Source organism: Phyllostomus discolor, chromosome 5 (genome assembly GCF_004126475.2).
Source record: "Phyllostomus discolor isolate MPI-MPIP mPhyDis1 chromosome 5, mPhyDis1.pri.v3, whole genome shotgun sequence".
In the NCBI taxonomy this organism is placed as follows: Eukaryota; Metazoa; Chordata; class Mammalia; order Chiroptera; family Phyllostomidae; genus Phyllostomus; species Phyllostomus discolor.
Window position 1 is genome coordinate 113523872 of NC_040907.2, and position 60948 is coordinate 113584819.

The 60948-nt window shown below is 44.1% G+C and overlaps 3 protein-coding genes across 6 annotated transcripts; 2 read left to right on the forward strand and 1 right to left on the reverse strand.

The window, feature by feature from the left end:
- Positions 1-22123: 22123 nt before the first annotated feature.
- RGR (retinal G protein coupled receptor) lies at positions 22124-35607 on the reverse strand. Of its 3 annotated transcripts, XM_036026731.1 has the most exons (7): positions 35423-35552; positions 33510-33666; positions 32324-32445; positions 27497-27641; positions 26090-26207; positions 24237-24350; positions 22124-22942 (listed from the first exon to the last, which is right to left on the reverse strand). In XM_036026731.1, the coding sequence occupies exons 1-7, from the start codon at positions 35499-35501 to the stop codon at positions 22820-22822; spliced, it is 858 nt and encodes a 285-aa protein (XP_035882624.1). In that variant the 5' UTR covers positions 35502-35552; the 3' UTR covers positions 22124-22819. The 3 variants fall into 3 exon arrangements, with proteins under 3 accessions (XP_035882624.1, XP_035882623.1, XP_035882625.1); XM_036026730.1 differs by lacking the exon at positions 33510-33666 and having other exon boundaries at positions 35423-35607; XM_036026732.1 differs by lacking the exon at positions 24237-24350.
- Positions 35608-38502: 2895 nt separating this feature from the next.
- LRIT1 (leucine rich repeat, Ig-like and transmembrane domains 1) lies at positions 38503-50394 on the forward strand. 2 transcript variants are annotated; one of them, XM_028514235.2, is made up of 4 exons: positions 38504-38731; positions 42232-42698; positions 46101-46406; positions 47619-50394. In XM_028514235.2, the coding sequence occupies exons 1-4, from the start codon at positions 38610-38612 to the stop codon at positions 48593-48595; spliced, it is 1872 nt and encodes a 623-aa protein (XP_028370036.1). In that variant the 5' UTR covers positions 38504-38609; the 3' UTR covers positions 48596-50394. The 2 variants fall into 2 exon arrangements, with proteins under 2 accessions (XP_035882626.1, XP_028370036.1); XM_036026733.1 differs by lacking the exon at positions 46101-46406 and having other exon boundaries at positions 38503-38731.
- A 3356-nt stretch (positions 50395-53750) lies between these two features.
- On the forward strand, positions 53751-58091 carry LRIT2 (leucine rich repeat, Ig-like and transmembrane domains 2). Its single transcript, XM_036026734.1, is given in 6 exon segments — positions 53751-54180; positions 54467-54694; positions 54697-54754; positions 54756-55141; positions 55173-55271; positions 57108-58091. Coding segments are annotated over 6 exon segments (1668 nt in total). The 5' UTR covers positions 53751-54071; the 3' UTR covers positions 57896-58091.
- Positions 58092-60948: the final 2857 nt, after the last annotated feature.

Sequence of the window (60948 nt, forward strand, 5' to 3'; positions counted from 1 at the left end):
CTTGTGGATATTCAGTTGTCCCAGCACCATTTATTAAAGAGACTATTTTTTCTCCATGGAATTGTCTTGGTATCCTTGTTGAAAATTAGTTGACCATATTTATAAGGGTTTATTTCTGGACACAGTTATATTTATTGATCTATTGGTGTACTCTTATGCCAGTAGCACCCTGTTTTGATTACTATAGCACTAACATAAGTTTTGAAATCAGGAAGCATGAGTCTTCCAATGTTGTTTTTTCTTCAAGATCTTTTTGGTTGGTCTGGGTTCTTTGCAATTTCATGTGCATTTTAGAATCAGATTGTCAATTTCTGTAAAAAAAAAAAAAAGCCAGCTAGGATTTTGACAGGGATTGCAGTAACTCTATGGACTAATTTGGAGAATATTGCCAGTTTAATAATACAAAGTCTTCCAGTCCAGGATTATTGGATGTCTTCCTATTTATTTGTGTCTTCCTTAATTCCTTTCAACAATGTTTTATAGTTGTCAGTGTACAAATCTGGTACTTCTTTTGATAAATTTGTTTTAAAATTTATTTTTAAAAAATTGTTGATGCTATGATAAATGGAATTCAAAAATTAATTTCTTGGTTACTAATTGTTAGTGTAAAAACTCCAATTGTTATTTATAGTTTGATCTGGTATCCTGAAAACTTTTATTTATTTATTTATTTATTTATTTATTTATTTTTTAAATTGAATACATTTATTTATTTTTTAAATTTTAATCATTGTTCAAGTACAGTTTTCTCCCCCCTACTCCCATTCCAGCCCACCCACCCAACCCTCCCCCCTTCCCCCCCATTACCCCCCACCCCTAGTTTTTGTCCATGTGTCCTCCAAATTTGTTCCTGTAAACCCTACCCATTCCCCTCTGAAATTCCCTCTTCTCTCCCCTCTGGTCACTGTCAGACTATCCCCAATTTCAGTGTCTTTGGTTATATTTTGCTAGTTTTGTTTTGTTGTTTAGATTCCTGTTAAAGGTGATATCATGTGGTATTTGTCTTTCACTGCCTGGCTTGTTTCGCTTAGCATAATGCTTTCCAGCTCCATCCATGCTGTTGCAAAGGGTAGGAGCTCCTTCTTTCTTTCTGCTGCATAGAATTCCATTGTGTAAATGTACCATAGTTTTTTTGATCCATTCATTTACTGATGGGCATCTAGGTTGCTTCCAGCACCTAGCTATTGTAAATTGTGCTGCTATGAACATCGGGGTGCAAAGGTTCTTTTGTATTGGTGTTTTAGTGTTCTTAGGATATAGTCCCAGCAGTGGGATTGCAGGGTCAAAAGGCAGATCCGTTTTTAGTTTTCTGAGGAAGTTCCAAACTGCTTTCCATAGTGGTTGTACCAGTCTGTAGTCCCACCAACAGTGCACTAGGGACCCCTTTTCTCCACAGCCTCTCCAACACTTGTTGTTTGTTGCTTTGTTTATGATGGCCGTTCTGACTGGTGTGAAGTGGTATCTCATTGTGGTTTTAATCTGCATCTCTCTGATGGCTAGCGATATTGAGCATCGTTTCATGTGTCTTTGGATTTTCTGTATGTCCTCCTTGGAGAAGTGTCTGTTCAAGTCCTTTGCCCATTTTTTAATTGGGTTACTTCTTAGAGTGGAGCCGTGTGAGTTCTTTATATATTTTGGAGATTAAACCCTTGTCTGAGGTATCATTGGCAAATATGTTTTCCCATACAGTTGGTTCTCTTTTTATTTTGATGTTTTCTTTAGCTGTGCAAAAGCTTTTAATTTTGATGAGGTCCCATTTGTTTATTCTTTCCTTTATGTCCCTTGCTCTAGGAGACAAGTCATTAAAAAAGTTTCTGCGTGAAATATCTGAGATTTTCCTACCTACATTCTCTTCTAGGACTTTAATGGTGTCACGCTTTATATTTAAGTCTTTTATCCACCTTGAATCTATTTTTGTATAAGGTGTAAGTTGGTGCTCGAGTTTCATTTTTTTGCACGTAGCTGTCCAGTTCTCCCAACATCATTTGTTGAAGAGGCTATTTTTATTCCATTTTATATTGCTGCTTCCTTTGTCAAATATTAATTCACAATAGAGGCTTGGGTTTATTTCTGGGCTCTCTGTTCTGTTCCATTGGTCCATGTGCCTGTTTTTATGCCAGTACCAGGCAGTTTTGATTACAGTGGCCTTGTAGTATAGTTTAGTGTCAAGTATTGAGATCCCTCCTACTTTACTCTTCTTTCTCAAAATTGCAGCAGCTATTCGGGGTCGTTTATGGTTCCATATAAATTGTTGAAGTCTTTGTTCTATGTCTGTGAAATATACCATTGGTACTTTAATAGGTATTGCATTGAATGTGTAAATTGCTTTTGGTAGTACGGACATTTTGATGATATTAATTCTTCCAATCCATGAACACGGTATATGTTTCCATTTGTTTGTGTCTTCCTTGATTTCTCTCCTCAGTGTTATGTAGTTTTCTGAATACAGGTCTTTTACCTCTTTGGTTAGGTTTATTCCTAGGTATTTTATTTTTCTTTTTGCTATTTCAAATAGGATTTTTTTCTTGATTTCTGCTTCTGCTGTTCCATTGTTGGTGTACAGAAATGCCTTTGATTTCTGGATATTGACTTTGTATCCCACTGTTTTGCCAAATTCATTTATTAGGTCAAGCAGTTTTTTGGTGGAGTCTATACGATTTTCTATGTACACTATCATGTCATCTGCAAACAGTGACAGTTTTGTTTCCTCCTTTCCAATTTGGATTCCTTTTATTTCGTTTTCTTGTCTGATTGCTGTGGCTAGAACGCCCAGTACTATATTGAATAGAAGTGGTGAAAGTGGACATCCTTGTCTTGTTCCTGTTCTTAGTGGAAAAGATTTTAATTTTTGCCCATTGAATATAATGTTGGCTGTAGGTTTCTCATATATGGCCTTTATTATGTTGAGGAATGCTCCCTCTATTCCCAGTTTACTGAGTGTTTTTATCATAAATGGGTGCTGTACCTTATCAAATGCTTTTTCTGCATCTATTGATATGATCATGTGGTTTTTGTCTTTGCTTTTGTTTATGTGATGTATTACATTTACTGATTTGCGAATATTGTACCATCCTTGCATACCTGGAATGAATTCCACTTGGTCATGGTGTATGATCTTCTTAATGTACTGTTGGATGCGGTTTGCCAGTATCTTGTTGAGGATTTTAGCGTCAATGTTCATCAGCGATATTGGCCTGTAGTTTTCTTTCTTTGTTGTGTCTTTATCTGGTTTTGGAATTAAGATGATGTTGGCCTCATAAAAGGAGTTTGGGAGTCTTCCATCATTTTGGATTTTTTGAAATAGTCTGTGAAGGATAGGTGTTAGTTCTTGTTTAAATGCTTTGTAGAATTCTCCTGTGAAACCATCTGGTCCAGGGCTTTTGTGTGTTGGGAGTTTTCGGATTACTGCTTCAATTTCTTTTGCTGTTATTGGTTTGTTCAGGCTTTCTGCTTCCATTTTATTGAGTTTTGGAAGATTATATTTTTCTAGAAATTTGTCCATTTCATCTAGGTTTTCAAATTTCTTGGCATACAGCTCTTTGTAGTAATTTCTTACAATCCTTTGTATTTCTGTGGTATCTGTTGTAATCTCTCCTCTTTCATTTCTGATAGTGTTTATTTGGGTGTTCTCTCTTTTTTTCTTGATGAGTCTGCTTAAAGGCTTGTCGATTTTGTTTATCTTTTCAAAGAACCAACTCTTGGATTCATTGATCTTTAGAATTGTGCTTTTAGTCTCTATGTCATTTAATTCTGCTCTGATCTTGGTTATTTCCTTCCTTCTGCTTGCTCTGGGCTGTCTTTGTTGTTGTTCCTCGAGTTCCTGTAGATGTAGGGTTAGGTTGTTTGTTTGAAATGTTTCTAACTTTTTTAGGTGGTCCTGTATTGCTATGAACTTCCCTCTCAGGACTGCCTTGGCTGTGTCCCATAAGTTTTTGGTTGTTTTGAGTTCATTTTCATTTGTTTCCAAAAACCGTTTGATTTCTTCCCTAATATCATTCTTGACCCATTCATTGTTTAATAGCATGCTGTTTAATCTCCATGAGTTTGAGTGTTTTGGGTTTTTTTCCTTGGGGTTGATTTCTAGTTTCAGTCCCTTGTGATCCGAGAAATTGCTTGGTATGATTTCAATTTTTTTGAAATTGTTGAGGCTTGTTTTGTGTCCTATCATGTGGTCAATCTTTGAAAATGTTCCATGTACATTTGAAAAAAATGTGTATTTAGCTTCTTTGGGATGGAGGGTTCTGTAAATATCAGTAAAGCCCATTTTGTCTAGGGTATTGTTCAATGCCACAATATCTTTGTTGATATTTTGTTTGGAAGATCTGTCCATTTTTGATAGTGGCATGTTAAAATCCCCCACAATAATTGTGTTGCTGTCCATATCTTTTTTGAAGTCCTCTAAGATTTTCTTCATGTATTTGGGTGCTCCTATGTTGGGTGCATATATATTTACAATATTTATGTCTTCTTGGTGAATTCTTCCCTTGAGTATTATGAAATGACCTTCTGGGTCTCTCTTTATCATCTTTCTTTGGAAGTCTATTTTGTCAGGTATGAGTATTGCTACCCTGGCTTTTTTTCCTGTCCCTTTGTTTGGAAAATTTGTTTCCAGCCCTTCACTTTCAACCTGTGCAGATCTTTTATCCTGAGGTGGGTCTCTTGTAGACAGCATATGTGTGGGTCATGTTTTCTTATCCAATCAGCTATTCTATGTCTTTTGATTGGAGCATTTAATCCATTTACGTTTAAGGTTATTATTGATAGGTACTTATTCATTGCCTTTTATGTATGTGTGATCCTCTCTCACTCTCTCTTTTCCTTTCTTTCCTTAAAGCAGTCCCTTTAGCATCTCTTGCAGAGCTGGTTTAGTGGAGGTGTATTCTTTTAGACTTCTTTTGTCTGAGAAGCTTCTTATTTGGCCCTCTATCTTAATTGAGAGCCTTGCTGGGTAAAGTAGTCGTGGTTGCAGGCCTCTGGTTCTCATTACTTGGATTATTTCTTGCCATTGTCTTCTGGATTGGAGTGTTTCCATTTAGAAGCCAGCTGTTAGCCTTACTGGGGCTCCCTTGTATGTTACTTCCTGTTTCTCCCTTGCTGCCTTTAAGATTCTCTCTTTGTCTTGAAATTTTGCCATTTTAATTATGATGTGTCTTGAGGTGGGCCTCTTTGGGTTCCTCTTGATTGGGACTCTCTGTGTTTCCTGGACTTGTGTGACTTTTTGTCTCATCAAATTAGGGAAGTTTTCCATCATCACTTGTTCAACTAGGTTTTCTATCCCTTGTTCTTCTTCTTCTCCTTTTGGTATCCCTATTATATGGATATTATTACGTTTCATATTGTCTTCCATTTCTCTTAATCCCTCTTCATTTTTTCTGAGCCTCTTTTTCTTTTCTTGCTCTTTCTGGGTCTTTTCTTCTACTTTGTCCTCTAGTGCGCTGATCCGATCTTCTGGTTCATCGATCCTGCTTTTCATTCCTTCTACTGTGTTCTTCAGTTCAGAAATTGTATTCTTCATTTCCTCTTGGCCCTTGTTGAGAGTTTCTATTTCCTTTTTTATGCTGATGTAGTTTTCATTGAGTTCATTGTAGCTTCCCTGTAGTTTCTCATAGCTCATTGTGAGCTCATTGAGCTTCCTGACAATCACTGCTTTGAATTCAATATCTGATAGTTGAATTGCCTCTGTTTCATTTAGCATTCTTTTTGAGGCTTCCTCCTTTCCTTTCATTTGGGGATTATTTCTTTGTCTTCCCATTGTTTGTGAGGCTCTTCTTGTTTGCCTCAGCTTCTTATATTGATCTCTTCTGTCTCCCTGGGTTTATGTTGTGAACTTCTTTAGTAGAATAGCAGTGAGTTTCAGTGGTGCTGTTTCCTTGATCTCCCAAGTTCTCTGGTCTTCGGCTGTCGTTTAAGTTGGCTTTGTGTTTGCCTTTGGGTTTTGATTGTTGTTGAGTCTTTCTCTGGTGGTTCCTTCCCACCAGCTGGTTAAATGTGTGTCACTCTGTCCACCACCTTCTGTGTTTTGTTGTGCTGGTGAGGGCAGGTTGTGTTGAAGCTGGTTCTTCTGTGTGTACAAGGTTTAAAGAAATCTTGTTCAGTTGCTTGTATTGGGTACTGTCTCTACTGTTTAGTTGTATTTCCAGATAAGTCCTGGATTGAGGTTTGTGTGGTTACTACTCCCTCCTTCACCTTCTTCTGCTGTTATCTGTTAGTGGTTCCTTTGTTGTTGGGTTTCCTCTTCCAGTGGGTATCCTGGTGTTCACCTCCTCCACCTATTCTTTTTTGTCATCAGTTGGAGGGGGAAGGCAAAATGGTTTAAGACAGCAACAGAGAATTCTATGCTATTTACAATAGTAGCAAGTAGGGAAGAGATAGGAGATCCTTTCACTATGTATGCTGCTAACCGTGGTCTTCCACCCAGCTAGCTGATTTTTAGAAAGGATGGAAAGAAGATAAGACTCTTGTTGGGGGAGGAAGGATTGTGAGCTGGATCTATAAAGCAGGGAGGTTGTGGGCGGTCAGATTCTGTGGTAAGGTGAGAGTAAAGGATAGTAAATAGGTGTAGTGTGTGGGAGAATAGAGTTAACCACTACAGTAATAGAGTTCAGGAAACTGAAATGGGCTAAGATCTGGGGGGGGGGGGGGGTGAGTGTTGTGAAGTAATTACAATTGCATGGAATAGCAGCTATTTACAATAATATTATGGCAACATTCATATGACAGAGTCTATGAGATTTAGGTAACAAGAATAGGGAGTAAAGAACATCGAGTAGTGTGCTGATGGGACACAGGTGAGTTAAAGGACAGTAGGTTAGTAATACAGTATAGAAAGAGATATCAGGGGAAAGCTGTCAGGTCATACAATATATCCAGCCTAACAAAGCAGGCTATACAAAAAGAAGAGGGATATAAAAATACTGTTAAAAAAAGATGTAGGAACACTGGAAAAATAATAATAATACAAATATGCAATAACTTGCAGGTTCTCTGTAATAGCAGGGTGACATTTATCTCACTGTCCCATCTGTTGTGATGCCCCTCCTTTGGGTTCAACTTTGGTCTTTTCACAGATCCAGGATTTTGTCTCACTTGTAGGTATGTAGTAAAAAATTTTAAAAAGTAAAAAATAGAAAAGGCAAACGAAGGAAGGAAGAAGAGATAAAATTGGAGGACAGGAAGGAGGAAGGAATAAAACAAGAAATCAGGTAAGAGAGGAAAAAGAAATCAAAAGAGAATAAAAACAGTAAAACTTAAAAAATTAAAAATTGTTAAAAAATAGAATCAAATTAAAAAGTCTCTTGATTTCAAAGTGGCCAAACTGGTTTTTCTGCTCTTGCTGGTTGAGACAGGCTGAAGGATGATTTGTTTGGCTTTTCTTCCTTGGCCAGTGGAGTTCGCACTGGCTCCTCAGCTTTGGGCCCTGGGTGTGGGAATCAGGTCTTTCCCCAGGGTTACTGCTGTGGGCTGGTGTGCGGGGATGCTCTCCTTGCAGGCGCGCCTGACTGCCGCCGGTGCGACCGTCCGCTGGTGCGCCCGGTCCGCCCGTGCGCCCACAGCTGGGTAGCAGACAGGCTGTAGCCACTGATCACTTTAGGAGAATTCCCCAAACAGTGTCTGTGCCTATTCACTCCTTCCTCTTGAGAAATTCCTCCCTTTCAAGCCCGCCGCTCCCCACAGTGGCCTGGCTTCTCCCGCTGTGGCCTGGCTTCTCCCACGGCCAAAGCTCCAGCCAGACCGGTGACTATAGGAGTCGGGGTCTGCTGCGCGACTCGGCCCCTCTGGTGTCCACCGCCTCCAAAAGGTGCTCACCACCCCTGTGTGTTTGCCAGCACCTGGATTCCTCCCGGAGCCGCTCAGACCTTGCCCGGCTGGGGAGGGAGCAGGTGACCTGGCTCTCTCCCAAGAACCCTATGGTAAACCCAGCAGCGGCCCCGGGCCTGGGGCTGCAGCCCCGGGACCACATGCTTGTCCTGGGACCCTACCTTGCTGCAGAACTCCCCTTAGGATCTGTTCTTTGTTCTTTCAGTTCTGCACAATCCTTGGTCCTCTGTTTTCAAAAATGCTGAAATATGTTGGTTTCTTGCCTTTCTACTCCATAGATTGGTCAGGATTTTCTCCCCTGAGCAGAGAAAAGCCGAATCTGCTCCTTCCTACTCGGACGCCATCTTAGATCCGAATCATCCTGAAAACTTTTAAACTTTTTGTATTTGTTTATTATCCCCAATGATGTGTGTGTGTGGTTTCCTCAGGATTTTTCATATACAAAGATATGTCATCTTTAGATAAACATATAGATAGACATATAGAGGCAAATAGGTAGTTTTACTTTTATTTTTAAATCTGGTGCGTTTTATTTCTTTTACACTGTGTCATTGCCCTCCAGTACAATTCTGAGGAGAAATGTTGAAAGTAAACATTCTGCCTTGTTCCTGATCCTAGGTGGAAGGTTTTCATCTTTCTCCATTAAGTATGATGTTTATTGTGTTTTTTTCATAGACACACTTTATCACTTTGAGGAACTTCCTTCTATTTCTAGTTTGTTTAGTTCTTGCTTTTCTTGAGAAGATGTGTTTTTTAAGTGCTTTTTCACGTCTGTTAAAATGATCACATATAACTGGAATGTTTCTAAAGGCAGTTTTAAAGATAGAGCCTCTTCTCGTTGCCTCCTCCTCTTTTTTTCTTTAGCATGAACTCAGTTCATTCCTAATATCTGTCTACCTCAAATAGGCTTAGAACGATTGATATGGGTATGCGTGCCAAACTCCAAACTACTAAAATGAATAATTTCCTGCCTTTCTATTCCTATGCTTCTTTTTTTTTGTGGTCTGACTCTATGGTCTATAATATTGACTCTTCAATTAAGACCATTTTTTTAAGTTTGTTATAATTTATTCTAGGTGCTGATGGAAACTTTACCATGTTATGATCTTTCAGATCATCTTTCCCTTTCCCTTCTTCCAGCCTTCCTCTTCATCCTAGTGCTTCACTGTCAATTGAGCAGCATGTGAGAAATCTTGAGCCAACTTTCCACATCACTTAAGATGGCAGTCTGCCTTCCAGACTCACACTTTTTCATCAGATCTGTCTTCATGCAGTTAGGAAGGTAAACTACCAACAGGAAATCCTGTCCTGTGTTCTGAGGTCATGGACAAGTGTGTGCCACAGATCAAGCTGTATGGTTTTAAAATGAGTAGCCTTCATTTTCTGTTCAGTAAAATAGGGACAATGTCCTTTCCTCCTTCAGGAATGCTGTGAGGACCAGCTGAGCAATAGGTATGTATATGCCCTTTGAAATTTGTAATAGCTCCAAGGACATTAAAAGCATTTTGTTATGAAAAGTGCTTCTAAACTTGCCATTTATCTGATACTGTCAGGCTTGCCTGAGTTTTGCATGTATTGCTTTTATCAAAATGTACCCTTGTGAATATCATGGGGTTCAGTTAATATAATTAATTGATTTGGATGAAAGAAAGTAATTTGAGCTGTGTTTTTTGTTGTTGTTCCATTTCTAAGCCAGGACAAGATAAGTACAAATGTCTCTTTAAAGTACAGCAGTTTAGGTAAACTGATATTGTCATTTCAAAAATGTTTCATTGAACTTTATTTTGTTTTATAACATATTCTTATATAATGTTGAAAATATTACTTCTCTGTATTTTGCTAAAAAAATTATAAGCATTCTAGTAATAATGTTTTTCAACATTTTTCCTTTGGATAAATTGTTTAAATTGATGAGAAATGTATTTTCTATTAAAATAAACAATAACATTTTGGAAGGAAATATGATTATGTGAAGATTAATGTTTTTCATCAGAATTGTAAAGCTTTTGGTCATTATTTCTTCAAATACTCTTCCTGCCCATTTCTCTTTCATCTTTTTTTCTGGAACTCCTGTTATGTGCATGTTGTATGCTTGATGGTGCCTCACAGTCTTTCAGACTGTATGCATTTTTCTTTCTTCTTTCTGTTCTTCATACTGGCAAAATCTTCAATGGCCTGTCTTCAAGTACACTGATTCTTTTTTCTGCCTACTCAGGTTGATATTGAGCTCATCTAGTAAGTTTTTCTGTTGATTATTGTGTTTTTAAAATATAGAAATCTTGACTTTTTAAATAATTTTTCTTAATTGATATTCTATACTTGGTGAGAGATCAATCTCATAGTTTCTTTTAATTCTTTGGATAGTTTTATTTAGTTCTTTGAACATGTTATTTAGTTCTAAAATGTCCAATTTATGGTCTTTGTCTAGTAAGTACAATATATGAACTTTCTCATGCACTGTTTCTATTGACATATTTTCCTGTTTCTTTGCATGCTTTATAATTCCTTTGTTGAAACAGAGATTCAGCAATTTTTCCTTAATAAACACTTCCAGGATTGTTGTAAGCTTTTGGTTAATATCCAGGGCAATGAAAGCATTCATTCTGAGACTTTATTAGCAGTGTTCTCATTGCTTCTATGGACAGGATTTTCAGAGACCCTTATTCCATCATTTCTGCTGAGAGTCTATAGCACTTTGAATCAATCTCTATACTAGCACATCTAACAAGTGATAATGTATAACCTCCTTTTTTTTTCCTGATAAGCTTGAGCTCCTAGAAGGAAAAGATTGCCTTATTCATTTCTTTGTCTGCACTTTCCAAAACAAAGCTGAGTGCTTGGTAAGTAACAGACTGTTATTGAAGGAATGAGTGATTGAACTCCCAAAGAAAGTGAAAAAAAAGTTTCTTTGTTGTCTTGGAATGCTATGACTTCATTTCTTAATCCTAGAGAATCTTGGAAAAACTACTATTGTGTTTGCATCTAGGTAGTTCTGGGGATTTCTAGCTCAACTGTGTCACTTGTTTATAGAGTGTCCTAAGATAGTGTACATCTTAATTTAGAACTTCAGTTTTCTCATGCATGCAATGTGGATAACAATACTTAAGATCATAATATTGTGATCCTAGTATGGTTCAGAGGATTACATGAGATGACATATGGAAAGCCCAGAGCTGTGTCTGGCAATGCTGCTCATAATTATGAGTGTTTACTCTTCTTGCCTTTTCTAACTCCAGGGAGCCCTTTAATTATTTCCTGTTTAACTTGAGCAAGGGTTTGGCAAATGTACCAGCCAATAGCAACAGATGAACAATGGTGTCTTAACTCTCTCATGTCTCAACTTCTACAAAGGCCTTCTTTGAAACCCAGACAGGCTAACAATAAAGGTGCTCCATCCATGGGGCACATGCACTGACAGAGTTGTGAACAGAAAACGCATGCTGCCAATTTTGTCCTCTAAGAAGTTCTGAGCTTTTTAAAAAAAAAGAAAAGAAAACACTCACTGCCTTGTGGTGCTGGCCAGGTATGGGGACAAGGACTGTAAGTCAGATTTCCTGGAGAGCTGGAGGCTTTAACACTGGGGAAAGGTAGGCAACTTCAGGATTTACCCACAGATGCCTAGAGAGCAAAGTGGAGGGGGCCTCATACCTTCCATGATGATGGACCTAGGAAAGGATAATGGGGGGCAAGTTATACTGGGATCTATCTAATTTATTTATACTCCCTGGTATGGTTTTTCTCAAAAAAAAAAAAAGACAGAAAAAAGAAAGAAAGAAAGAAAGAAAGAAAGAAAGAAAGAAAGAAAGAGAAAATCTTTAGTTTTTCTTTTTTCATTTTAGAACTGATCCAATCTGAACCCCTTATTAGATAGATGAAAATGTAGACCAGGAAAAATTCAGTGACCACCCCTGAAAGGGGACACAAAGGGGACAGGAAAGGAGACACAAAGCTGGAATTCCAAAGTGGGTGTTGTTCTGACTGGGAGTACAAGGTTTCTTCGATCTTATCTGCTGCCACCCTAAGTCACTTTCCACAGCACCTGGAAGTACACCTGAACCTGTGTTGTCTTCAGTCATGTACAAATATCATCCCTAAGAATAGTTTATCTCATCATAGAAGCTTGGATTTGTGGAGTTTGAAGGCTAGATTTAGAATCAGGAGGATGGGGTTCAAACACAGCTCTGGTCTCATCAGTTAACTTGTGTCAATCTCAGTTTTTTTCACTGAAACAAGAGGGGCTCCAAATCACCTTTCTACTTTTCTGCTTTGACTGTTCTAAGGATCACTGGAATAAGAAATGTGAAAAAGATTTTTAACTCCAATTTTCTTTAATTCACATGTCCACTAAGATCCTCCATTTATTCCCTTAGTAGCAAAAAACTGATGCTCATGGCTTTATTTGATTTGGACAATCCTAACCCTGAACCTCCCATCAGAATCCTAGACCACCCTTCTCCTTCTGCTGATTCCTGGACTATCAAGGAGAGTCTGTGCTAGTGGACAGGAGATGTCATTTTGTCCCATACCTAGAGGATGCCATGTGATATGAGTGATTCCACCCAGGGTAATTTCCTTTAGGTCCTGCTCGTATTTCCAAATGCTCACTGGACTCAGATACTTGAGTATCTAAGAAGCATCTGTATATATCCCCCTCTAAGCATATGAAAATTCCAAAACCCTACCTGTCATCCTTTTTCCATGCCTTCAAATCTCTTATAGTTCACATGATTTGCTCAACATCTATACTTTTCTTCCTCAATAGGTAGCACTTACACCATTTGGTTGGGGCTGACTACACCTATACCCTCATTGGTTCAAGCCATTAAGGTAATCTCATCCTCTTACTCCTGGTGATTATTTCTAGTAACTCTGCTTTAAGCTAATGAGTTCATTGACAACTGATGTACAGTGGGGTTATTAAGCCAACTATCTGATTCATTCTCCTGGCAATAGGATTTGTTCATAGATGGCTCGATCAATCCCAACATCGACGTGTTTCTCTTATAATTGTTGGAAATGATGCTTTTTCCTCCTCCACATGAATGTAGATATCTTGCGACTATGTACACATCTTGCTCTTGATGCCCTCTTACAACTATGTATGAAGTCACCATAAGGATAAATGGATACAGAGAATGTAGGGAATAAATGGGGCAGGACTGAGAATCATAGAAAAATAAAGCTAGAGCCCTAATCAAAACTTGCCTGAAACCTGCATATATCTCACCATTTTTTTGTGTCTGTAAGTTGCCCTTATTTTTTAAAGACAGTTAACATTGTGTATACTATTTTGTTTCCTAAAATCAAAAGCATCCAAACTGAAAAACTTATTGAAACGACTAGCAGGTTCTGTCGTATCTGCTTCCAGAACCACATACCATATCTGTTAGCTTCTCAATTTCCACCACCATAGCCACTACCACCGCTGTCCTAGAACAAAGCAACAGAACTGTAGCCTGGACTCTTGTAACAATCCTATTTCACCTTCCTACTTGCAATGTCGACCTCTCCAGTGTAATCCCCACCCAGCAGCTAAAATGATCAGCTAAAAATGCAAATCAGATCTGGTTATTTTCCTGATTAAATCCTTTCAAATACTTTTGCTTTCTCTTAAAATAAAGTATAACTCCTTTTCCATATCACCCTCCTCCCCTACCCCCCATATCCCTGCTGAAAGTGGCCCCTGCAATTCCTATGGCTTCTCCTTGACTCCATCTGCTCTACCCTTATGAATCTTTATGTTTCTTGGACAGCCAAGCCCTTTCCCACTTGCTCTTCCCTCTCCCTGGAATTGTTCAACCTTGCTTTCCACCTGACTGCCTTCTTCTCATCCTTTAAGTCTCAAGTCAAATACCACCTTCTCAGAGATGTCTTTACTGACCACATCTCCCAGTTACTTCCTATCTTATCCATTGTTTATCTCCACCAGAGCATTTAATTATCATTTGTAATGATATATTTTATGCACTTGTTTATTTTCACTAGAAAGTAAGTTGCTCACGAGGACCTTGAATGTCTTGTTTAAAATGCACCCTGACTCAAAATTAAGCCCAATAAATATTTTTTAACATTTTTATTGTTGTTCAAATACAGTTTTCTGCCTTTTCCCCCCACCCTTCCCCACCACCCAAGCCCTCCCCACCTCCCTCCCCTGTTTCCACCCCCCCCCCCATGTTGTTGTCCATGTGTCTTTTATAATTGTTCCTGTAAACCCTTCACCCTTTTCCCCTATAATACTCTCCCCTCTTCCCTCTGGTCACTGTCAGCCTGTTCTCAATTTTAGTGTCTTTGGTTATATTTTGCTTGCTTGTTTCGTTGATTAGGTTCCTGTTAAAGGTGAGATCATATGGTATTTGTCTTTCACCACCTGGCTTATTTCACTTAGCATAATAAATATTTTTGAATGAACATGAAAGACCATTTCAGCAACTTGAAATCTCCTAGGGAGGTGTCCCAGAGTGCCACCCAGTGGTAGGCTGAGGCCTGCCATGGAGGTCGGGGATCTCCGCAGCCTGAGGATGCATTCAAACATTGGTCTGAGTCACTGGACAGGTGAAGAGACTGAATGAATACCTCAGGCAGCTGCTGGGAAGTGAAGGCCAGGCAACTGGGACCATGAGTCACAGTGCACTGCTGTGGCCAAACATGTCACAGCTTCAGTAATCTTGGCTTCACTTGGGAATTGGTTAGAAATGCAGAATCTGAGCCCCACTCCAGCCAGACTCTGAACTGGACCCTGTACTTAACAAACAATTTGTGTGTACCTTATGTTTTGAGATCTTGGCTGTCTAACACCTGGATATGCACTGCCCGCACTGACACCCAAAAATCTCTGGACTGGAAGTCAAGAGCCAGGCTTCCTCATGTACTGTATGACCTTAAGTGAGTATGTTTGACCTCTTTATGCCTTAGTCTCTCTATCACTTACAACACCTGACCCTATTATCTTATAATTGGTGTCATGGTGATAAAACAAAAAGCCTTGGTCTGGTGCTGTCCTGCTCATCTTTGGGATTTGAGGAATTACTAAAAGAAGATTCAAACAAACTATATAATGACATGCAAGTGCATTAAAAAAGAAATGGATTTCTAGAGAGAAATGTATATGCATATGTGTATATGTATATATGTATAGGTATAAAAACAGCAAAGATTGACCTCAGAGATGACTCAGAGTAAATTTTACCTAAATCGTTCCTCGTAAAATGGAAGTTTTTCTAACACCTCTGTTCCCCCAAAATCAGTGGTTCCTAATCTTGGCCACACATTAGAGTCACCTGGGAGCTTTTAAAAGTCCCCAGCCTAGCCAACCTTTCAGACCAGTTACACCAGAGTCTCTGTGGGAGGGACTCAGACATCAGAAAATCTCTGCTGTGCTTCTCAAGCTTTACCGCACACAAAAATCCCCTGGGTGGTGGTGGGGCATGGGCAGAGGTGCTGGTAGTTAAAAAAACACATCTGAATTCAAAAGGTCTGGGCAGAGCTGAGAATGCGGTTCTGACAAGCACTCCGGTGAGGTGAGGCTGATGCTTCTGGTCCAGGGACCACTCTGAATCACCCGGCCCCAGACAAGTTTGAGGATGTTGTGGAGAATTAAATGAGGTAGTCATCGATGGAGGGAATCTAATATTTTTGAACACCCACTACATGCCATGTGCTTTAAAATATGCCATCCCAATGAGTCCCTTTTGGTGAGACTGAAACAAATTCAGAAATAAGAAACTTGTTCAAACTTGGCCTCATACTCGATAAAAGGCAGATTCTGGATTCATGCCCAGGTCTTTCCAGTACTCAGTCCTAAGTGCTTTTCCAAGCTGCTATGCTGTCTGTCTCTCACCAACAAGAGCAAAGGACGGATGTGTGTTTCAACAGCTGCAGAGGGAAGGGCAGCTGGGCTGAGGGTGCCCTGCAGGGAGACAATGGAGGCCATTATAAGAGCAGCTGTGTGGATGGAAGGAAGGACAGGTGGGTGGTGTCAGGGCCAGGAACATCTTCAGCCAGGAGCAGCAAATTACCTCAACCAGGAGGAGAGGAAAAATTGAAGGATTATAATTTTGGCCTTCGCCCAGGGCTTTTCCAAATTCTTTATGTTGGAATTGTTGCCATTACCAAATGCCATTTATGGCATATCCACTGAGGTTCAGCTGCTTCTTCAGCACAGTACTGGGAAAGCCCTCCTGTTCTGCACTCCATAGTTTAGTGTGCTCCCACATGTAATATCAGCAAAAGGTGCTATCACTCCAGTTTCCAGATTAACAATCCAAGTCAGAAAAATTTAGGGACTGCCCCAACTTCTCATGATTAGAGAGGCAAAACCCAGATCCACACCTTCTAATCAAATCCCATGTGCAGGAAGGCTTTAGAAGTTTATATCTAGTCTATGGCCAAACCACCCTGAATACGCAGATGTCTTCTGATCTCAGAAGCTGAGCAGGGTCAGGCCTGGTTAGTACTTGGATGGGAAGAGTTTATATCTACTAGATTTTCAGTGACCATCCTACAGGCAGAGGAAAGGGGAACTCTCTGGGCTATCTGGGAGTCCTGGCAGAAGGGCATGCAATTCTGCTCCCTTCAAGAAGAGGTGCAGAATCACATAATTCATTTGAGGTAGAAAATAGCTAGCCATCAGGCTGCTGCATCAAAAGCAGGAAAGAAAGCTTGTCTGAGATTCTGTTGAAATCAAAAATTCACCCACGCAGCGTTGCCAGGGAACTTCCAGGCTCTTCAGAAGGGCACCTCCGGGGCTGAAGGCCCAGGAAGAATTCGTCATTGAGATAGCACTGCCACCTTGTGGTAGAAGGTAAGCCTGTGCCGACCTAACCTGCCAGGTAGACGATTATGAGTAATAGATATTTGCTTCCCCTACTCCCTCCTTTTTTCCTCACTTACCTTATACGACAGGATACATAGTGATGATATTTACTGATAGAGGGGACACAAGACGGGAGGCAGTTTGGTAGGAGGTAGCGTGAGCTTGTGCTTGAGCAAATTGAGCTAGGAGTGTCTCTGACAAGGGAAAACAGCAGAAATCCTATCAATTTTGTGGAAAAGACAAAGATAAACAAATTAGGCATCTTGATGTTGAATTTATTTATTTATGTGGAAAATTTACAAAATATCCTTACTTTTAAGAGAGAATATAATTTAGGCTATAATTAATTTATATTTCCTTTTTCTGCTAATCAGGCAGGCACACAGCAACTCTCCTCCCCCAGAAAACTGTCTCAGTGGGGATTTTGGGGAGGAGGGCAGGGATCTTCTATTTATTTGCCTCAGAAACAGCTTTCTACTGTATTTGTGACTATAATTCAAGTACATTTGTCAATAGGCAGAGTTATCTTCCCAGAAAGACGATGGGGTGAGTTGGGGGTATTATTCTATTGTACTTATATTTCTTTGCTAGAGATCTAAATAAACTGAAATCAGTGGGTCCAAGAATTGGAGGCAATCTTAGAAAACAAAGTTTGTGCCTTTTAAATTGGGTTTCATACAAACTCGGGGTTCTACAGAAACGACACTGAGTACTCTGATGTCGGGGGCAGTGGCACCAGCTGGGCTCTCCATCCCCTAGTCTGTCATCTGTTCTAAGCAACGAGCTTTGTTGTAACATTGTGCTAGTCTCCTGGGGTTGTTATAACAACAGCACCACAGGCTGGGTCCATAAATGACAGAAATGGATTGCCTCGTAGTTCTGAGGTCAAAGTCCAAGATCAAAGTGCCAGAAGGGTTGGTGTCTGGTGGGAGTTCTCCCCTTGGTTTGAAGATGGCTGCCTTGTCACTGTGTCCTTATATGGCCTTTCCTTAGTGCATGTGAGTAGAGAGAGAACTCTGTAGTGTCTCTTCTCAGAAGGATACTAATCCTATGAGACTGGGGCTCCATCCTTAGATCTTACTTAATCTTAATCTTCTGTAAAGGCCCCATCACTAAATGTAGTCACACTGGGATTTAGGGCTTCAATATTTCAACATTCAAATCCTGGGAGGACTCAAATATCAAATTCATAACAAACCTCTTTTTAAAAAAGAGTTAGACTTCTGATGGCATTTGAAAACCTTCTGCCCTGTTGGAGCCCACTCAGACTGAGGAGAGGGAAAGGATGGACCACAGAGAGCTCCTGACTCACTGCAGCCTCTAGGGAGGTATTGGCAGGGCTGGAGACTGGTCATGACACACAGGTGCATGCCCAGGGCCCACCTCTGTTACTGTGAAAAATAATGATGGCATTTAGGTTATCGAGTCAAACCACAGAAACTTTTTTAAAAATCCAGAATGGGGCTGAAGGCACTGTGCATTGAAGGTCAGTGGGGGACAATTCTGTTGAAACACGTGATTAAACCAAATGCACAGTGAAGCTCCAAATGCATGTTTCATTTCTCTGCAAAGAGGCGGAAGAGTTTAGTTTTGAGGTAAAGACTTGGAGAAATTCTGATGGAAACTTTCAAGCAATCTCGATCACCCTTACTATCAATACTGTGGCTAATGGTACTTGGACATGACTCTACCTTAACCTCTCCTTTTGACTTTGGAGCCATGGTAGCACCACTTTTTACTCACAAATGCCATGAAGAGGTAAAGGGGCCATGAATTCCTCCTGAGGAAACTGGAAAGGGTCTTGGCCCTGCATCATCCCATCAACACAGCAGCTTGACACAGCAGCTGCTCATTAAAGGCACATTGAATGAGTGGATGAACAAGACCAAAGGGCACAGATGGGGTTAGGGGTCAAATGGATACTCACCTACAAATGAGGAAGTGATTGCTTAATTGTTTTCTGGCACCTGGTTCTGGTTGTTCACCTGCTTTATGGTGGCCTTTTCCAAATCCATTCTGGATTCTTTGGTGACACACTATGGGCTGAGGCCAATACACCTGGAGTACTGGTGAAGCCTGGGGCAAAGGCAGGGCTGATTCCCAGGCCCCGTTGAAGATGCCCTGAGCTCTCAGGTCTGTTGACCAGGCTCCGTAGTCTCTGTTGCTTTCACCCTCCTTTCCTTTTTCCTCGGGGTTCTGGTTTCCTCACCCACCATTGGCTTTAGTTCTCCTGACTTTTGGAGAACTTGGGGACAGCATGGTGGCCCTAGTGATTGATGGTGTGGGAAAGAGGACCATGGTGGTGTGTACTCCCCAAGTGCATTGTGTCTGTTGGCTGGGGAGCAGACACTATCCTTACTATGTGGCATTAGGGGACACAGGAATGAATGGAGGGGAGAGATGTGGGGTGCCCAAGAAACAGGAGCCTGAGTGTTGGCAGGAAAGTGAGGGTGATGGTGGAGAGGGTCACCAAAATCAGACCAACAGAAGGGTCCAGGAAAAAAAAGCTCCAAGGAAGCAGAAGTAACCCCTTACTTCACATATGAATATGTTTTTCTAACTGTAGAAGTGGTACATGTTCGCTGTAGACAGTTTGAGGGCTGTGATATGGTACCAGGGCCACACAAGGCAAAGGGAGCTTCAGGAGGTGCCAGGCCTTGGGGGCTGTGCTGTACCTTGTGACAGGAGCTGGGTAAGATCCAGGGACTGGTGGCTCTGATTCCTCTCCCAGCCCAGAGACTCTGCCAAGGGCTCACAGAAAGGTGGGTCTCAGACAAGACTCAGCCACCTCTCTTGTCCTTGCTGCTGAGCTGCTCCATGAAAGGTTGAGGCAGGGGTGCTGGAGGGCTGGTGGGCAGGTAGGCAGAGGGGAGGCCCTGTGCATAGTGTCCACAAGCGACTTTAGATCCTGAAAGTACTTTGGAAAATACCCAATGGTAACAAGGCTCCCTAAACCCACTTTATAAATGAGAAGCGAGGGTCTTGGTAGACTTGGAACTTCTTAAATAAATGGCTTCAGGCTTTGAGGATCTCCCTCAACCTATAGGGCACTACATCAGCCCTTCTCATCTCCTGCTGATCCAGTCCAGCATGGAGATGCCCTGAGCCCACCACTTCCAGCTCCACATAGACTTGGGCTGGGGCTAAAGGTGTCCTTGATTACTCCCAGCCCACCTCCCTCTCTCCCCATCTCTCTTTTGAGTGCAGGTTGGGGTGTGATCTGTTTGGTGACATTGGCCATTATGCTGGATGTCACCAGCCTCTCTCATCTTCCACCTTTTCTGTGAGTCTGGGTTCATCTCTATTCTCTTCTCAGTTTCCTTGTCCTATCTTAGTGGGGTACGTCGAATGGTGGAGTGGAGGTCAGCTCCCCAGTTAAGACAATTTAAGGATCCATGGGCTGTGGGGGCAGGGTCAGCAACTCTGATTGCTGAACTCCACTATCTCCCTGGCTACCCAAACAGCCTGTGTGTGAGCACAGCTCAGACCTGGGATTTTCTCTGCTGGTTCCACTCCAGGGCTTAAGACGAGAACCATGTGTGAGTGCTGGAGTGAGGCTGAGTGGCTTCTTGTCTCCTTAGCATTCGGCATAAGGTATGGTCTAGAAAAGACTGCTGTGGGAAGGCTGCTTCCTCTCACCTGCCCTTGTTTTTCAAAATGACTGGACTGGTCTTGGCTTTATGTGGACTTCTCATGAATTATGTTCATTTGACCTGATTTTCTGCATCTGCAAAACCAAGAGTCAGGTCCTGGTGCCCAGAGACCCCAGATGCTGTTCTCATGACCATCCCATGCCCCAGCTCTGAGGGCTTGTCTCTTTCCTCTTCAGCTCTATCCTTCCTGCCTCCATGTTACAGGGTACAGCCAAGAGGGGGACCCCAAATGGGCATTTTAAAATGGGGTCCAGAACTTAAGGTGTCCAGGAGATTTTAAGATGTCTCCATCCCCCACCCCAAGGTGTGGGTTAGGGGAAGGGACAAATGGAGCAGGGCCATTGAGAGCTGTTTAGCATAGCAACAGCCTTGCAGCTAGCTCTGGTGTGCTCATTTGGCATATCTATAACCTTTGACTGGTTGCATAGATAAGTTAAGTAGCTGTGATCAGCTCTAAGCCAGGGGAATGGAAGTAACTTCCCCACCTAGATGTAACTGGGGGGGGCAGGTCCCTTGCGTTACAGCGCCTGCGTGGGAACTCAGAGAGGATTGGCTCCAGGACATGGGGCCACGCCTGCCCAGGCTCATGATGGCAGCCCAGTAAAGCTGGAAGGATACGAGTTCTGGCATGTGAAGCCGAGTGTGGGAGGAGTCGGAAATGAGGCTGCAGAGGAAGATTGGCCGAGGGGATTTAAAAACCCAGATTTGGCGGCCATTGAGGAGGAGAACCATGCTGCTTTAGGGGGGAGAACCACGCGGACTTGACGGAGTGTAGACTCCTGCAGCCCTGAGAGAGGGAGAATCACGCGGCAGCCCTGAGGGAGAGAACCACGGGCAGCCCTGAAGAGGAGAACCATGTGCAGCCCTGAGAGAAGGAGAGCCATGCACAGCCGTTGAGAGGAGAAGAGCCATGTGCAGCCATAGGGGGAGAACCATGCTGCTTTAGAAAGGAGAACTATGCTGCATTGAGAGGGAGAAGCACGCGGACTTGAGGGAGTGGAGACCCCTGCATCCCAGAGAGAGGGAACCACGCGGCAGCCCTGGAGGAGGGAACCACGCGGCCTGGCAGAGTGGGGACCCCCACAGCTTTAGAAGGGGGAACCACCACCTGGTTTTAGCAGAGATCCCGGCGACTCAGCTGAGGGTGCCGGGAACCCAGGGAGGTCTCCCAGTTGAGAGGGATTACTAACTGAGAAGAACCAGAGGACTGCCTGAGCCATGGACTTCTATTTCCTTTCCTGAGATACGGTACTCTGGACTGGGCAAAGGGGGAAGGAAGGAAGGACTATGTCTGTTTGTGGGTGTTTTAAGGGACTTTGGGATTTTGGTGAAGACATTAGGTCACTACTTTAAGTTTGTATAGCATTAAATAAACGTTTCCTTTCCTTTTCACGAATCTCTGGCATTGAGAGACGTCTTTCCTCTGGCGGCGGACATAACAGATCCGGGGCTTCTTTCAGTAATAGTATATTGTCCCAGGCCCCCCTTGTTGTGTTCTGTAACATCCATGGTGCCTGGGACAGCTGCCCCTCTATCATGAGACCTTGTGTTAGAGTCCTTAATCACCTTGCCAACCATCTCCATCTTCCTCTATGGCAACGAGTCCTACCCTCGTCTGTGAACCTTGTCCTTGAAGTGCTGACTCTGGGGGGAACAGTTGTACATCCAGGGATGGGGCCTCCAGTGTTAGTGTCACAAACCCAGATGGCCATGTGCTCTGCAGGGAATGCATGAGCAGCAGCTATTGGAGAGGACATGCCCTGGGCAAAAGGCAGAGATGCCCTGATCCCTGCAAACTGTTGCCATGGAGGAGACTGCTGGGACCTCCTCTTCAGACATCTGGAGTTTTAAATAAATTGCTTTTTAATGTTGGCAACTAAGCAACATGCAGCTTAGCTGTTTTTGACTGGTGGGTACTGGTGGACAATACTCAGTGAGCACTTAACATGCCAGGTGACATGCTGGTCCTTTCTGCATGCTCAAGTTGCCATTACTGTCATCACATCTCACAGGCTGGGAAAGACGTACAGGCAGAGTAAGTCACTTACACCAGATGACAGTTTAATAAGCAGCATACGAATGCTGGCAGCCTGGGTTGAGCACCCACAAGTAACCTAGGGCTTTTACCCCTTTTGATGTAAAACCCCGAGTCCTAACAATTCTGTTCCAATGAGCAGCTTCTGTGTGCATGGTGCATATACATTCTCTTATTCAAGTCTTGCAATAGCCCTGGGGAGTCCATATTAATATATTTATGTTAAGGTCAGGAACAATGAATTTCCCAAGGTCTCTAGCCTCTTTGTGGAGGGCTATAACTAACATTCAAGTCTCTCTGGCCCCTTAGCCCAGCTCCTTTCTTGTGACCAGCCTAGGGCCAGGTTCAACAGGGCCATTAGGGATGGAGGATGTATGTCTGGAGCTTGGCTTCTGAGGCTGCTGGGTAGGACTCCTTGTGCAGCCTCCAACCATGGAGCCCAGTCCAGAGTAGCAGGGGTGGGTCTGCATCTGAACAGCCCTATGGAGAGGCTCAGTGTGCTCAGTCCCGCTCACTTCTCTTTGATGAGAGGCACTGCCAGATTCCTCTGTGGACCATGTCACTGCCCAAGGCATAGTTCACAGCATTGATTGTGGGCACCATTTTGGCAATGAGAGCAGGTACCTGTTGCAAAAACATCCAGAAAACAAGTTTCAAAGCCTCTGCTCCTCTCCCTGTCCCCACCTGGTGACCTCAGCTTTCCTGCCTAGCCCTGAAGCCACCGATCATTTGTTGGGAACTGCCCTGCCTGGTATCAGAAGCTGTAACCCCCACCTAGGCTAAGGCTAATGGAACGCCCTTGGAACCGTAAGCCAGCAAGGAGACAAAAGCTTATCTCCCTGGCAGGAATGCTGCTTCTGCTGCTTTATTCATAACTGAACCCCAAAAAGCTTGGTTGGTTAGCCAAAGACGGGTAAGATTCCCCAAGGGGGGAATGATCTAAGACAGGCACAATCATGTGGGAGGCCCCCAAGAAAGAACTTTGGGGGTTACACAAAAGGGGGTGATGGACCCTCACTCCTCGGCTTCGACATAGCCTGAGTCGTCATTGTTGGGGAGAAAATCTCCTTATCTCTTGATTGCCTTAGTTCCCTAGCTCCACCTAAGCCTGAAACAATGACAGGGTGGTGCAGCTCTGTGCTGAAAAGGGCGGATTCCCCAGGTGGTCAGGCCTAAGAAAGAATATGTAAATTACTGTGAAACCTGCTTTGTTTAGAATGCTTTCAGTTGATGAGAAGGGTCCAAGGAGGAAGTTAGTTTGTTCCTTAAAGTCTTACAGCTCTTTGACTCTGACTCAAAATAGACCCTCAGCGTCCCTTGTTATCTATTGTTTGATCCTTACTTCCTCGTAATGAGTAGTGAGCTTTTACCTGAATTCTTATGCAAACGAAACCAATAAAAAGCCTCTCCAGAGGGGGACACCGTGGCGCCCTCTAGGAGAGAGGGTGGCCAAGCGCTCCCCATGTGAGGAGTGGCCCTGCTGTTCCTATTCCCACACAGGACCTGGTTGTCTCTGTGTATGTTTTTCTTGCGTTTTTGACAAGCCATCCGCAGCGTTCCGTGATCACTGCTGGCCGGTGACCCACACATCAATCATTTGTCTTGCTGCCTCTACATCTTTCCTGACAAACTGTCAGATGATGTGTGAGAACACATGCCTCCCCGGGCGCAGCCTCAGCCCCTGGTCCCAGAATGCATGTTCACCATCTGGCTGTCTATCTCTGTCATCTCACATGAGGCTGAGGCAATGTCAAGCAGCCATCCCCATGTGGCCTGCATGACAAGCAAATTCCCAGTGAATTGTGAGTATTCAAAGGAAGAGAGAAAGACTGTCATGGAGGCAGTAAAGCAAGAAAGAGAGATGGGGTGAAACAGAGACACGAACGTGGAGAGAGTTCTAGCTCTGGGTTGTCTGTACCATCTGCAGCTTCGGGGAGATGAGGGTCACATCTGTGATGGCTGCATACAGATACAGGAGGGCATAGGGGCCCCAGCCGAGCAGCAGCGTCCTGGCTGGCAGGGTGGTGTTCACCTAGGGAGAAATTGTCACAGGAGTGAGGCACTGATCTGCTGCAAAGGTTGGCAGCCCCACACAGCCCCGCAGGACTGTGTAAGCACTCAGCAGGGCTGGGCAGTGTGACCAGGCTGCAGGAAGGTGCTGAGCCTGGAGTGGAATGTGGGGCCAGAGGGACTGCTCTGCCATTTAAGATGCATGACCCTAAGCCTGTCATTTAGGCTTACTTGACCTCAGTTACCCTGTCTGTGAAATGGCCAGATACTACCTGACAGGCCTGGAGGCAGGGGCTAGGCACAGATAACGAGCTTCTGTACTGGGTTTTGTGAGTGTGTGGCTATGGGCATGAGGGTCCCCAGGCTGAGCTGCTCTCACACCTCAGTCCCCGAGACAGCTCTCCATCAGCAACTGCAGCCACCTGGCTGGTCAACCTATACTGGGTTCAAAGGGGCTGCTTTCCACTGACTGAGATACAGCCAGGCAGCTGGTGACCTGGGACCACAGGGAAGCACTCAACTTGCAATCTGATTTCAGGAGAGAGGTTGCCATGTTCTTCTTTTCACATATACTCAGATGATAAACTTTGACGCTAAAAATTGATGTCTATTTTCTCTTGACTATGTCTTCCTTTAACAAAGAAGGTGATTTAAGCTCATAGTCAAGGTCCCTGGGCCAGTGCATGGCAACTTCTGCTGATGCTATCAGAACTGATGGTTGAAAGTCAACCCAGAAGAATGAGAACATTGTGTGGCAGACTTGTCTCCAGTGAATGTGGTGATTTTGAGCACCCAGACAGGTGGTAATGAGGAGGTGAGCACCCAGCTGGGAGCCTGGGATGTGATTCAGTTCCCTCATCCTCCTTCTGAAACCCCAGGGAAGCCTGGCCTTTAGGGAAAATAGATTTGGACAGTCCTTTTCCAATTCAAAGAGAAAAATAATGTGGCAGATTAAATGTCTCAATGAGAATTATTTCTTTTATGCACCATGGTTGACCACTTGGTGGTATTGTCCCAGACCCAGGTTTGATCCAATTCTGCTGTTCCTAATTGTGGCTTTTAATGAATTGCTTAGCTAACCCCACTCCTGCTCAATTTTCTAGTTTGTGACATAGGGATAATAAAACCTTCCTTCCTCTGAGAGTGATTGCAAAAATGAAATGACATAATTCACATAAAGTACTATTAGTATGTGGGCTTTTAAAAAATTTTGGTGCTTATATGACTCGTCTGCTAGAGATTAACCAGGCAACAAAGTTATACAAAAATTGTGGCAAGGGAATATTAATGTAGAAATTAAAAAATGGTCAGAGGGGCTGATTTTGAAGTATTGCTTTTTTTGGCCAAGTATGCTTTCAGGTGTGATTTTATATTGTGGGTAACAGCCTGTGCCTGTGATTAAATTAAACATATCAAAGTGATTCAAAACAGAATTTAAAAAGTATGTAATTTTGTACCAATACTCTCATCCTTGGGGAGAAAGAAATGTCACAGCATGGAGGGTGTCTGGCAGGGCCCCTGGTCCTCAGGGACACAGTGTCTGTTCAGTGAATCTGAGTCATCCTGACCCTCCCTCCATATCTTGGCAATCCACAGGGAGGGTGCATTCTTGTCTAACTCCCCATCTCTATGAAAACTGGATCTACTTCAATTATTGAAAACACAGAAAACTCTAGATTGCTGTCTGTCACATCACTCATGTTCCCTGGTGCCCCTGAGTGGGACAGACAGATTTCTTCTGCTCTAGGAGTGAGACCTTACCTGGGGATGTCCTGTCTTCCCAAGTTTCTGCTCCATGAGCCGATAGGATATGAGTGTGATGAAAAGGGGCAGGAGGAAGTTGAAAAAGGCCATGGTGAACAGGAAGCTGGTGAAGTTTCTGCGGGCAGAGGGGGTAGGGTAGTAAGGGTCATCTCTCCATAAAGATTGCTACCCTGGAAGGCCCCTCAGTCACTCCCATCAGGTGGGCACTCAGAATGTGGGCACTCCTGGGTCCCAGCTGAACTCCGTTCAGAGCCAGGGAGCCACTAGGTCCTCCTACAACTTGCCTTAAGGAGCCAGGCAGCTGAGGTGAGGGAGGGTCCTCCTTCAACTCGCTGTTGGCCAGTTCAAGTGCTTAGCTCTGTCTGTGCCCCAAGCATAGAGAACGAGACACTTTCCTTTGGGGAACATGTTTATCAGATGGAGATGTCAGTGGACCAAGAGGAAGGAACATTCAAGGAGTGTTCCTGGAACAGAGGTTGAAAGGGGCCTGAGGATGGTGAAGAGACTGGGCACTGTGTCAATGAAGAAATTGTTGTGGTCATAGGAGGTGGAATGGGTGACCCTTCATTAAGGGGATATCATGTAACCTTGGTGCTGTCCACTAAGGATAGGTGGGAAGAAGGGATGTCAGAAGGACTGGATGCAGGCTGGGAAAATATCTGCAAGGAGTGCCCTGGTGGGACACTTGCACCAGACCCAGGGTTCCCAAATGGGTTTCACCTGGAAAGATGCTTTCATCAGGGGCAGATGCTCCATCAGTAAATGTGAGTAAACATGTAAAGCAGACAAAAGCAACGTGGTTCTAGTAGAAGTAAGAGGGGAGCTGGAGCCCATGTGACCCCTCCCCTAACAGGTCTCCCTAAGTCCTGGTCTCCCCAAAGACCCATGGGTGGGGCAGTATTAAACACATGCTCCATGAGGGTGTGGTCACTATGTATTCACTGCTGTCTCTCCAGGGCTTGGCCCAGGGGCTGCCTCACAGCAGATGCCCAGGGAATTTAGAAATCTGAATGCTTTGTCAAGGAGGTTCCTTCCAATGCAAAGACCTTAACATTCTTTGAATCTACTTAATCCAAGGACAGATATGATTCCTCTAGAAATTAATAAAGTCAGAGCTTGGGCAGTTGACTGTGATGAAGATGGCTAAGTGGTCATGGGACCACTTAGATTTCAGTTCTGGTGACCAACTCTTTGCCTCAATTTGCATAACAATTCCATCACTTGGCCAGTGTTAATAATGGTCTTTCTCCAGTTCCATTGTTAACCTGCAAGTGGGTATCATCACTAAGGAGCTGAGATTGTCTGGCAAATGTTGACATTCCCCCATCTGAATTTTCAGCTATGACATTGCTGTCATAAGGGCTCAAAGCCAAGATTTCCATGGAAGGGAGCATTCCACCTCACCTGGAGTAGTCCAGGGTGCAGCATGTCCCCAGAGGCTCATAGTCATAGTGGCCCCAGCCCAGGAGGGGCAGTGCTGCCCAAAAGGCAGAAGATAGCCACACAAAGAGCACCAAGGATATGGCCGTGTCCCATGCCAATCTTCTATCTGCATGGACAGAGGAGGAGGATGGTTGAAAGGAGATGACAGCTATCAGGGTGACAAAGAATCAACTTCATGGTCTTGCAAAATGGCCCTGAGTCCTGGCTCTGATGCTTAATAGCTTAGTGCCTCAAGCAAGTTAAGAGTTTCTCTGAGCCTCACTTTTCTTCTCCACAAAAGGGAATAATAGTTCCTGCTTAGAGGATTGTTATGAAGAATAAGAGAGATAATAGATGGGAAGATCTCCGAGTAGACACTCTATACCATCTTCTTTAGAGGACAGAGCATGGAGACAGGTACCCAAGCTAAGTTAGTACAGAAACATGGACAATGGTTCAGGTGAGGGCCATTGGGAGAGGAAAGCGGAGTCTGGACTTACCACCATCTCCGCTCTTACTCAGAATCAGATCACTGTCTTTGCTTTCAGGATACTCTTTGAGAACTCTTGACTTGGGATTTGGAGCTCCATCTCGGTGACACTGGCAGAGGCCAGGTCCTGACAGCATTTTTTGGTATGACCAGTCTCACTGACCTGACCTCCTCCACAATCCCTCTACCTATATTCCTTACAGCCTCACCCAGCCCTTCTCATCCAGTGATTCTTCCTGGATCTCACTTCAGAATGCCTTTCCCAAATGCCTTCTCTGTCCATGGTTTATGTCGTGTTCCTTTGTATACCAGGCTTCAGGAGGTTATCAGCTGGGAGAGAGAAGGGGGAGAATGGGGAGAAAGGTGCAGGAATTAAGAAGCATAAATTGGTAAGTGCAAAATAGACAGGGGGATGTTAAGGAAAGTATAGGAAATGGAAAAACCAAAGAACTTATATGTATGACCCATGGACATGAACTAAGGGGGATATTGCTGGAGGGAATGGGGGTATGAGGCAGAGAGAGTAAATGGTGGGGGGAATTGGGATAACAGTAATAGCATAATCAATAAAATATACATTTTTTAAAGCAAGAAATAAAAAGACTCCAGGATAATGGACAAGACTCCAGATGGGGTTTGACCAGTAGAGAAGAGGCCTACAAGCCCCCTTACCCTGACACTTTGATTCCACTGAGACAGCCCCAGAAGGACTTTGCTTGGATGTGTCCTCCTTCTGTGGACTGTATGTTTATGTCCTCCCACTCTAAATTCATATACTGAAGCTCTAACCACTGCGTGATGGTATTTGGGGTTGGAGGACTTTGGGAGGTACATAGGTCATGAGATTGGAGCCTCCATGATGGGATTAAGTACCTTTATAAGAAGAGACATGAGAGAGATGATCTCTTTTCCTTGCAAGTGAGGGCACAGCCAGAAGGCAGCTGTCCACAAACAAGGAAGAGAGCTCTCACCAGAACCCAAATGTGCTGGCTCCCTGATCTTTCCAGCTTCCAGAACTGTGAAAGATGAATTTCTGCCAGTTAAGGTACCCAGTCTATGGTGTTTTCCTAGGTACTAAGCCCCTCTCCCTACCATATTAATTGCTGTGTTACTAATGTGTTGCATTAGTTTTTTTGGCTTTGGAAACAGATGACCAAGGTGACACACCTAGGGTCATCCAGTAATAAAGCAGATGAACCCAGGTCCCTTCTCCTCTCTTCCCTATTTTGGTACCACCCCATGCCATCCAGAACAGGAAGGGCTTTGGTCTAGGGACCCCTGGAACAGGGATTAACTGCTCTATATTGAGGCAGAGAAGCCTGTTACTGTCTGAGAAGGTTGCATGTGTGTGTGTATGTGTGAGAGTCTGTGCATGTGTGAGATGGTCTGAGGGAGTTTGAGGGGCAGGGCTGGGATAGTGGTGGGAGAGGAGCTCCAAGGTCAGGTGGGACAGGAGGGGCTAACCTGCGAGAACAAAGGCAATTTTTTTTGGCCTGTAGAGAGGCATGTAACTTTGCCAAGGGCGAGGGGTTGTGTGTGCGTGTCTGTGGCAATGACAGACCTATGATTCCAAAGGAGCTATGCCCAAGGCTTCAGGCCATGCTGACCTTGGGTCCCACAATAGCATTCATACCAGGCACATCCTTGGTTCCACACTTGGAGCCCAGGAGACAAAGGGAGAGACTACCTGTAGAGGCACCCAGGCCATGCCCAAACCCAGCTTTGCCCGTATCAGCTGTGTGACCCTCCCTAGACAAGCTCTTTAACCTGTCTGAACCTCTGCTTACCAGTCCACAAGCTGGAGGTTATGCTGTGAATGTTAGCTGAGCCACAGCTCCCCAAAGTATGTTGGCATACCCAGGTGGTGAGTGGGGTTCTAGAGAGTCTAATGGGCGAATATGTATTTTATATTAATGTGTATTAAAATTATAAGAATATTAAAGCTGTAGGAGTTCTGGCTAAGATGGAGGTGTAGGTGGAAATGCTTTGCTTCCTCACACAACCAAAAGGAGCATAACAACCAATCTCAAATCAATAAACAACCAAAATTGCCAGAAAATCAAACTGCATGAAATTCTGACAACCAAGGAATTAAAGAAAAAACCAAACAGAAAAACCAGACTGGTAAGGTGGACCTCGAGGGCCAACTCAGAAAAACCACAGTGAGGCGGCTGAGGGGAGGGGCTGACTGCAGAGCTCCGCAGAGCTGCATGGGAGGGATTGACTTAAGGGGAAAACAGACTTAGAGCTGACCGTGGGCTAAGGCTGGGGCTGCCGAGGTGAGAGATACTTCCAGTCTGACATGACAGTCTGTTGGAAAGTGTGCTAGAAAAGAGCAGTCAAGCTGCATTGCTCCCACTCTGGCCCCTCCCACACAGGCAGAGAGCAGAGAGGGCTGCCCTGCCAGGGTGAATACCTAAGGCCCCAACCCCCTTCCCCCTTACAACCTATCATCACCTGCACCAAGACAAAGAAATATGGCCCAAATGAAAGAACACAGAAAAACCTCAGAACTAAGTGATGAGATTACCAACCTATCTGATGGAGAATTTAAAGCCCTGGTCATCAAAATGCTCACAAAACTCACTGAGCTTGGTCGAAAAATGAAAAAACAAGTGAAAGATACCCAAAATGAAATAAAGCAAAATATTCAGGGAACCAACAGTGACAAGAAGGAAACCAGGATTCAAAGTAATGATTTGGAACAAAAGGAAAAAATAAATATCCAACTGGATCAGAACGAAGAAACAAGAATCCAAAAAAATGAAGAGAGGCTGAGAATTCTCTGGGACAACCTGAAACATTCCAATATCGGAATTATAGGGATGCCAGAAGGAGAAGAACAACAGCAAGAAATTGAAAACTTATTTGAACAAATAATGAAGGAAAATTTCTGCAATCTGGCAAAGGAAATGGACTTCCTGGAAGTCCAGGAAGCTCAGAGAGTCCCAAAGAAGTTGGACCCAAGGCACATCATCATTAAGTTACCCCAAATTAAAGACAAAGAGAAAATCCTAGAAACAGCAAGACATAAGGAGACAGTTACCTACAAAGGAGTTCCCAGCAGACTGTCAGCTGATTTCTCAAAAGAAACCTTACAGGCAAGAAGGGGCTGGAAAGAAGTATTTGAAGTAATGAAAGGCAAGGACTTAGATCCAAGATTCCTCTATCCAGCAAAGCTATCATTTAGAATGGAAAAGCAGATAAAGTGCTTCCCAGATAAGGTCAAGTTAAAGGAGTTCATCATCACCAAGCCCTTATTATATGAAATGTTAAAGGAACTTATCTAATAAAAAGAAGATCAAAAATATGAACAATAAAATGACAACAAAGTCACAACTATTAACAAATGAACCTAAAAGAAAAGAAAAACAATGAAAACAAAAACTAAGCAAACAACCAGAACAGGAACAGAACCAGAGAAATGGACATCATACAGAGGGAGTTCAGAGGGGAGGGGGAAGGGAGGAATAGGGGGAAAAGTTACAGGGAAGAAGAAGCATAATTAGTAGGCATAAAATAGTTGAGGAGAGATAAAAATAGTATAAGAAACAGAGAACTCAAAGAACTTATATGTATAACCCATGGACATGAACTAAGGGTGGGGGGAATGCTGGAGGGTTGGGGGCGGCCAGGTGGAGGGGGGGATAAAAGGGGAAAATTGGGAAAACTGTAATAACATAATTAATAAAAATACTTTAAAAAAGAATATTAAAGCTGTGATGTCACAGATATTGTTTAGAACAAGAATGAAGCAGGCGTTTAAAATCTCTAAAGTGAGTTACTTCTAAGAAAGAAATATCAAGTAGATAACAACAGGTGGTACTCTGATAGGGCCATTTATGAAGATGATATTTGACAATACAGCTTGGGAAATCCAGAGTTAGACTGGTTTTCATGAAGCTGGAATGGCAGAGGTTCCTCAGAAGTGTGAAGTGTGGGGGCACATGCCTAGCCACCCCATATCACCTCTCTGCCCCCTAACAATGCCTATCTTCAAGGACATTTTCTGCATCCATGATCACATTTGATTTTCAGAATAAAACTGTGAGGCTGGTCATGAAAACCATCTCACAGAGGAAAATACTAAGGTTCATTGAAGACCCATGACTTGCCTGAGGCTGCAGCTATTCCATCCCATGTCTCAGCACTCTTCTTGCACTCTCCCAGCTTTCCTCTTTTCCCGACTGCCCATACCCCACATTCGTGCACACTCACTGCCACCCACATTTCCTTGAACTGGGAGACACTGAGCAGATCTTCATCCCAACCACCCTCACTGCACTGATGTCCCTTCACCCTGGGAGCCCCAAACATACGGGTGCAGTAATGATGATAGCTCCCCCAAGCAATGGCTGCGCTGTTGCTGATGCTGGCCAATGCTGCTGCAAACCCCTGGAAGCCGTGAGCCTGGCAGCCATCTGAGCCATAGGGCCAGCGCCTGTGGGAGATAGTGGGCACAGTGATCCTCCCCTCCGTTCTTGCCCTCCTCTCAGAGGGTACCTTCCTGAACATTGGCCCAGCTCCTCAGAAAAGGGCTTTATTATCTGTTTTTTTTTTCTATGAGGAAACTGGGGCCTTAGAGTCCAAGTCACTGGCCTGAAGGTGTGGAGCCTGATACAAACTCTCTAGGCTCAGCACCAGTGTTGGAACAAAAGTCTCTCTCTGTGATCAGGTGCCTCCTTTACAGTACATGGAATACCCTGGTTGGAGAGAGAGCTCATAACTTTATTCAATAGATGAGGAAACTGAGGCTCAGAGAAGACAACGTACTGGGCCAAGGTCACAGAGCAGATGAAAGCAAAGTCAGAGGGTAGAACTCAGGCCTCTCAATTCTTGGCCTCATAGGCCAAGCAAGGTTAAAAGCTTCAGTTGCCCCTCCCCATCCTGGGCAGAGGTAGGAGATCACAGCAAAGAATCCTCACTGATTTAGACCCACAGATCATTCATGGTGGGCTCCAGTCCTATCTGCAGTGCCCAATGTTCAGTCTGCTTAAGAAAACAGTCTTGTAAACACCTTCTGAGGCCATGTTGGAAGACCCTGATTTGCACATAAGGAGGTCTGAGACTCTTGTCAAAATCCTGTTTGCTTTCACAAACACTTATTTAGGGCTTCCCAGGTACCAATTATTATTCTAAGTTATTTACAAACAATAAAAAGTCAATACTTTCAACTACCATATGAGTTAGGTGATAATATCCAATTTAGAGAAGATGCCAAGAGGTAGAAATAATGACACCAAGATTTAGATTTAGATATAAGCAGCCTGGTTACAGGACCCATGTTCTTCATCACTACAGTCAGTCAGCTCTGTTGGTTAGGTCTGAGCAACTTTGGGGAGTCTGGAATTTGGAAGTAGCTTAGTTCAGCCTGCCCTCCCTGCTAGGGTCAGTTTTCAGTTATTAGGAAGAATGCTTCTGGCCTTGTTGCTCAGTGCCCAGAGATCAGGCCCTAGGGCAGGACCCCAGAGCCCAGGGACTGGTGGTGGGTAGGGGGGATGTTACCGAAGGAGGCTGGATGTGGCTGCAATGAGGGCATTCAGGCTGATCCCACTGTCTGCAAAAGCCAAGCTCAGCACCAGTAGGTGGCTAGGGGTCCGAAGCTCCGGGTTCTTGCAGAAAGAGAGGATGGTCAGGCTATTGAGGCTGAGACCAGTGAGAGCTGAAAAGAAAGTAGAAACTGCCATAGTGGGTTTGTGAGGCCCACCCAGGGTCAGAACCAGGAGATTGGGGTGAACAGAGACTGGACAACCTCCTATCCTTAATCCTTCACATTTAGCAAGCTTCTGAGTGCAGCTCATCAAACACCTACAAGCAGAGCTGGCCCTCAGAGACTGAAAGCTGTAAGACACACCCCTGCTCTCTACTACAGCAGCCTAAGGAGAAGACAGACAAGGCGGAAAGCCCATAAACACAGCACAGTTTATGCTAGAACATTTGTAATCATGAATGGCCCCCAAGCACTTAATCATATGCAGCATGGTGCTTAGCACTTTACAAAAATCCTCTCATTCAATCTTCAGATGTATGCTGTTCTCCCAATTTACATTTGGGAGACTGAGGCTCAGAGACCCTACCTAACTTGCTCTCAGCATACAACTCATAAGTGATGGGGCTGGGAATCGAATTCAGGTCTTTCAAATTCCAGAATGCCTTCTCTAAGTGTTGTGGAGCAACATAAGGGAGACCCTTGAGGAGGAGGAGATGTTTGAAGAGTGGTGAGGTATCCAGGACACCGGGCAGAGAGGTGAGCTTTGAAGGGGGTGGTCTCAGGTGGCAGAAAGATCCAACTTTGAATTTCAGCTTGGTTACCACTTACAGTCTCTGAGCCTTGGCTTCTCCCATCTAAAATGAGTAATGTTGGGGGCGGGGCGTGGAATAGGGACAACTGTAATTAAACAACAATAAAAACAATTAAAAAATAAAATGAGGAATGGGGAAGCATCCTGTCTTTGAAACTGTGAGTATTTAGTAGGAAGACAAGATGCAGAAAGAGCATTCTAGAAACAGAAACAGCATGTGCAAAGAAATACAGTGGTAAAATTCTGTTTGAGGACATAGAGGGATGCTAGATTATAGAGAGGAAAAGAGGCCAGGGCCACCAGGACCAGCCTTGTGCTGCTGCTCTCTCTTCTGTCAGTTCTTACGGGGTGAGAAATTGTGCAGATTATTTCTCTGGATCTGCTCTGAACAAGGGCTGCATTCCCAACAACTTAGTCTTGGGGTGACCCAGCTCCTGGGTATACAGTCCCAGCTCTGGCCTCAGCGAACATCTTAGGGATTCTGGGTTGAGGCTGGCACCTCATGGACCCAGGTCACCCTTAGAATAGAAATGCTTAGGGCTGAGAGAATGGATATAGTGGCATTAATGGGGGTGCTGGAGAGGCTGGGAGTAAATGAATTTAAAATGAACTTAAATTAACTGAAATCATTGGGTATCTATCTCAGCTAGCACTTTATACCCATGATCCTATCTGACCTTCATCATCACTCACATGGAACATCAGGGTACTGAGGGCCAGAAAGCTTGAGTGACTTGGTTATAATCATACAGATGGCTAAACTGTCTCTGGAGCCTATCAGGGGCCTGATTTTATACAAAGTTCTTAGCAGAATTTCCAGGGAGTGGATGAAACTTTCTCCTTATGGAAAGGATAATTCAAAAACCCTGGTTTTTGGTCATGCTCTGGGTAGATGTCCCCCTCTCAAAGTCGCTCTCTCCCTTACCCTTGCCTAGCTTCTCTATCTTGGCTCCCAGCCTGCAGGTTGCATCTCACAGGTACAGCCATCAAAGCCCTCATGGATCCAGTCACAGAGGGGTTGAGTTTGGAGACCTCTCCTTGTAAGTTTCAAAACTGTGGCTCAGGTTCTGAGAGCCTGCTAGTTCCCCACTACACCCCAGGTCCTGCCTGGCTCACCTTCCACCAGCAGCACCATCCCCACAGCCAGCACCTCCAGTTCCCCAAACCCTGTGGGCAGGGTCCTGGACTCTGCCATCCTTTCCTTCCTTCCAGCTGGCCCAGCTCTTCTCTGGCTTCCCAAAGCCAGGCTCCTCCCTTTTAAAGGGCCATCTCACATGCTGGCACATGCAGGTGATTATGCTGGATCTTAGGCTCCTTCTTGCTGCCCCTCCTCCCAAATCACCCTCTTGGCCTGAGCAGAAGGAACCCATTCACCAGCTGGACAGTACAACCTTTGTGAAGCCAGAATGGAGCCATGTCTCATTCATTTCAGCCCCGCTAGGCAGGATTAGTGACCCAGAATCCAAATGGTGTGTGGCTGAGAGCTGATTTAGGAGAGTTGCATAACTAAGGGAGGGATGGGGAACAGAAGGAGGGATTTGATGTTGCAGCTGTACCTGAGAACTGATTAGAAGCCAGTTCCCAACATGTTTGTAGGTGCTGACAAGCTGAGTGCTTGTGTACATGTGTGTGCACATATATATGTGTCCACATGCTTGCATGCATGTCCTCACAAGCAAGGAGGGAAGGATGATGGCTGGGAAGTCAGCTGCTGTTATAGAAAGAACTCCAAATGGAATTAAACACTTGAGTTTTGGTTCTGAATCTGCTGTTAACTAGCTGTGTTCCCTGGAGTGGGACCACAGGAGTCTCTGCTTCCTCCTTTGCAATGTAAGCATCTTTTGGCATGGACTGTGTACATCTTGGTTAGAAGAATGTATCATGGGTATAGCCTTTGGGTCTGCACTTCCTGACTCCCACAGAGCACTTCAGCTACACAAGCATCAAAGTCTCTCTAGTCACTGGCTTGGAGCAGAGGGTCTGCTGCTCTCTTGTAAGTGGTCTACAACCCACTAAGGGCTTTGGCTTCCACAAATGAGGTCCTGGTACAAGTTACACAATGGCTCATGGTGAAATTTGCATCAGGAAATACTAACTAGGACAACTTAACTCATTTTCAAATAAAGACACCAAAGCTCAGAACACTATCAGCAATATAGCCAATGTTTATTGAGTGCTCACTAAGGGCCATGTACTGTGCTAACCAACCTTACAATGATTCCTACAACTCCTCTCCATTTCACATGAGCAAACTGAGGCCACACAGTAATTCACAAAAGCTCCATCTGCAAATCCCTGGGGGCAGGGGGGCTCCTGGTCAAGTAGCTAATTTTATTTTGTGAATGTTCATTTCCATGCCTTTCTTCTTGTGATTCCTGCTTATGTCTAAGCCTAAGTACCCCTCAAGGCTGAGCTGACACTCACATATTCCTGGAAGCCTTCCTTGTTAACCCAGTTACCACAGGTTTTTTTTCCTGCTATTTTCCAGTTTCTGTCTTGCATTACAGTTAATGCGTATGTCAGGTTTTCTTTTTTCTTCCTTTCCTTCTTTCCTTCCTCCCTCCCTCCCTCCTCCCTCCCAGCATCCCTTCCAGGACTGTTGGATATGGTGGATGTTCGTGGACTTTTTTTTTTTCGTTCTTTTTTCTTTCTTTCTTTCTGTCTTTTCTTTCTTCTTCTTTTCCTTTCCTTCCTTCCTTCCTTTTCCTTCCTTCCTTCCTTCCTTCCTTCCTTTCTTTCTTTCTTTCTTTCTTTCATCCCTGCAAAACTGCGAAAGACTTTAAGGCAGAAATGAAAGCAGGACAGGGCTGGGAATCAAGGTGGAGGACAGCTAGGTAAGATGGACAGGATGGCAGCCCCAGAAGGAGGAGGGAAGGGCAGAGATGTGGGAATGGGCCAGGCTAGCCTTTGTTTGGGGAAAATGAGGTAGAAGTGGGAAGCACAGGAAAATTATATTGTCTGGAATGGGAGAGAGGAAAGGAAGGGAACTAAGTTTACTGGAAAGCAATGTTGTCAAACAGGCCTGGCACAAAGCCAGACTTTTCATGTGTGCGCTGGGCCCCAGGTACCTGCTTTGGTCACATTTCACTGGTCTAGACCTGCCTAGGCTCATGGGCATGAGGGAATGAAGAACCTTCTGGAAAAGCCAAAGGAAACTTCTGGAAAAGTCTTGGGGTAAAATGTGAAGAATGAATGAGTGAAAGGTGATGCCTATGATAGGATGAGGTTGAGGGTAAGGGACAATCTGTAAAACTGGAAAGTACTTTCAAAAACTCTGTGAGATCTGCTGTGGGACCCTCCTCAGAGTATGATGACTTGAGGAGAGGGACACTCCCTGCCCACACATGGGGACACCTCCTGCCTTTGACATTGGTGGCAATGGCCAGAAGGGCTCCACTCAGACAGCAGTGTGTGGAGACTGGTTGTCCACAGTGCATTTGGGGAGGCAGCTGCTCACCCGGCAGGCTGAGAGGGTTCATGAGCCCATGGGAGATACCTCTGAAGTCTATCCAAAATATCTGTATTTTCCCAATTCCTACATAAGCAGGTACTTTTAAGTGCCAGCAAAATTGGGTCCTTAGTGCTCACGAGAGAACTTCTGTTTTCACAGGCTGTTGAGGTCTGGGAAATTTGGGTTGCTTAATTTTCATAAACACCCTGAGTAAACATTACTTCATTTTGACAGATGAGGACACAGAAGCCAGAGGAATCATATGACTTATCAAAAGTCACATACCCCATAAATAGAGGAGCTGGAATTTAAACCCAGGCAGCATGGCCCTGGAGTTTGGGATCTTCCCAGTACCTTCACTGCCTTCACCTCATTGCTTTTTCACTATGAAATAGTATCACAGAAAATAATTTCCAATAACCCTTATCAGAGGTCAGGTTCCATCTTCATCTCCTCTAAACCCATGTACCCTGGTGGGTTTCTGCTGCCCACAGCCTGGTTGGCCTGGGATGGCTTTGCAGGTGGGCAGCCCAGACAGCTGATCCAGCAGCTACTTGCCCCCGGATGGCTGTGCACCTGCCTGCCCCACCTTGCCAGTCCCTGGCCTCTCAGGGCCTTCAACTATTTTACAGAAGGGGATCTCCCCACCCCCACTCTCAGGACTAGATGATTCCAGGGAGCAATAAGCCGCTGAGTGCTCTGGCTGGAGCTTCCTTCCTTAATCCCCAGCTTGATCATGTTTATCTGAGGTGTGCATGTGGGAGCTGAGGAGCCAGTGGACTGTTGCTGGGCAGGAAGGACAGAGCAGTACAGGGACAGGCCTCTGCCTGGGCTACAGAGCCACCAGGAGCCATGAGGGTGGCATTGGGCATGCTCTGGCTCCTGGCCCTCAGGGGACCCCCCCAGGCCTGGAGCTCTTGCCCCTCTCACTGCAGCTGCAGCCTCCACATCCTGGGTGATGGCAACAAGGCCAGGTATGCTACCATGTGTGTGGGGTGGGTAGCCCAGCCCCTACAGCTCTACCAGCATGGCTGGGTTGGGAGGATTGGATGCAGGGCCCTCAGAGTGTGGCCAGGTACGACCTCCATTTCCCTAGCACTTGAGGCCCAGGGGTCCTATGGGGCTGATCTGCGTTGAATTATCGTCTAGCCAAAAGGACATGGCTCTGCCTGGGTGGTACCAGGTATCTTTACAGTTGGGGTTGGCAGTGGGGCACAGGTGTGACAGATCCAAGAGATCCTTTCTGAATCTTCCTCTAGGATCCTGGTGGACAGAGCTCAGTAAATCTCCCCCTTATTCCTTCCTTCCTTCCTTCCTTCCTTCCTTCCTTCCTTCCTTCCTTCCTATCATCCTCTCTATATCTACTTAGCCTCTTCTTTCCCAGGCCTCTCTCATTCTCTTGCCTCACCTTCTGGGGGTACCCACTCACATCCCAGGTATTTTTTACCACCCTACCCAGAAAGGACCACCTGCTTCCTCATGCTCTCCCTCTTTGGGTCTCCTCTGGCAAAGCCCTCAGGAACTTCCAACTTGACCCCTTTCTAGAGGCTCTCTGAGAGACCAGGGCTTCCCATTCCTTAGCAGACAAGTTTCCCTCCCTCCTCAGCCTCTCTTTAACTTTCCTCATATCCCATTTGAGCTCTGAGAGAACCTCCATACTCTTCTCCTCCACCTGCATGAATGTCCCCAGGATGCTGGAGTTTGTGGACCCTTGCTCTTCTACCACAGTTCATTCTCGTTTTCTCCAACTGTCTTTAAAACATCTTCCCTCTGATGCATTCAGCTTATCCATTAATGACCACTGCCTCATCCATCTGGCTCAAGGATTTCAGCCCCTGGCTCAGGGCCTTTCCCACCACCTTTCCTGACTTCTGGAATTCCATCCTCCTTTTCTCTCTTGTCTTTGGTGGATGTTGGGGAGACACTGATGGTTTCTGACCAGGGCAATAACATCATCAGTATGATTCTCTCAGTGATTCTGGCAATGGGTGCTGAGTTGACTGGGTATGAAGGCAGATGGAGAAGAGAGAGGAACCCCAAGAAAGGATATCATCTATGGTCTGAAGAACAGAAAGATCTCCATTTTTGGCCCAAATCTCTGCTGCTCCAACTCATGTGGATCATCAAAAATAAAGATCCTCTCCCAAAGGGAAGCCAGACTGAGCCCTGAGCAAGCCAGGGAAATGCCTGTTGCCAACCACAGTGTGACCAGGGTGATGAAGACCGCCCCCTGACACCTACAGAGATCTGAGTCACACAGCACGAGTGGCAGACCTGGTGCTGGAACACAGGGCTTCAGGTCCATTTCCGAAACTCTTCTCATCAATGACACTGTCATGGACAAGGACCAGGGGAGGACTGCTGGTAGCAGGTTAGCTTTAGGATGGAAAATGACATTCCAAAAGTAGTTTCCAGGGCCCCTTATGTCAGCCAGTGGCCATCCCTCCTCTGAAGCTAGAACTCTCATCATTAGTCTACCTGCCCGACAATCCCAAAGCTGATGTTTACCAGCTCACGAGCACAGAGTGTCCTATGAGGGGAATGAGTCCATGAAAAGCTGTAGGGGGTTTGAGGTCCCTAATGGTCACGAACACAGATTGTGCAGTCAGACTAAGGCTCCTTCTGCCTCAGATGCCTTCCTCAGCCCCATCTCTAACTGGGGCCTTTCAGAGGGTCTAGCCCTTGTGACCTGCCCATGCTCTACATTCCTGTAATCACAAACAGAACTTGTGTTCCTATGGGTAATGGCATTATCTGGTGGGGGGGCAGTCTGGGTACCTGGACAGATGTGTCACCATATTCTTTGTGCCCAGTGTGCACCGCAGTACCATTGGCCTGTGTTGGGCTCTTTTATTGGTTTCTTTGATCCCTCCCTTGACTGTTTTCCCTCCCTTTCAAGACTTGTTTTCCCATCAACTCCTTTCTTCCTATCTATATCCAGACCTCCCTCCTTGCAATACCCAAACCTCTACCATCATTGAAAATATCATTGTGTCCAATGCTCCTTCTTCCTTAGCTATATTATAAGCTGTATGGACACAGGGTCTATGAAGCTGATATTATTCTGGATCTTCACAGAACCCATCACTCAGTAGGGGTTCCATGTATATTTAGAGAATATGAATGGATGGAAAGTAACTGTGCCTTTTGTGGGCACACTAGACAAAAAATCAAAAACAAAAAAACAAGTCAAGCCCATCTGACCTGGAGTATGTAGAGTGTGTGAGTTAAGCTGATGAATGTGGGTGGAGTGTGGGTGTTACTCAGGAAGGCACCAATGAGCAACATGTTATGACTCCACAGGAGAACAACCCCCCTCAACTAAGCGAAACATGACACCTCCTCCTCCATGTGAACAGAGAAACTCTCCAGATGAAACTGAGCCTGAACAAAGGCTGGGTCTCTCTTGCCCAGCCTCTAAGTTTACTTTTCTTGATAATCTTTTCCTTTTTACCTTCTGTGAGTGTGCTGCTCTCTGTGATAGCATAGAACACAGCCCTGAATTGTAGGCTCCTTGAGGGCAGGATTGTTTCCTGTTGTCTCTCTATCCTCTGCTTTGGTTCGAAACTTAGTAGAACAAGAGAGATGTCACTCTTGGGCAGAAGGTGCATTGGAAGGAGCTGGTGAGACTGAGCAGATCTACCTGCAGTGCCAGGATGAGGAAATTTATGACAGTGGTCAATAGCACTGGGCTTCTACCCATGACAGTTATGAACAGCTGATACACACATGACCTCATTTAAACCCCCACACCTCCCTGTGATGTGGAGTCTATTGTTATGGGGCAACTGAGGAAAATAAAGGTTATGTCATATGCTAAAGGATGCACAGCCAACAAGCAAAGAGCACAGATGTGAATCCAAATGTGGGGGTGTGAAGTCCCAGCTCTTAAAACCCTTGAGCATCTTATGCTCCCTTCAGAGTTGGGAAAGGGTTGAGGCACCCTGTGTATGGTTTCCCTTTCTGATACCCTTTATTTTATATATACATATATATATATATATATATATATATATATATATATAATAAAGAAAGCCAAAATGGTTAAAAACACTGATGTATAGTTTAACGATCAAACACTTTTTAACACATTTGCAATGGGCCAATGCATGTGATGAGCTTAGGATACTTAGTGTAATGCAGGTGGTGTGGGATGTAATGGGACATAGCAATTTAAGCTTGAGGTCCTTTAGGCCAGTGGCAGAGACCATGTGGTCCTCCTGGGACCTTGTGAAAGGCTCTGAAAGCAAGAACACCCATCCAGTTGTCCCCACCCCCCCTCCGCCCCTTCCCCCAAAGAAAATAGGATGCTGCTTGTTCCTGGCCCATCTCCAGAGCTCAAGAGAGCTTGAACCCCGGGGTTTGTGTCTGTGTTCGGTGCAGACCAGCAGGTTTCTTGAAAGGAGGTAGGGGAAGGTGGGAATCTCTGACCTGACTGGACCCTTGCTCAAATATCCCCCATTTCTGTGACTAGGACGGTGGTGTGCAATGACCCTGACATGACCCTGCCCCCAGCATCTGTCCCACTGGACACTTCCAGACTGCGCCTGGAGCGGACGGCCATCCGCAGGGTGCCTGGGGAGGCCTTCAGGCCGCTGGGACGCCTGGAGCAGCTGTGGCTGCCTTACAACGCGCTCAGCGAGATCAGCGCCTTAATGCTGCGGGGCCTGCGCAGCCTGCGCGAGCTGCGTCTGCCGGGGAACCGTCTGGCTGCTTTCCCTTGGGCTGCGCTCAGGGACGCCCCCGAGCTGCGGCTGCTGGACCTGCAGGCCAACCGTCTCTCTGCAGTGCCGCCCGAGGCTGCGCGGTTTCTGGGCAACCTCACCTTCCTGGACCTCTCCAGCAACCAGCTGATGAGGCTCCCACAGGAGCTGCTGGCCACTTGGTCTCACATGCAGACCGGGTCCTTCCTTCCGGGCCACCGCACCAGGCTGGTCCTCGGTAAGAGATGGCATCCGTCACTTGGAACCACATTGGGATCTTGTGCGGAATACCATACCTCTCTGAGTTTAGATTCTTTACCTGGAAAACTGAAATCACACCTGTTCCCGGTTTGAGTGAATATTGAATGGAAGGCTCCTGTTGACACAGTTAGGAGCTCAAGTGCCGAGTCAGACTGCTGCAGTTCAAATTCCAGCTCTGCCTCTTGCTAGCTGTGTGTCCTCAGCTTGGCTTCCCTGTGTCTTCATTTCCTTTTGAAAAGAGAGAATGATAAAACTATCTATCTCAAAAAAGGTTAGTCTTGTGGGTATAAATATGGTGCTTAATACACAGTAGGTCATGTGGCAGGCACAGAAATGTGCTGCCCAGATCCTCATCAAGATTGTACCGTCAGCAGCAGCATTAAGCTGTTGCCCCCTCAGGACAGCCACAGCTGCAGAGCAGCCTCGCCCAAGGCCACACACCCTTTCTGGGGGCAGTCCCATCCAAATACCTATCAGGTGGGAATCTAAAGGCCCAGCCACTGGGGCAACTCTGATGGGCTATTTCAGCTCCAGACTGCCCCTCCACCCAGTGATTCACCAGATCTGCATCCCAGCTCCCTGTCTCTCTCCTGTTTTCCTCCTTTCCTCTGCATTCTAATCATGTGTGTGTGTGTGTGTGTGTGTGTGTTCCAACACCATGTCAGGCAACCACAGCAAGGAGTGTTGGCCCACTGTTAGAAACAAGGAAAATAAGGGACAAGAGACCTTCTAGGTCATGCAGCAAGGAGACAGAACCCTGAGACTCAGTTTTTCAAAGCAGTGTTGAATGGGCTACACCAGCTGGCTCTCTCTGATTCTGTCCGGTTCCTAACAAACTAATGGCTTACTGGGTGAACCAGACCTTCTTTCCTGCCCAAGGCTCCTGCATGGCCTGAAGGGTGACAGGTGGGGACATAACTCACTCTAGAAAATTAACTATAATGACACAAGTCATATATGAATATATGTAAACATTTAACATATTTCAGAAAAGGCTAAAAACCCTTTTGTCTCCTCTACCAATTCCAGTTCCTTCTCCCCTCCTAAAAGGTAGCCACTATTGTTAATTTGCATGTTCCCTGTCTTCTACAGTGTATCTACATACACATACATATACATATGTGCACATAAAATTTCATCTGTGTGTTTAACATATAGTTTTATGATATTGTATATATCAACCAGCACTAATTTTCATCCAATAGTGTGTCTTGGAGACTTTTGTTAGTTACTACAAGTGAATCAACTTCATATTGCACATACTGCACAAAGGCTGGGTCTCTCTTGCCCAGCCTCTAAGTTTACTTTTCTTGATAATCTTTTCCTTTTTACCTTCTGTGAGTGTGCTGCTCTCTGTGATAGCATAGAACACAGCCCTGAATTGTAGGCTCCTTGAGGGCAGGATTGTTTCCTGTTGTCTCTCTATCCTCTGCTTTGGTTCGAAACTTAGTAGAACAAGAGAGATGTCACTCTTGGGCAGAAGGTGCATTGGAAGGAGCTGGTGAGACTGAGCAGATCTACCTGCAGTGCCAGGATGAGGAAATTTATGACAGTGGTCAATAGCACTGGGCTTCTACCCATGACAGTTATGAAGAGCTGGTACACACATGACCTCATTTTTCAACTAGTGCATAATATTTCGTAGTATAGTTATACTACACTTTATTTAACCATTCCCCCTTTAATGGACCATTAAGTTGTTTTCATTATTTTAACACCTGTGATGCCACAGAGAACATTCTTGACATTGCAACCTGGTGCAGGTAGACAAATGTTTCTCTAGGATAGGAACTAAGAGGTGGAATGACTAGCTCATGGAGTGTGCACACTGGATATTTTAATATCAATCTGAGAATCTCTAAAGGGGCTGGGCCAATACTCATCCCCCACCATTTGTGTGTAAGACCACCCATGTAAGTTCACTTTGTAAGTTTATTTGGGTGCCTATGAATGTGTGGGCACAGTTCTTGGTGCTGGGGATGCTGAAGTAAGCTAAATTGATGAAAATCTATTTTTTTATGAAGCTAACAACAGAAATGGCTAAAATGTTTAACTTTTGCCAGTCTGACAGGTGAACATTTCACTGTCCTTTCACTTTGTCTTTTGCATTCATTTATTGGGGATTCTGTTGTAATAGGCAAAAGCCAGATAGCTCACCACCAGAGCCAAGCAGTGATGAATCTTGGGGTTCAGGTGTGTCATTATATGCATTTAACCAGTGACACAGAGTAGTAACCATCAGTGGGATGAGGTGGTAGGGTGGGAGAAGGAACTGACACCCTCTCAGCTAGTGCTCACCTGAGAGCTATGAATATGCAGCAGATCTGAATGCAGTCCTTTCCCCCTTTTCTTTATTTATTTTTTATTGTATTTTTCCATTACCATTTAACCCCTTATACCCCCTCCCCCTTGAAATCACCACACTGTTGTCCATTTCTATGAGTCCTTTTTCCTTTTGCTCCACCCTCAACCTCCTTCCTCCACTCCCTACAAAGAGCTCTCAGCCTGCTCTCTATGAGTTTGTCTCTATTTTGCTTGTTAGTTAAGTTTGTTCATTAGATTTCCAACCCTCACTTTCCCCCTTCTAAATAAATTAAATATGTAAGTGTGTAAGATGCCATTGATTATTAGATACACTATCAATTTTAATAACAGTCTCTGGGGAATAAAAAGCACATCACATTAAATGCATTTATTTTGCATCTCAGAAATGCAAACACATAAAAAGGGTTTGTGCCTTAGAACTGAGGACACATAATATCCCTCTATCTGTTAAAGTTTTTTAAATGGGGGTGGAGACTTAGTGAGTTGCTTTAAGCTCTGTAAAGATGTTCAATTTTAAAGTAAAGAATGCAGGGATATGACATAGGGTTTGACTTCTTGGTCTCCTCACTCCTCTCCTTTTGAGCCTGTGTCAAAGGAACCATAGGTCAGAACAATCACCCTCATTGCTGGGATGATCCTGAAAGTTCCCCTTACACTGGGAGGATAGGGATTGAGTGGCAGAGGTCATTAGCATTTCTAGAAATGGGTTTTGGCATGTTGCAATTATTGCAGAAGCATTCACTGGCCAGTAGCCAGAAAGCATGAGTCTAAGAATGGCAGTAGTAATTGCTAATTTTGTTGGTATGCTGTATGGCCTACTAAGTGCTTAATATGATTTCCCTTTATGTTTATGGCAACCCTTAAATGGAACTAGTGCAGTCATTCAAGTTGAAGAACCAGGCTTAAGGTCACATAGCTAGCGAAGCAAGGAGCTGGGCTGAGACACCAGTCCTGAGGATTCTGAGCTCAGGAGCTGCCTTGTCCTCCCTGAGGAAGGAACTGGGCCTGGGGATCTGAATAGCTAGGGCTCACTTCTTGCCTTTTATCTCTGCAGGGCTGCAGGACAATCCCTGGGTGTGTGACTGCCAACTCTATGACATGGTCCATTTCCTGGAAGGCTGGGCCCCAAACCTGGCTTTCATAGAGGCCAGACTGAGGTGTGCCAGCCCACGCAGCCTGGCTGGAGTGGCCTTCAGCCAGTTGGAACTGAGGAAGTGCCAGAGTCCGGAGCTCCATCCAGGGGTGACCAGCATCAGGTCTCCTTTGGGCAGTACAGTATTGCTACGCTGTGGAGCCTCTGGGGTCCCTGGTCCTGAGATGAGCTGGAGGAGAGCCGATGGGTACCCACTCAATGGCACAGGTGCGTGAGCTATTAGGTACCACTGTGCTGAGAACCCTGATGGGGGCAGGTGGGTCAGTGTCCCAAATGGGCAGAGTCAGGTTTGCCAAGGAGCAGGAGGTAGGCTAAGCAAGGCTGTACACTCTCATTCTGTCTGAGCAGATTTGGACATGTTCTACCCAGAGGTAGGTTATGGGGACAATGGCCTGTCCTATCATATTCCATTAGCCACTCCATCAGAGACTCAGGGCCCACCTTGAGAGGAACAAAATGATGACTTTTGGTAGAAGATACTCTTTTAGTATATTTAATATTTATAGTAAGTTTCCCAGTTGTGAATATTAAGTCAATATCACTAGGAGTTACTACTAATAACTAACAATGTGAGTTATCATTTATGGAGCTCTACATTTGTTAAATGTATCAGTGCATAATGTTGTTAAACTTTAGAGAACCTGAATATCCTTCTTATTTTGCATGTAAGCAAACTGAGGTTTTGAGAGATTCAATGCTTGGCCTATATCACCCAGTTGCTACAAGGAGGAGCAGCTCCACAATGTGTGATTTTTGTGCTGTGTAGACAGAGATAGTTCATCTCTGGCACTGGTTGGGGGCTAGGAGTGGGGTTGCAGGAGTCAGAGCTCACCTACATGCAGAAAGAGGGTTCAAAGGGAACAATTTCTTAGCATATGACCAGAACAGCTTATGTTCTTCCCAGCTGTTTTCTGTGTCCTTCAACTAGGTTGAAAAGCATTGCTCTAGAACTATGGATTTAAAAATCAATTTACAGACAAAGTTGTATAAGGATCCCCATATCTCAAACAGAAAGTTGAAGATGCTCTGATTGAATTGGCCATGGGGCTGGACAGGGATAGGCAGAGCACTTCCTCCTACCTACCCCAACCCACCTTACCCCCCAAAAGTACCTGCCTGCTCCCTGAGGGGTCAGCTCTGCAGGACTCCAGGGCTCTATGGAACACAGTGTGAACATCTCACATTTAGAAGGAAGATCATTCTTAGGCTCTGACTCAGCTTAGGTCTCCCCAAATTTGAGCCTAGGTGATCTCAATCTCCTTGGTTAGTCTAAGAAAAGTTGAATGAATCCCAGTGTTTTCCTGGGATGACAGGGTCTGTAGTAGAGAGTGAATAGTCCAGAGGCTGTGAACTTGGGCCTGAAAGGAAGGTTGAGGCAGATGGGTCCATTCATTCTCACATATGGCTCTTTCTCCTTAGTGCACCAGGAAGTCTCCAGTGATGGCACAAGCTGGATTCTGCTGGTTCTGCTGGCTGTGTCCTACCTTGACTCTGGAGACTACATCTGCCAGGCCAAGAACTTCCTGGGAGCCTCTGAGACTCTTATCTCCCTTGTTGTCACTGAGCCCCAGACTTTCACAGAGCACAGTGGAAGCCCAGAGGCACTGTGGGCAAGGACAGGTGAGGGGGCAAAAGCTGCTGCATACAACAACCAGCTGGTGGCCAGGCATGTCCCCTACATCCCTGAGCCTGCTATCCTGGCCACTGGCTCCTCTGTGCCCAGTATGAAGGAGGAGATGATGCTCCAGCACTTCCAGATGAGTGCCCCAGCAGAACACTTAAATGAGCAGGTGGGATCCCAGGAGGCCCGAATGGTGAGGTCTCTCAAAGTGTTAGGGGACACTTACCAGAGTGTGACCTTGGCATGGAAGGCCCCTCAGGCTGGGAACACAACTGTCTTCAGTGTCCTCTATGCAGTCTTTGGGCAGCATGACATGAGACAGGTGGTTGTGCAGCCTGGGAAGACCAGGGTCACCATCCATGGGCTGGTGCCCAAGACCAAGTATGTGGCATGTATCTGTGTGCGGGGCCTGGTGCCCCGGAAAGAGCAGTGTGTCATCTTCTCTACCAATGAGGTGGTGGATGCTGAGGCCACTCAGCAGCTCATCAATGTGGTTGTGATCAGTGTGGCCACTGTCATCGCCCTGCCCCTCACACTGCTCGTCTGCTGTGGTGCTCTCCAGAGACGCTGCCGCAAGTGCCACACTGTGGGCTCCACTGAGTCCATGGGTGCCTATGTCAACCTGGACAGGCTGGGCCACAGTGAGGATGGCTCAGAGGAGCTGTCCCGGCACAGCCTCAGTGAGGCTGACAGGCTCCCTTCAGTCCATTCTGGCCTGGACACTCAGCTCTTGGGAACCAGGGGGTGCCGTCAAATCAATGAGTACTTCTGCTGAGGACCCTGCTTCTCCTATACACATAGATGCCCACATATCTGCTCCAACCACCTTCTACTCCCACATGCTCACTCTGACACCTGACTCATGCTCACCCATTCTTACCCACTTGGGTGCTTGTTTATTCATCCATATATATACACAACAGCTAACATCTATTAAAGCACTAACTATGTGCCAGGAAGTGTTCTAAGTGCTTTTCATGCATTGACTCATTTCATTTTTATAACAATCTTTTGCAGTAGATGACACATTTCTCCTCATTTTCCTGTAGAAGAAATAAGGTAATTAAGTAACTTGCCTGTATCAGTCAGTTTTTTCTATAAAACAAATGAAAGCAAAACCTCAGTGGTATACAGCAATGAGCACTTATTCTCACATCATCCACAGGTTGTTGAGTTGACTGAGGTGGCTTTGTTCCATGTGTCTTATTTGGGACCCAGGATGGAGAGTCAGTGGCTACTTGGGCAGGTTCCTTCTATGGATAGTTCAGATGATATCAGGAGAATGAGCAAAAACATGTAATGCCTCTCAAAGTCTTGGCTTAAAACTGACATACTGATATTTCTGTCTATTTTCTATCTGCCAAAGCCAGTGCCATGGCCAAACCCAACTTTAAAAGGGCAGAGAAGGACAGTTCTTTGCTGGAGGCCATGCTGGTTCAAGAACTATTTTGCTGAGCAGTGATCTAATCTACTCTATTGCCTACAACTATGCAGCTAGGAAGTGGCAGCTCTGGCAGCTGGACCAGGCAACTGGTTCCACAGTTGAATCCTAAACATATGTTCTCATCTACTGCATCTTGATTACATTTATGGTGATTCATAGGCACTCACATACACATCCTATTTATGCAGTAGCCACATTTGTACAGTTTCACACATTCACACACACAGACACACACCATGCCCTCACTGTTATACTCACTGATTCTAACACTTTTTTCCTCTGGGTGCCATTCTGCCTAGAGGTAATAATTTGATTTTCAATAAATTCTAGAGGTTTGGATGATGCCCAAGCGATTACTGCTCATTTACTCTAAGAATGTCAGTCTGGAGGGATTTGAGAGACCTTTTGTGGTGTGTGGTACAGTACACACAATGCTATCTAGCATGCTACTCACCTCAGTCCCCAAGTAGCAGTCTTGGTGATCCTTACTGAAACTTACCTCGGTTCCTGAGGATATCTCAGAGTCTTCCCAGTCACTCAGTGAGGCCACTTAAAAGGAGGATTCTGCTCCATTTGCTTAAAGATGGGAAACATCTGAGATGTTTCTGAGTGCAGGAGCAGACAAATATTCCTGCACAAGGGCAGATGTTGTATCTTGTCTGCAGGACTGAACATCCAGGGTAGTTGGTGCCAAAACCTTTGGGTAACAACAACTGACAAGATTTTGTTCAGCCAGTGATCCAAGGGAACTATTTGGTTGGTATAGTGATTTCTAAGGTTACTATGTTCCCTCTCACATTTATAGAAGACCTTATAACATATGACCTTACAAGTGTAGTTTTTTCTCTGTTTTCGCTCATTTGACCCTCACAACAACCCCTTATAAAGACTGGGCTACTTGATTGTACAGATAGAAAAACTGAAGTCCAGAGAGCAGAATAATTTATGGAGGGTTTGTGATGGATTTTCATGGAGGATCCAAGTGTTTAATAACTTTCTGGCCAGGCTGAGGGTATATATTCACCTGATCTCTGGCAATACAATTCTCAGCAGGGTCACTACAGAAATGGATTTTTGTGTGTGTGTGTGCCACCTGAAACATGGGATCAGAACCATGGGAGGCATTGATGCACATGATTGCAGAATTTCCATACATGGATATTTTTTTGCCCATCACCTGCTATTTTGATAGCATAACATATTAGTATATTAGTATTTACCCAATATTTGTGTGTGTGTTGTGTGTGTGGTGTGTGTGGTGGTGGTTGGTTGTGGGGAGAGAGTAGAGAGAGAGAATTCAAACCTCTCCAATGATTCATTAAGATCTACTTTGGTGATTCTGGATAAAATACCTCTGAGATGGTTAGCCTCCTAATACACCATCTGTCACCATCTTTCCTTTGTGTGTTCTGTCCTTTTTTAGATTGCTGTTACAGAGAATAGTCAGATTGGATTGTGCTTATGAATATTCAAATTACTGGAAAAAAAAAACAAATTCCTGTTGTAAAAAATAAAATGATGCTTTGTTTGTGTATATGAGTCAGTCTTTTGGTATATGAGTCAGTCCTTGAAAACTAATGCCTTCCTTATAATCCTGGGAAAAACATTTCTGGTTGCCCAATGCTGAAGATTTGCCTGCACTATGGTGATCCCACAGCATGCTGCCTTTGGAAGCTTTGTTTGGAGGGCGGTTGGAACTGCAGAATCTCCATCATATATTTTCTGACTGCTACATGATTATATGTCTTTTACCTATGGCAGAAGCTACTTCTGATGTTATACATCTGTAACTGAAGTTGCAGGGTACCAATAGACAAATAACAGAAACTATATTCCAGGAAGTAGATGTGGGCTATTCAAATTAGACTATTGATCAAGGTACTTAATGATCACTGTGTTTAGAGAATTGGAGCTGGATATTTTGTTCTATCATATAAGCCAGAAGAGACAAAAATCAATTTACAAGTACTGGAACATATTCTATTTGATTGCAAGGGCTTTTCTAGTTAGAACAGGTTATGCTTATGCTGTGCTAACAATTCCAAAATTTCAGTGGCTTGACACAGAAAAATTTATCTTTGCTCTCAGAGAGTCTACTTGAGTCAGTGAGAAATTCAGATGAAGGGTGGGTTCTGCTCCACTTATTCACTCGAGGGACTCAGGCTGTTGAAAATGCCACCACCCAGAAGTCACAATTGCCGTAGCAAGTGAAAAGAGAAACTGGAGAATCACATAGGGGCTTTTAAAAACATATTTCTGCTAACATTTATTAGCTAGAAGGTTAGTCACATAGTCCACCTATTTCAAGAGGGTTGGTAATATAGTCCTCGTGTGTCCATCACAGGCATGCCAAAGAAGGCAGGAAACCAAGGGGACATCTTAGATGTGACTGGTGGAGGAGTGAGGGAAGAGCAGCCCCTTGAGAAAAGAGGAAGGGCAGTACGTTCTTTCTGACGAGTTCGCCCAGTTTTCTGTCTGAGTTGTGCCAACATTCCACCAAACGAATAGATTAAGAAACTCTCTGATTAATATTCTGCCTCAGAAAGCCAGAGAGCTGCAGCCCAAGAACCCTTTATATATAATTATTTCATAAACACTAAGAAAGTTCTGTCCTATGACTGTCTCTTTCCACTCTAAAAGCCCAATTCCTAAAAGCATCCTGCAGGAAAGAGATAGGGGTATAATGTACTAAGACTCCTTCCTTTTGGTGTTAAATCTTTGGAGTTTAGGACATCACTTAACCACTAGGTATGTAATAAAAATAATGTAAACAAAGTAACTTTAATTGTACCAGTCTCCAGCCATAACAGACAACCATACCTACTCCCTATGCCCATATGCCTCATTAGGAAACCAGAGGATGAAGGGTTGGGAGAGGAGGTTGAGCAGTGCTGATGTGGCCTGAGGATTTCCGAAGTGACAAGCTTTCAGCAAACCCACTAGAAGGCTGGACTGAACTGAACTCATTTGAAAAGGTTCATACAGAATGAAACAGAGAGAAAATTGTGTGTGTGGAGGTGGAGTGAGAATTCTTTACCCTTTTAATATTTTGGAGTGAGAAAGAAATCACTAGTGGTTTGTGATACTCGTGGATTAAAATACATTTTTTCCCCATGAAGCAACCTAATAAAATCTTGGCAACCTGGTTGGGGACTTTGGGATGAGAATCACCCATTAGCGTGTTCCCATCAGGCCAAACTGGCCAAGCCGTTGTGCCCTTATCACCCTCAGTCCACTGCATGTGGGCTGAGACACAGAAAAAATTGTGTGACACAGAAAAATTTATCTTTTGCTCTCAGAGAGTCTACTTGAGTCAGTAGGAAGACAGTGGGAAGGGAATGGCCCCATGCAAACACTCCTTGCAGGTAAGCATTAACTCGTTACTTGAAGAGGGTCTAGGCAGCTTATCTCCATGTCCACCACAAGCTGTATGCCCATAGCACTCTCCTTGTTTTAATTTTTACTTTGAGAGGAACTCTAGAGATCTAGCCAAATTGTGAATGTCTGAAAACTCCAGCAAATATATCTGGCTTGAATGGAAAGCCTGAAATGTAATCAGCTTAGTTGTGACCCATTTCTCCCCTCACTGGTTAGCTACTAAGAGGATTTTCTTCTCTGAGGCCTTTTGTAGGGAATAATGTGTATCATGAGTCTTAGAGAACTCATGGAATTTCAGTATTCACCAGGAAGTACCCCAAGTAATAGGGAAGTAGACTTTGCCGTTCTTCAAGAGTATGTTGATATGGGAGGTGAATTAAAGTTTATTGGATACCTACTGTATGTTAGGTACTTTATTTTACATAATCTCAAAATTACCAAGAAGCACTGTTAAGTGTTTGTTAATTCCCTCACTTTGCTGAGGAGAGATTAATGCTCAGAGAGGTTAAATGACTTTCCAAAGATGTCAAGACTAGGGAACATAGGCTAGAGAGAAAACCTCATGGGTCAAGTCCATAAGAGTTTTTCTCACCACTGCATTTCTTGCACCTAGTAAGTGTGTGGCTTAGAGCAGGATCAATAGATATTTTTGACTGAATAATGGGTGGCAGAACAAGCATCCAGGAATTACATATATGTAACTTTAAAATACTGGTCTTTTCTTTTTATTGTGAAAGACATGCAGCATTCAGGGAAAGTCATGAGATCCAAGATAAAATAAAAAACATGCTTTAGTTTAATCAGAAAACACAGTCTTGAGGTTTACCTTTTGCACCATAATGCTTCTCTGAGTCGGTCATCTCAATGGCAGATGCAGCTGCCTCAAAGCAATAGAGATATAGATCCATAATATAAAACTCCACCACACAAGGTGTTGAGAAGAGAACCATATAGAGGCTTGGTCACAGAATTACTTGTCACCCATCATCTGCATTCACTTTTAGAGTATGGTTAGAAATTCTAGGTTTCAGGATCCAGTTGTGATTAATGAAATATTAAATGAATTTTGCAAAATTACTTGAACCATAGTGCTCAGAATAGCACTACCTGCTGGTGTCTCAGATCTTTTAGTAAGAAACTGAGGGAAGACAGTATCAGGACAGAATTGACATCTGCCTTAGAGTTTGCTTTCTGAACTCAAGAATCAAACAAAGGGTGAAGTTTCTGACCTTAGTCAAGAGACACAGCTCCCTCACTATGGGTTCTCACTAAGCTTGTGATCTGGGCCACAGCAGACCTCAAAGTGTCCAGGGGCTTTTCCACTGCTGTGCTGGCCTACATCACCATGGATTATCAATAATGGGATTTGCCACTTAGAAGCCAAGGCTATCTTACTCAAAATTCTCAAGTTATTTTTTTACAGAGGAACATGGCTTCAGCTTCCTATTTCTTGCCAGTTCTGGCCTTTCTGGATTTACATGCAACTTGGCCACCCTGTCTGCCAGGATGTACCTGCTCAGAGGAGAATTTTGGCAGGTGTGTTGTGCTAGAGAGATGCCACAGAGCTCTAGGGAATGGGTTTTTCTGGGGAGTTTTTGGAGCAGAAGTGTGCCCAGAATTTGCAGAGAATTAGAAAAAACTCTGAGGCTCATTCTAGTTGGTATTGAACTTTGGTGAACTGTGAGCTTTTACCAAGATAGGTGTAACTCTTTCAGTTCAAGTGAGTAATGTTTTTGTCTAATTCATATCCTAATGCCAGGATAAATTCATACCACCTACCAGTCTCCTGATGTTCATATTAAAGCTTTTCTGTTTCTTGTACAGGACTCTGCAGCATGTCTCTCTCTTTGAGAAAGATCCCAGGGAAACTTCCTGAAGAGTTCAAGCAAGTGAGAATTGAACGTTCATCCTTACTTGAACTGCCCTCCGGGTCTTTTGTCAACATGAGCACAGTGGAATACCTTTGGCTCAATTTTAATGATGCCACTGTGATCCACCTAGGAGCCTTGGAGCACTTGTCAGAACTAAAAGAGCTGATACTGGAAGGGAACAAACTTCAGTACTGTGGACAGCGTTCCATGCCACCCCTTTTTTGAGAGTCTTGGATCCCAAACAATAGGATTGATGTACTCCCTGAGCTGGTTCTTCAGTTCTTGGTCAATTTGACCTACCTTGATCTATCTTCTATTAGGCTTACAGTTGTATCCAAGAGTGTCTTCTTGAATTGGCCAGCTTACCAGAAACACCAGCAACCTGACTGTGGGGCCAAGATTCTCTCTAGCATGGTGCTGGCATTGCACAATAATCCTTGGCTATGTTACTGTCACCTAAGGGGACTCTTCCAGTTTGTAAAATCCACCAGCCTCCCAGTCATCCTGATGAATCCCTATCTGATGTGCCGAGGCCCTCTATCCAAGGCAGGGCAGTTTTTTCATGAAACTGAGCTCAGTGCTTGCGTGAAGCCCCAGATCTCAACCCCCAGTGCCTATGTCACTATCCAGGTGGGACAGAATGTAATCTGAAATGCTTGGCACAGGCCAGAATGTAACCCTGAAATGCTTGGCACAGGCCAGCCCTCCACCAACCATTATGTGGATGTATCCCCTGAGCATGTGGAGGGAATTTGATGGTAAGCCACATGCACTCTCTTAATGTATCTGGGAGAATGGGGAGGTGTATAGCAACCTTATCCCCAATAGAGAGGTACTAAAATGGGTGTAGGTAAGATTGGGAAAGGCTTGAATTATATACATCATGACAAGGTAGTATTACACTATTGGCATTCTTTTAAATGATTGCATACAGATCTATATTTTATATATAATGTATAATATATTTATAAACATATATAAATATACAGATATGTATGCTTTATATAGAAATGTGTATATGTATATTTATGGATTTACATGCAACTCAGCCATCCTGTCTGCCAGGATGTACCAGTATGTATATTTATATATAAAGCATACATATCTTATATAGACATATGTAAATATATATCCTGGAGTTGACTCGACACTGTATAAATATTAGAGAATTCTATGAACAAATATAATTTTGATGACTTTCTAGATGCAAAACACTATACTGTGTATTTTTAAATGATAGTAATTTCTGACTAGGATCAATTCTAGAGATTATCCATTACATATTTCCTAAAATTGCCTGAACAGACTCACCTGGGGTGTTTGTTTGAAATAATATTTCCATATTTCTCCTGCCATGAAAACCTGAATTAAGTGAATCCAGAGGAGGACCTGAGAATATATATTTTAACAAGTGTTTTCTCCTCCTCCACTCTTCACCCCCACACCCTAGCTAATTCTTAACATCAGGCAAGGTTGGGAAGTCCTAGATATTGACTGAATTTTACACTTTTCACCACTTTGTTGCCCAGACCTTATTGATTTAAAGTTGTAATACTAGGATCCAGGGAGAGGTGGGCCCATGGGTCCCACAACTGGGGTTCAAACCTGCCTCTCATTTCTTGAAACTCTGTGCTTGCTCTGCTTTTATACCTCAGCTGGAATCACCTTTAATAATATGCTGAGGGTTGGGGCACATCACAAAGCCAATATGGCCTCCCAAGTGGTATATAGAAGTTTTCTAGAAGATAACTAGAAATATTTAAGTAAAACTCGAGAAATACAGTCGGTTTTCCACACATTATACATGTGGTGAAAAACCTCTGAATGATTAAAAATACTGAATTAACTGAAATTTTGACTTTTCCTATTTTGATCACATTTTATAGGCTTGAAGTTAAACACCAGTGAAAGTAATATAAGATTTATTATTGTAGCTTCTTTGAGAAGAGTGAAATGCACCCAGATGTATCTTTTGTGATGCTCTGTGATTAGTCTCCTTGCCCCATATATTCTGTGAGTAATAATAACAGCTAACACAGACTACTTATTATCAATCTTATTGAGTAAGTATTATTATCATACCATTTTATTGATGAGGAAATTCAGGCCAAGAGAATCCAAAGAATTTATCAAAAACCATATACTTAGTAAGGGATAGAACCCAGGTATTTGACTCCAGGTTCTAAGTCACTCCACGTCCTGGGGTGAGAGGGCACTTCTTGAAGGTCACAATATTGCACAGTCACACAGTTGTTAGAGCTATCCTGGGAACCATGGTGTTAGCTCAGCAAAGCTAAGGTAGTTTGGTGGAAGCAGCTAATGTGGTTGAAAAACTTCACAGAAGGACAAGTTTTCAGATTAGTTGCTGCCTCTGAACAACACTCATTATTGGAAAGTCACCTAATCTTTCCAACCCTCAACTTCCTATGTGTAAAAATTGGGTACTTGTCTTAAAGGGTTGTTGAGAGGCAAACACCTGACACCAAGTATATGCTTAATAAATGGTAAACCCCACCTTTAAAAAAATGGCACTGCTGGACACTCCAGTTGTCTATCATGGAAATGCACAGCTGTTTTGCTCTCTCTCCACCCAGTGTTGACCTCATCCACCACAGAAGATGCTGTTCTGTCAGAGCTGGTCATACCTGCGGCCCACTTAGTAGACAAGGGCAATTACACCTGTGTGGCTTCTAATTCCATTGGCAGGAGCACTGTTGTCATCTCCCTCAACGTCCAGCCTCTCCTGGTTCTGCCTGCATCGCATTCTCTTTCCATTCCCTCACAGGATAAAGTCTACATCAACCTGCGGGTCATCAAGCAGACCATGGGCGGGGTCCTGCTGGAGTGGTTTACAGTGGGAAATACCTCTGAAGAGAAGTGGACCACCCTCTATGTTGCCTCAGATGTATCCCTCAGGAAAGAGGTGGTTTACATCAGGCCTGGAATCAACACATATGTTATGAATGACCTCCTCCCGGGCACAAAATACAAGGCATGTGTCAGCCTGGGAGACCAGCCACTGCACCAGGGCCAGTGTGTGGTCTTTGTGGCAGGCCAGGACCATAGTGGGTTGGACAAACGGGAGCACTTCCTGCACATCACGGTGGTCCTGTGCACTGTACTGCTGGCTGTGCCTATTGGCACTTATGTCTGGGCAGCCCAGATCCCCTGCAGCTGCAGGAAGTGGGGCTTTCTCTGTTGTCCTCATCATAGGAAAGCCCCCAGGTACCCACAGGCAGCCCCACAGCACAGAGATCCCATAGTGGTTGTGAGGATGGCCTGGGACACAGGGACACTGAGGGGTGAGGGAAAGGAGGAGGAGGAGATAGTGGCTGAAAAGCCTGGGCTAGGTCTAGAGAAGTGTGGGCCTCCAGCCCCCTAAACTGACCTTCTGTGGCTGCTCAGCTGGGTCTGATCTATTTATTCAACAAATATTTATTGAGCACCCACTGTGTTCTTGGCACTGAACTTGACACAGTGAGCAGTTCTTGTTTTCATGGAGCTGATGCCAATGGAGCTTTATCCTGTCCATTAATCATTTTTATTATTCACAATGTCTGAAAATTAATAAATATTTCTATTTCTACATATATAGTCCCATAACATTGACATGTTTACGTGTACATTCACACATAATATTTCACATGTGTTATCCTATAAAGAAAAATAGAATTTGACCCTTTTTACAGGTGAATACAGGTGAAGAGAAAGAAGAAAAAAGAGAGAAAGGAATTAGGCCAGAGAATTACATTACCCATCTAGTAGGCAGTAGGGGCAGTGCTCCAAAGAGGTTCTAATTCTATCGTTTCCTCTAAATGTCTGCTTTGCAGTGTTCTTGTTCTTCTATTGTCCAGAAAGTGTTATTCTCCCCCTTAATGGCAACTTCCAATGACATTGTGTAAGGTGGATGTTTCAAAAAGCTGTCCTTTGAGTGTTAAGAGCCTGCTGGGTGATGCACATCTTATTGTGGGTGTCCATGTCCCTAAGGGCAATCTTTGGTGCTCCAGAGAGCCTGGTGCCATTAGCACCAAGCAACAGAGTATTGGCTGCAACCCAGGGCTCAGGCTCCAGAAAATGTTGGAATGGAAGCTCATGAAGAATGGAGGGATCTCCATGAACCCCAGAGACAGCTCACCATCCCTTTGGGAAGTCAAGCTGGTGAAGACCAGAATTTAAACCCATCTTTCTCCCCACAGCTTCTCCCATTGTTCCCAAAAAGAGCCCTGACAGCTGTAAGCATAAGCTGGCCTTTTTGAAACATCCCCACAAATGTTTCTCTTCCTTCCCACTTTTCTTACCAATTCCTTCTCATCTTTCTAGGCCTATCTCAAGGATCATGTGCCCCATTAACCTTCCTTGATTCACATTTCCAGTAAAAATAAATAGAATTGAGCAGGATATGCAATGGTTTCATTGGTTGCAAGCCCTTGGGGGCAAAGACCCATCTTGCTGAGGCTACTGGGCATCCAACACCTGGACTGTGTTGAAAAATCAATGTAGTTTAAAACTAATTTTTAAAAAGTAAAGACTGCTCTCATATTCAGACCAATTGTTCCCTCATTTCTTCAAGTTTTTATTTCTTCTGAGCATTAGAAGAAGAAAACCCTTTTAATGAAAATTTTGAGTCATATAAAAAGTGGAGAGGATCTCATCCCTTCTCATCAGTCAGCTGCAATAATTTTTAACATTTTTGAATCTTATTTCACCTAGTCCTTGCCCTCAAATTTTTTTTTTAACTGGAGTATTTAAAGGCAAATACAAAGCTCCACAGTTGACTTGTGGATATTTGTGTTTTATCTATAACAAATTAAAAAGTTTTTTTTAAAAATTAATTAATTTCTTTTTAGAGATTGGGGAAAGGAGGAAGAAAAAGAGGGAGAGAAACAGCAATGTGTGGTTGCCTCTTACACACTCCTCCACCGGGGACCTGGCCTGCAACCCAGGCATGTGCCCTGACTGGGAATCGAACCAGTAACCACAGACTGGCTCACAGGCTGGTTCACAGACTGGCACTCAATACACTGAGCTACACCAGCCAGGACCCAAATTAAAAAGTTTTAAAAAAATGCTATGATCACACCTAAGAACATATGTTTAAAAATTATATGTACATACTTAGTTATATATGTAGAAACAACACATTCATACACTTATATATAGTGGAATTTATTCCTGTGAAAATTCCCATGATAAATTTTGTAGAAAAAGGTCAGAGTAAGGTGTGAACTTGTACTTCTGTTTTCTTCTGAGAGTCAGGAGCATTGGGTGAGCTGGGAGAGTGTTCAGCTGCTTCTGTGAACATGAAAATTTAAGGAGAGGAAAGAGGTCTACAGAAGATTTCTGGGAATCTAACTCTTTAAGACCATAGACTTCCCTTTAATAAATCCTAGAGCTAAGATGTACATTACTCAGATTGATTAGGCAATATTACAGTAGGAATAAGAGCATAGACACTGGAATCCAGTTTCTTGGGCTTAAATGTTGGCATTGCTTCTTGCTTTAGAACATCAGACAAGTTACTACATTGTTCTGTGCCTTAATTTCCTCATCTGTAAAATGAGGATAATAATAGTACCAACCTGATAGGGTTGTCTAGATGATTATATGAGCTTTTACATGTAAAGCTCTTAGAACAATGTTTGTTCCATAAGCCCTCAGTAAACATCAGCACAATAAATGTTATCACCATTGATGCTGTCTGTGTGAGTTTATGTGTGTTTTTTAAATGTGACTCAGCATATAGACCCAGCCATTTGGAACATCAGATCTTATTAGGATCACATGTGTGTGTACATCTATAAATATATATGTAGTGACATAATATCTATGCTAATATCCTTCACATGTTCTGTTAAATTAATGTCTAAAGGTGCTATAGTTTTAGATTCAGTTGCGCAATTTTAAGGCAGTGCTTTTGATTCAGGAGATATTTGTAAGTAGGGCCACTCACTTTTAGGATAAAGCCACTGTTAGTCTCAGGCCTCTGCTATTGGCAACCTGAGAGAGGAATTTTGTCCTTTTTCTCTTTTTTTTTCTAGTTCATTAGTTTGTATCCCTGACACCTAGCAGAGGATCTGGCACATGTGATATACTCAGAAACTGTGCTATTAAAGGAACGATTGAGTAAATTATATTGGTAGCCAAGGAGATACATTTGCAGAATTTCATGTCATGCAAATACCCTCACCATCACCAGCCTGTTGCTGCAAAACAAGATCACTTACTTTATTGATCACAAATTAAGCCATCACTACCTCATTCAGCAAACTAGTCCCTTCAAAGCACCACCTCCCTAAAAGTTATTTTTGTTAATCTCCTAAGGGGTCTTTCATGTGTCTCTCCAGATGCCAGTTTGGCAGCCAGTTTTGACATGCCAGTTAGTCTCATGTGGCATCTTCACTCCTCTCCTTGTCCATCCTTCCATGGCCAGGACCC

Bases quoted from the DNA above. Each gene is read 5' to 3' on its own strand.
- RGR (XM_036026731.1), bottom strand. From the start codon at position 35,501: ATGGCAGAGTCCAGGACCCTGCCCACAGGGTTTGGGGAACTGGAGGTG. The intron at 27,642-32,323 runs GTATGTTTGGGG...CTGTCCATGCAG, and splicing joins CTATCATCATTACTGCACCC to ATAGAAGATTGGCATGGGAC. The intron at 26,208-27,496 runs GTGAGGTGGAAT...CTCTGCCCGCAG, and splicing joins TGCACCCTGGACTACTCCAG to AAACTTCACCAGCTTCCTGT.
- LRIT1 (XM_028514235.2), top strand. From the start codon at position 38,610: ATGAGGGTGGCATTGGGCATGCTCTGGCTCCTGGCCCTCAGGGGACCC. The intron at 42,699-46,100 runs GTAAGAGATGGC...TTATCTCTGCAG, and splicing joins CCGCACCAGGCTGGTCCTCG to GGCTGCAGGACAATCCCTGG. The intron at 46,407-47,618 runs GTGCGTGAGCTA...CTTTCTCCTTAG, and splicing joins GTACCCACTCAATGGCACAG to TGCACCAGGAAGTCTCCAGT.